Below are 72,089 nucleotides of genomic sequence, written 5' to 3'. Positions count from 1 at the left end.
CATGTGAAGGTCAAGCAAAGCATTGAAGGTGGATGGAGACGGCGTGTTGACAAAGTCAAGCGAAGGGGATACCGGTGCAAGTGACAAGGCAGCCCGAGGGATCGGGAGCGGGAGAGATTTACCGACGGTCAGGATCGCGTGATGGAGTATACGCATCAACATCGAAGCGCTTGCTTAAGGTGTAAGCAAGGCAGTGAGTCATGCTTTGAGAAGCGTGCATGTGGTTTCGCGGTTTGGCGTCAAAACTGTGGGAGGACCGGAAGAGTACGTGGCACCATCTCGAAGCTTGTGTCGAGGCGAAGCTAAGTCGTGAAGGCGCCGCGACCGTCCGATAAATCGAGAAGAAAATAGACTAAAATACCCTCAGTGGTAGGTAGAAATGTACTACAAGAGGGGTATTTTGGGAAAAAGTTAGAAAACTTAGGGATCAAGTTTCTTAGGCCTATAAATAGAGGGATAGGGCTATATGAGAGTTTAAACCAGCCATTTGATCCCCTTGTGCCAACCATATGAGAGCCTTGTGTTAGGGTTTTAGTAGAGCGGAAGAAGAGTGCTTAGCCAATATATTATGTGAGAGTTTTGTGAGAATTTTTTTTTAATCTGCCTAAAATAGGGCTGAGCTCTCTGCAATGAAGTTTATTTTTCTTTATGTTATTGTGCTCACCTCCTTTTAGTTTCCCTCTATTGGTTCCCTTGCAAGTTTGCAAGTTTTTAGTGTTTCTTTGTGATTTTTGTTTTGGTTTTTAGCTGAATTATCAGCACCTTGGGAGGTTGCTCTTCTTATTGCTAGAGGCATAAAAATTCGCATATGAGTGTACACTTATGGTCTTGAGTACCCTTACCTCGATCATCAACTTGAAGAGGTTCTTTGTTCGGTGATCTTTTCTTTGAGCTATAGTTTTCATCTTCACAGAGTTGTTCTTCTTGATGTTAGTGGTTTAAATACTCATACTCATGTATTCGAGCGGGTCTTAGAGTCCCCTTGCCACTAGACTATCATCTTGAAGGATAACCTGGTCCGGCCACCATCTTCTCTAGTTTCTTTGAAAGTTACGAGTTTTTGTGAATAAAGACACATGTAATGATCTTGAATAGAACCTATGGTTTATATTTTATCCGTGGAGTCATGTTGCTATAGAACTGATCTTCTTGCTTTGTCTCTCAGATTTTTTCTTCCGCTTAAACGTTTTGAGGTGCGTTGGATGAGGAATAGAAAAAGATCATTTATTTTAAAAAAAAATTATTAAAATATTTATCTTTTTTAATCGTCATTCTTAGTTTTACAGTAAAAGAAAAAAAAAGTAGTAGGTAACCAACCCTTGCACCAGGCTCTCCAAGACTCAAAAGTAGCAGTAAGCCATGAAAGCGATCAGTCAGTCCAAGCACTAAATTCCACTAATACCACAAACTTCTTCCTGGATCCTGGTTCCAAGAATGTGACTGTGTGTCGCATCTTAACAGCACTATACACCAAACTTCCATTCAACTTTCTCTGAAACGTATCCATGACGGTGTATTTAATTTCTTGATATTAGTCGCCTCACTTTCGTCAACACTGACTCATTTCATGTCGATGAAGACGTTACCAACGGACTTGATGACTACCTCGTGTAATTAGATATACAGTAAGTAAAAATATTGGAGACTTGGGTGATTTCCATTTCGCACTATTCTTGGTCAAAGTCCACTTATTCAATGTAGAAAACACTTGCATGCTCCAGCTGTCAAATGAAAATGAGACTCAATTTCCTCGGTGTTTCCCTCTATATTGCATCCCCCACTCTCGATATGCATAATAACTTCACTCTCTTCAGTTCAATATATGTATATATATACTTCTATGCAATTAAATCTTGGGGAAATTACAAATACAGGTCAATTAAAGTTGCAAGTAAAGTAGTTGCCTTTACCCCCATACAAATCTAATCTCATAATAAAATCCCCCACTCTCAGATTCTAACTTGATATCATGTTAACATATTTATCGTAATGTTACTTCACGTAGGCTACAAGCATGGAAAGGTGGAGATGGGGAAGGGTCAAATAATACACTAAAGTCCAATAAATCAAATGTGTTATTGCAATTTCCTCCACAAATTAGACCAAATAAGAAGTTTAGTAGGCCGTAACATGCAGTTAAACCCATCACAATCACTTACTTTCTATGCTATCAGCCTAAGTGTCGAGTACTCGAGGTCACATTAACATGACCTCAAGTGAGAACCCGGGAAATTTTGCAACAGGGTTGGACTTGTAGAGGTAGATATTACTTGCAGGGGTATTTGCAATTTAAATTGACTTATAATTAATGGATTATTTGCAATTTCCCCTTAAATCATACCACCGGTACTGTACTACGACTTCACTCACTCTTTGCAGCATCAACTGAGGATTTTACTATATTTTGTGTGTATATACTACTTAATTTCTTCCTGCGCAGGAACCCTAACTCCTAAGCAATGGCGGAGATGGTCCTAATTTCTGCGGTTGTTGAGGAGACACTAAAGCAGGCCGTGTCTGGCCTGATTGGCAAGCAGGAAGAGAGAACACCGGACGAGAAGGAGCAGCACATGGAGAGGCTGGAGATGGCGCAGATCAAGCTGGAGGCCGCGCTCGAGGCATCTCGCCGATGGCAGATCAGGGATGCGTCGCTGCTGCGCTGGCGCAGGAAGCTGAAGCGTGCAGCTCTGGAGTGCGACGACACGCTGCGCGAGTTCAAGCAGCGTGCCGTCCAAGAGGAAGAGAGAGAGAAGGAGGCGAGGAGCTCCTCCTTCCCCAGGCGCCTGGCTCATGCCACCAAGTCGCTCGTCACCGGTTTCTTCAGCCATGGCTCCGACTCGAGCGGCAGCTCCGCTGCTGTTCGAAGGTTCGAGTGGTTCGCCGACGGCGCCAGCGAGTTCCTGAGCTTCGTGGAGCTCGGCGGCACGCCACGCCGGTACACGCTGGTCGACCCTCTCATCGGGCGCCTCCTCTCCGGCCAAGAGCTACGGTACAGAGTTGTCCGGAGAAACCAGTACCATCTGTTCTGTGTGCGTCCCATTCGCCTGGACGACCGTGGGGTGGAGGCCAAGCTCCTCTTCGTTTCCGAAGACGATGAGGCGCCGGAGAAGAACCTGTGCCTAGGCTCCATACTGCGGCTTTCCGAGAGCACGGACATAGTTGGGACCATCGTCAAGTGCTTAGAGCTTCTGGTCACTCCCCATTTCAAGCCCACGGCTGAATCTGCTCGCAAGGAGATCGCCCAGCTGCCGACGCAGGACTTCTCGTGGGTGCCGTATGTTGAGTCCAGCCACAAAGAACACTGGAACAACATCCACAGCAGCCTGACCCAGTGGTTTCGCCCAAACCCACTGTGCTGCAAGCAGTGTGAGTGGAAACCCTCCGATAGCCGCAGCAGCAGCATCACACGCGCAATGAGACTGTCAGGTGTCTCCGATCTAGAACCAGTTATTGAAGTGTCCCTGCAGCGCTACATCCCACTCTCTGAGTACAGCATGCATCGAAGCAAAGCTGTTGAAGGTGAAAGCTCTTGTCTGAAGAATTTGCCACATCTGAAACTTGGGCTCCTCTTCTCCCCCCATGGCTCCTCCGAAGACCTGGTTCCTGCGGTCGAGAGCTCTGCGACTGAGGTGATCGACGGCGAGTTGCAGAGTGGTATGCACAAAAACATCAGCCTGGAGCAGCTGGACGAGTTCATGCTGCCTAAGGCAATCGACTGCCTTCACCGGAAGCCCGAGGCGACGTCGTATCAGATGTTATGGAAGTCTAAGCATGGAACTGCGTTCCTTCAGGTTGAGAAGACAGGCTTGAAGAAGATGCCACCGAAACACATTAGAGGCGTTGGGAGCAGAAGGTCGATGATCCAGCAACGCCGAGACCCCAAGCTAGAGAGATGGATACAGGTGGTCACAGACTTTCTCAATCTGTGGGTTTCACACGCACCTCCTAGGCTTCGGGGCTCCATCGTGGAATGGGTCAAGAAGGCGAATGAAATGCAACTACCGCGCCCGGCGAACTAGTCCGCCATGATAATTGTTTGAATATAAGACATGATAATTTCAATCCTTATTGTCCTCGTTTATTCAATGCGATAATTAACACTCTGAATTTAGATCGAAATGATTGGCAGATAATATGCATAGGTCAATAATATGGATTCATCGATTTTTGAGAAGCTGGATCGAGTTCGTATGAGTACCGAGTGGAAAACAAAGTACTCAAAAGTCAAGGTTGAGGTACTTGATCGGTCCTGATCGGATCACACCGCTTTATTGCTCGATACTGGGGCTTCCTGCTAGCTAGGCACACAACCACTTTTCAAATTTGAATTTGGATGGTTGATTCGAGATGGTTACTTTAATATTGTTACCAATATTTGGCAAAATGAGCATAGAGGGACCAATGCTATTGAAAAATGGTAGAACAAAATTAAAACTCTTTGATAATATTTGAGAGGTCAGACCAAACATACTTCTGATATTCTCAAGAAAGAAAAGCAACAACTTACTACAATGATAAATGAGCTAGATAAAAGGGTAGAGAATAATCGTTTAACGCCTAATGAACTAACATTTAAGCATTACCTTAATGAAAGGTTAGATCATATGCTAAGAGAAAAAGAGCTCAAATGGTACCAAAGAGCTAAGGTTAAACAACTGCTAGAGGGAGATAATAATACAAAATTCTTTCACCTAGTGGCCAATGGTAAAAATAGAAAGACAAGGATATACAAGTTGGAGCACGAGGATAGCACCGTAAATGGAGTGGCCAACCTTAAAAAATATATTACAAAGTATTACAAAGGCATATTTGGCAAGCCAGAAAATAATAATTTTGTGATGAATGAATCAATAATTGATGATATCGCTCAAATAAATGAAAGAGAAAATGAGATCCTTACTGTCCGTTTGGAGTGGAGGAGGTAAAAATGGCAATTTTCAAAATGGAGCATAATAAATATCCAGCCCTGACGGCTTCCCTGCCAAATTTTATGAAGTTTTTCGGGAAATTATCAAAGATGATCTTATGGTTTTATTCAAGGACTTCCACCAAGGGAGATTATCTATTTTCAGTCTGAACTTCGGTGTTATTACCCTGATTCCTAAAAAGATTAATTCGCTAAAGATTCAAGATTATCGTCCGATACGCCTCCTTAATGTCAGCTTTAAAATTTTTACTAAAGTTGCCACAAATATGATTGGTACGATGGCTAAAAAATAATTAGCACCTCTCAAACTGCCTTCATGCATGGTTGAAATATAATGGAAGGAGTAATAATACTCTATGAGACCATTCATGAGTTACATAGGAACAAAAAATGGTGTGATCGTGAAAATTGATTTCGAAAAAGCATATGACAAAATTAAATGATCCTTTCTCCAGCAGGCTTTGAGAATGAAAGGTTTTTCAACACAATGGTGTAGATAGATCCAAAGCTTTATGGCATGCTTTCGTGCATTGATACATCTTCAAACACAGGTTTTGCACAACTGACACTGATAGAGCATTATTTATGGCATATTCTGTATTAGTGCTCTTAATTGAGCGGCATATCTCCTGCCTTTTCACTTAAAATTTGTATTGTTCTTTTAATAGTGTATTTTGTATATTGCAACAATCTTGTGTCCATTGTTTAATCTGTACTGAGATTTATTACTGTATATTTTTTTAATTATGTAAGCTTTATTGACTCTTAACATTACATTAGGGTGACACAAACGTACAAGAGTACACCTCATGAAATGATAAAAGTTAATAAAGCTTTCTTTATCAAAAGAAAAAGAGTATACCCCGGCCTCTTCATAGCTAGGATGCATAAAGCCTAAAGTACAAAAACAAAAGAAGAAACCAAATACATAGGAAAACAAATTAAGTTGTTTGCTCAGCGATCCATGGCCTAGAGCCCTATCCATGCTAGGTAAAGAGCGCTCTAACCACCTACTCCAAACACGAACACGCCGTCGCTACCGTCTTTCAAGACTTTGGCTACTGGAGCACAGACTAGCTACGAAGCCAATGCGTACATGAATAGATAACCTTCAAAGGAGATGAAATTTTCTTGTTATTAAAGACAACATTGTTTCAGCATAGCCATAACGGCTAACAAAGAGTCGTTGCTCCAACTAGAATATAAACTAGCTCTCATTTGTTTACTAAGGTTGTGGAGCCAATTTCCCATCATGTGGGATACACTACATGAAGGATAAAAATTTGAAGACACTTGGATGATAAACCATACGGAACGAGCCAATCAACATTCAAAGAAGAGGTACTTAATCGTCTCATTTATGTGACAAAAGATGCACTTCTGATTGCCTTGCCGTTTTCATTTTATTAAATTGCCTTTGGTTAGGAGTACTCCTTGCCGGAGGTACCAAAGGAAGATTTTGATTTTAGTGGGCAGTTTTAATTCCCACAATTGTCTATTTATGTTGGGAGTGTTAAAATGTTGTAGGACACGATATAAGGAATGCACCGAGAATTTACTATTTTTGTTCAAATTCCAGCTAAATTCATCCCGCTCTTGCGACAATTTGATGTTCTGGAGCCTCAATAGGAGGTCAAACCAGGCAATTAACTTGGAACCAGTGAGATTCCACTAGAATGACACATTCGGCGGTGACGATTGCAAAACTTGGGCTACCATTTTGTGCTTATGACGTCTATATTATACAGACATGGGTATTGGTTGCAATGTGGTGAGGATCCTAGCCACGTATCTTCCTAGAATTTGATTTCTGAGCCATTTTTTATAATGAAGGCACCAAAATGGAACATATGTTGCTTCACGCTCATCATTCTAGCCCAGAAGTGTGAATCTCCCGTTTTTCATTGAACCTGAGATAGTGTTTTGGATTCCAAATACCTCTTTCTTAATAATTCATGCCACACACCATCTTCGTTAAGAAGTTTAATTAAATAGCTATTTACAAAATAGAGAAATATTTTTTACACCAATGTCTTGAAACCCTAATCTGCCATGTTCCTTGGGTTGACACTACTACAGAAAGACCGAATACAGATGGCAGATCATAGACGGTTTTTTTGCAAACCAATACTAAAAATCAAGTCACATACGGTTCTTAACAAGAAGTGCCTGTGTTAGAGGCCAGTCGTCATGTATGCTACATACCGTCTCTACTACTAGCACAGACGGTTTTTATCAAAAACCATCTGAGACAGAGCTGAAATTACATTTGGGTTTTTTATAAAATACGTCTATGCTATATTACAGACAGTTTTTTTTTATAAAAATACTTATAAAAAGGAGAAGGCCGCGGCCGAAAAGAGGAAGTCCATCGAGAGCCGCTCATCTTCATCCACACCAAGCAGTATGTCGAGGAGTACAACGCCCAGGTTAGATCATTGCTTCCTCTCAATCCGATAACTTTCCCAATAGTCACTCATGAAAGGTGGAGGAGGGATGGGTTAGATTTTTGGGTTTGGTCTGTGTTGTCCGTGATCTTAGACTGATCTTAAGTTGGAGGGATGCGAATGTGACTCGAACATCGGTGTAATATTTTGCTATCCATGGCTTTGCGGTCAGAAATGTGTTCAATAAAAATCCAACTGTTCCACGTCGAGGGTGGCGACGGTGTACAAGGTGCTGGCAGAGGACATCGGTCTAATTTTTTTCCTATTCTCTGTACCTTTGTAGCAGGAAGCATTGAAGACTGCGAGGATGCATGGTGGAGCTCGTCGGCGGTGCACAACTGTTCCACGTTTGTGCCTGGGGGAGCTCACTGGCGGTGGTCCTACTTCATTTGTGTTTGCTCAGTTCATATGGTCATTAGGTGTTGCTCGGTTCATTTGTGTTGCTCGGCAGTGGTCCTGGTTCATTTGTCTTGCTTGGTAACTGCTTCATTGGTGTTGCTCGGCAGATGTCCTGGTTCATTTTTCTTGCTCGGTTCTTGATTCATTTGGGTTGCTCGGCAGATGCCCTGGTTCATTAGCGTTGCACAGTTGATTATCTTAGGTGCTATTCGTCCAAGTTCATTTTGGTAGTCAGCAACTGACAATTGGGCGTCTTTTTTTTCTGTTGTTCGTGCTCGATCATCTTGGTTGATGTTATCCAGAAACAACAGCTGGGCCGGAGGTGTTGGTGTCGGCATCCACAGCGCATGGTTTGCATAGTTCCAAATCTAGGATGCTAAACTAGTTCATGTTCATGTGGTAACTCTGCTGAAAATGTTGGGAGAACATGTGAAGCAAACCATGGAGAACTACTGAGCTCTAAAGTAAATGAACAGGTAATGTCAGACTAAAAGAAACTGTAATGGAAGAAAATATCTTGATTGCATGCTATCTAATATCTTGATTGGAGCTGTGAGGAGGAGCAAGCGAGCTGTTTTTTTTTTTGGGCCTTTTTACATAGATTACAGACGAGTTTTTTTTATTAAAACCGTCTCTGAATAGGCCTAGTCACATAGGGCTTTTCATTAAAATCGTATGACTAGGCTAGTCACAGACGGTTTTTAAATAAAACCATTTGTGACTGGACTTAATCACAGATGGTTTTCATGATCTATCATGTTACAGATAGATGTTTACCCATCTGTGATATTTTGATACCACATCTACTTTTTTATAGATAGCTCAAAAACCAGTCTATAACAGGTGTTTTTTAGTAGTGTGACAAAGGGTTCTCTATTTCGCCAAGCGGTAGTTTTTTTTATTCCTGTCATTTGCTAGTAAAATCTGGATTAAAAGTAATCGAGTTTTTGAAGGACCCCTCTTGGGATTCAGAAAAAAAACATTATGTATGTGAGTTGACTAGAGAGGACCGTGTTTAGAACTATAAGGTTATTACTGACGATAGATGCTTGCATATCTAACTACTAAGTCTCTTCGTGAACGGTTCTTCTACTTCTTTCAAGTCCGTCTTTCTTAGTTTTTGGTAGTGGATTGGAATGCTCAGGTACTGCAGTGGTAATTCACCCATCGCACAACCGAGTAATTGGGCATACTATTTAGCTTCATTTTGAACTGCTTCAAAACCAAACAGCTTACTCTTATAAAAATTAATCTTAAGGCTGGAAAATTGCTCGAAAGCACAGAGCAGGAGCCCTCCATATTCCTAGCCTTTTTCAAGTCATGTTCCGTGAAGAGAATTTTATCATCCACATATTAAAGAATGAATAGCCCTTCCTCAATTAGGTGTGGAACGACTCCGCTGATTTGGTTATCGATTTATTATTGAAGAATGATTATTACTGTACATAAGGCGGAAATTCATATGTACGATTAATATTCGGTAAGATGGGTCTGTAACTTACCATAAACCAGGTACTGGTAATTTTGTTTGTAGCTGCTTTTGATCAGACACTCTTCACGCCCAAAACAGCCAACAAAATTACGATGTCGCAATTGGTGCGCTGTACATATGATGTTCAGCTAAGCCACTCAGAAGTGGTCACTTGGACAGCAAAAAGTCTCTACAACCACAGCTTAGTTTCCTGCATATACCGTCTGCGAGAAGACAGCTTAATTGAGAGTCTTAGCAGCAGCAGCAAGCAAGCAATTGCTTGAACTCCCCACCCAAAGGGAGATCTCCATCTGGAAAGCAACTGCATCATACTCCGTAAATTGGCCATGGTACTCATGTGACACTTGATCTAACTCTCTAATACCCTTATCTGAACCATGTTATTCCATCCCAGGATTCATCGTTTGACAGCACAGCGTCTACCTGGATCCTAGCTCTGAACAATATTGTGCATGCACCTCTGTCAATATAGGCTGCATAGCCTCAACTTCAGGAAAATTATTCTCCTACCAAAAATTAAAGAAGTTCATCGTGTTCAGTAATCACTACTATAAAACCAGACTTCTATAGCGGCACATCTGGGCTCCTTCGGCCTGCTCACATGCTGCGCACTGCTCATGGCCGACAGCCACATGTAAGCCACCATGCTGCTCGGTAGTCTTCGGCGCTCCACAGTTCGCCACCTTGGGCCTTCTGCTCCACGTCTCTGCTGAACGCGTTGAGCAACAGCCAAACCAAATGGCCACCTGGAGCCATGCGATCACAGCCAACCGAAATCATGCATGCATGCACTTTTTCCTTTTGTTTATTCGGCATACACATCAGCCAAACAAACACATGCATGCATCATATTTTTTATTCCAAAAATCCTTTATTCCATAGCACAGACTCATACGTGCCCATCAAATAATTCCTTCGCGTCATACGGCAGGTAACGTCTTTCACCACAATCCGTACAACTTTCGTGTATATCTTGGGATACAATTCAACTCCACTATACCATAGCACATATAACTCCCGTGTACGACTTATAGTGTAATTACTTCATGTGCACCGCTCACTAGCTGGAACGTCCTGCGTGACCTACTGATCGTTTTGACCTTAGTTCCTTCACGAATCTAGCCCCAATCTTATCACTGATCACGTCCGCAATCAGGACGACACCTATATATGAAGAAAAACCAACACATAATTCCGAGCATAAGTTTTTCACAACTTGACTCATATCAATCCGTACAACATCACTCACCCTAGCATGTTGCACAAAACAAAAACACAAATATAATCTTGCTACCACGAGTATCATTGCGTGCATATCAGCTATAACTATGCTAACATGAGCCTATCAAGCACATCATCACATGTATTTCATATATGAAATGATAAATCATATGAAATGATAAAACACTATGCACTTATTGCCAATTTCACAATTACACCAAACTTGCTTTTACTAATTTTCAATACATGATCTCACAATCACCTTGACATAATGATAAATTATCGAAAAAATGCACCTCTGCAACTGACATCACAGATTCACAGGTTCAGTGAAAACTAAAACTCACCAAATACCATTGCAAATGAAGTTACAGGATCAGTGGAATTGGCACGAGCATCCCCGAGAATGGATCATGAGGCTGATGGCATGCAGACAATTAATCGTGACTACAATTTCATTTCTATGCGCTTTTCAGTAATCGACAGTCGCTGCAGATGCGCAAACCCCAGGAAAAATTCCTAGCTAGACTCAATTATATTACTTGCTCTGCAGATGCTTCAGCCCCTCAGCTGTGTGCAGAACATCAGCCAGTTCAACCGTGCAAGCTCAGTTTGGCGCCTCTCTTCGCTCTGTCGTCACAGCATTAGCTGACTGTCCCATTTAGTTTACTCGAGGCATAGCAGAACCAGTGTGTGAAGACAATGCATGAACGTGACAAGCAGTGCATGCGCATTACATGAACAGCACAACCACTCTCCAATTAAATTGCTTGATCCAATTCGCTCGCTATGTAACATTCATGGTGTTGTCAGTTGTATCCTGACACGAAGTATCCAATCAGCAATCTATGTGTATGAGCTACTAATGTAAGGACTGATATATGAGACACAGATGAATCCAGAATTGAGGTCGGACAATTTCTATGCTGTAGAATTACGAGTCCCAGGCTCCCAGCAAAGAGTCCTACACTCACTGATATTACTTGCTTTGCAGATGCTTCAGTCCCTTAGGTGTGTGAAGAGCAGTAGCCGGTGCAAGCTCACTTTGGCGCCTCTCTTTGCGCTGTTAGAGCTTTGGCTGAATGTCCTATCTACTCAAGGCACAGAAGCTTCAAGGACAGCGACTGTCATGAGGCGCCAGTACTGGATGCAGAACCAGCTATGTGAATTCTAGCAAGGTGAAAAAGAATTTAAACATTTAACGGTTGAAACGTCGATAAGTCGCCCGGGGATGTTCTCCGTGGCCTGGCGAGGATGAAGGATTCCCTGAGAACATAGATACAGTGACTATTGTTGAGGCTTGTATATGTCATTCTATTTTCGTCTTTTAAATTTCAGCTTGTCATTGATGATTGGTTTTGTGTTACTATTTGATTTGTACTGCTGTCCGTGCATATATATCCGTTTACTGGGCCGTTAAAATTGTTTGTAAATCCAAAACGTGTTTGAAGAAAGATGACGATTTTTTTTTCTATCCCAAAATCCAAACCTTCTATTTAAGCAAAATCTTAAGCAACCAACTGTACCTGCTCTTATCACAATGCCATTTTTATCTTGCTTATTGCAAAAGACTTATTTGGTGCCAATCATATTTTGATTAGGTTTTTCCACCAAGAACTATACTTCATTTTTTTTGAAGTTATTGAGCTCTTCTTGTATAGTCATCACCTAATCTGGATATTCAAGTACATCTTCTATCTTCAAAGGCTCCGAAGAAGAAATAAAAGAGTAATATTCATAAAAATTATAACTCTTGAACGAGTGGTTACCTCCTTTTGTATATCACCAAGGATATTGTCAACCAGGTGATCTTTTTAGATGGTTTGATGTACTCTTGGATGTGGCACTTGGGATTGGGGTTGAATTTTTTCTACTTCTTCAACTCCATCATCATCAAGCAACTTATTGTTGGAGTCATATTGATCTTTACTTTGTGTTTGTCACACCTGTGTTCTCCCCCCAAAAAAATCCCTCTCTCTCTCCCCCCGTGACCTAGCACAGCTCTCTGCTCTGTGCCGTGCCACACCGCATGTCCCATCGCTGTTCTCTACTCTACGTCGCTCCGCACCGCCCATCCCGTCGCCGAGCGTTGTAGCCAACCTTGCGCCCCGTGCCTCGCCTCGCGCCCTGCGTCGCTTCCTCGAGCCCCAAGCCTCTCCTTGCCCCCGCTCCGCCGTTGTGCCCATGTCATCGCTCCTATAAAGAGCAACAGTGCCCTCTTCCTCCTCTCCACACCGTAACACCACCGCTCTCTCCCTCACCTCCACTTCCTCCCTCATTCCTCCTCCGAGCACTGCCACCTCCACCACACCAGAACCTGACGTTGGTGAGCTCCACCACCCTTTCCCTCTCTATCCCTTCCCACTAAAGAACCGTACTTTAGCCCACCTTCCTTGCCATCATCGGTCGCCGCTTCTTCACCGTTGCCGGTCGTCGCCCTCGCCGGCCAGATTCGCTCCCCTTTCTCAAAACAAGTCGGTAGTCATAGGATGTGCTCCCCTTTTAAAAATTTAGACAAATTCCTTATTTCAACATGGGCTAGTCAGTTGTGCCATAGCCAACCCATGCTAGACCTAGCAATCAAGTCTCAAGCTTCACTCTATCCATTGAAAAATCAACAAGATAAAGATTGCCCTTCAAACAACCCGTAAAAGCTATTGAGGAGTCCTCCCTTCTAGAGACAGTCACACTCTCATTAGTAAAGAGACAATTGTAGCCTATTTTACAAAGTTGTGAAACGAACAACAAATTATAGCTCAAAGAGTTAACAAGAAGTACATTAAAAATTGAATGATCATTTGATTTAGCAATTTAACCTAGACCCATTACCTCTCCTTTCCCATCGTCACTGAACATAATGTTTTCATGTGATCCTCTATTTTCTTTAAATGATGAGATCATGCTCTTCTCTCTGGTCATATGATTTTTTGCATCCACTATCAAGCACCCAACTTGTTTCACCAGAGAAGTATATCTACAAAATAAATTAAGCTTTTGTTTTAAGTACCTAAATTTATTTGGGTCCTTTCACATTAGTCATAAGAACCTTTGGCACCCATACATTCCTTTTCACAACACGACACTTTGTGCGGACACCAACATATAGAGCAACTACTTTACCAAGGTGGTTCCTCTTTAATACATAAGAAGCTTAGAATGTGTCTTAGGGTGCATGACCTTTGGGTTGCTTGGCTTGTGTGGTGAGATCAACTTGCTTGCCTCCCTTAATGAACTTGAGAAACTCCTTGCCATTTATCACCATACTTACACTTGGCTTGCTCTCATTCATATCAAAGCCAAGGCCCCTCTTTTGCTTTTTGTCCTTGGCCTCAATGGTCTTGTATAGGGCATTCTTGGATTTGTATGTCTTCAAGCACCCATAATTGACCAAATTATTTAGCCTCTTATTTTCCTTTTGTAATGCTTGCAAAGATTGAGCATTAGTAGCACAAGCATCTATATCAATGTTGTAACACCTTACACAACCTTCACTAGTGGAGGCACTAAGGGAGTCCTTTGCATCATTAGAGGAGGAGGAGGTGCTACTCCAAAGGGCATCAAATTGCACTTCAAGAGCTTTTTGAGTTTCATCTAAAGATTTAAAATTCTCTTAAAGTATATCATTGGCACATTTTAGACTAGCAATAGATTCATTGGTCGAGCTTAATTGCTTGGTCAACTCCTCAACCTTCTCCTCTTTAGCAAGGAGCTTCTCGAGTTCAAATTTTTTCTCCTTTTTCAGGATGAGCAAGTCCTTTTGCTTCTCGAGACTTTTCTCTTGGCTCTCTATTGTCTCCATTAGTTGTTTCATTTTTAGTTATGGCATTTTTATTTAGATCTTTTAGCAAGTTTTCACACCCACTATTATTATCACTATCGCTATCTAGAAGCTTGGGTTGTGATTGTACCTTGCTCCCCTTTGCCATAAGGCAAGTGGGTGTGTCGTTATCGTCGTCACTCATGTCACCAAAAAGTGATCTTATCGGTGGAGTGGAACGGATAGCAATGGTGGAGACCCCTTCATCATCGGAGTCAGAGTCTTTGGAGTCTCACTCCTCGCCAATGTGAGCTTGACCCAAATAGATCTTCTTGTGGATCTTGTGCTTGTCCTTGTTGTAAGGATTGCTCTTCTTCTCTTCCATGTCCTTGTTCTTCTTCTTGTTAGGACACTTGTCTATGAAATGGTCAATTTCGTCACACTCATAGCCAAACCCTCTTGGATTACCTTCTTTTGGACTTGTCTTTCTTGTACTTGCTATAGCCGCCATTCTCCAAGAATTTCTTGAACTTTTTCACAAAGAGAACAATTTCTTCATCATCGGAGCTCTTTTCTTCATCTTGCTTGATCTTGCTTGCCTTCAATGCCACTTCTTTGATCTTGGAGCTTAAGCTTTTCTTGACAAGGTTCTTTACTTATATGGCTTCCTCTTTCATGAGCTCATGAGCTAGGATCCTTCCTAGCACATCACTTGGCGTGAGTTTCTTGTAGTCCTTTCTCTCGCGGATGAGTGTCACCAAAGTGGTATTCCTTGGTGTGAAAGCTCTCAACAATCTTCTCACCACCTTGTGGTCATCTAGCTCATCACTCCTAAGCCCTCGAATCTTGTTCACAAGCACCATCATACGGTCATAAATTTCTTGAGGGGTTTCATCGTCTTCCATCACAAACCTTCCCAACTTTCCTTCTAAGAGCTATATTTTTTATTCTCTCACACTTGTGGTGCCTTCATGTGCCACTTGGAGTGTGTCCCATATCTCCTTGGCCTCTTCAAACCCATCCACTTTATGGAATTCCTCAGGGCTCAAAGCACCAAGCAACACACTTGCGGCTTGTGCATTGCGGTGGAGGTTTTGCTCTAGTTCGGGAGTGAGCTCTATGTCTTCTTTGGGCAGATCAAAATCTACTCAAACAATTCTCTAAACACTTGGATGAAGAGAGATTAGATGTATTTTCATCTTGTGCCTCCAAGCAGCATAGTACGTGACATCAAAATATGGCGCGTGCCCAGACAACATGGAAATATAAGAATGTGATGCATTCAACATATCGTAATTAAAACCGATTTCAACTCCCTTACTATCTTTTGTCTTCGATGGATCATCCTTCGGACTTCCCAGAGTTTGTGGACTCTTTTCTCCAGACGTAGACATCTTGATTCCTCCAAGCGGTTAAGCCTTATAAGAGGTTCGGGGTCTAATACCAATTGAAATACCCTTGATGTCGCCTAGAGGGGGATGAATAGGCATTTATTTGAAATTTAAACTTGCAGCAGAAATTTGTAAAACCAAAAGTTCCAAACTGATACCGGAAGTTTCGACTTTAACCGGAACTTCTAGATCCAACTCAGATATTCCAGAGACAGAGAGTAAAACTTAACTTTAGTCATCCCTACTCAATTCTATTACTTGTAAAGTATATCCATGAGTTCACAAGAAAGTTGTTGACCTATGCAACTGATCTATTTCAACTAGAGCTACACAAAAGTAGAGACAGATCGAGTATAGGACGAAGAGAACAAAAATGAACAAGTGCTTAAAAGGCAAACCAAGTAAAGGAGAAGGATTTGGTTACCGAAGTTCGGACCCCTCCAAAAGAGGTTCCTACGTCTCCATGGAGGGGCTCCAAAGAACCAGGTCTCTCTCAACTGTTTGCCTCACCAAGCAATCACAAAGATCGAGCTTGGTTGTCACTATGTGATTTCTTCCCATTCGGAGGCGAAATCGCGACCTTCACAAACTTTCTTGCGGCACACCACAACCTTGGCTGCTCACAAGTGATGCCTAGCCGACTAGGAGCTCCAAGCTCCAAGAGTAACAAATCCGACGATGAATTGACTTGCTCACGAACTCAAGTGCTCAAGATGGGAATTATGCTAACTTAATATCTTCCTTTGACAACCTAATCCATAAATATTTGCAAATCTTCAAGCTATAGGAAGGTGGGAGTGAGTGCTTTTTGGCTCTAAAGGTTGTCTCTTTCGTGCAAAACCAGCAGCCTCCACAAAGGGGTGAGGGGGGGGGAGTATATATACCCAATCCCAAAAACTAGCAGTTAGATCAAACTTACAGAAAAATCGGAACTTTCGAGTCCTAGGTCGGAACTTTCGACTTAGGTGGAGAAGTTACTGTTACAACTATTCTACTATTAAAAGGCTAAACGAACTCGGAACTTCTGGTTTCATGAGAAAACCAAAACCGAGAACTTCCTTCCAGGTTGAACCCGGAACAACTAACTAACTCGGAACTTCCGGTCCAAAACCGAAACTTCTGGTTACATGAGAAAACTAAAACCGAGAACTTCCTTTCAGGTTGAACCCGGAACAACTGACTAACTCAGAACTTCCGGTCCAAAACTGGAACTTCCGAGTACCCAAGTTAAAAACTAGATACCCGGTGATCGTGGGGTGATTTGTGTCTTCTCAAGAATTATCCTAGATATTCTATGAGCACTGTGAGACATGTTAAGTAAATTCATCAGCGCATCCCTCTTGATAGAACGACATCTCTATATTCAAATTCAAATTTAAACTAAAACTTTCAACTTTAGGGATAACTACATGCCGCTTCTTTGTTCTTTTTTAGGGTCGCCAAATCGTCCTTTTATTTTCTTTCAATGGAACTATTACCTATTCATCAACTTATCAAACTTATTAGTCCCTTAATTATTTATTATTAATCATCCAAAGCCCACACGAGGGCCTAGATGCACTTACAGGCCATAAAGAGCTGTTGCTGCTTGATATTTCCAATTTTGTGATGACCCCAACTTTGAAGACAACAACTCAAGCGTTGTAACTTGATGGAGAACTGTTCAAGCGGACAATGAGCCACCACCAGAGCTGACCAAGAATGCTGCACCATATCATAGAAACCATCCAAATGAGTCCAAAAACTTTCAAAGTGGAAACGGCGCTTGCCCCTCGGATTATCCCTAAGGCCAAGAATAAGAGGACTATGATTAGAAACTCTAGAAGCATAACTTTGAAGCATGCAGTTCGGAAAGATATCATCCCAATCAGCAGTGAAAAAAGCCCTATCCAATTTAACAAGCACCGGAGAAGACCGCTCATTAGACCATGTAAATTTTCGGCTGACCAAAATTAACTCTTTCAGCACTACCTCATCTAGAAGTGAGCGAAAATGTCCCATCATCGCCCGGTTAACATTCATATTATTTGTCCTCCTAACGATAAATTAAGTTGAAATCACCTGCAACCGCCCATGGCCCAAAGCAAGAAGCGCGAATAGCCCTGAGTTCATCCAAAAAAAGAACTTTCTCAAAATCCGACTGAGGACCATATACCCCAGTGAACCACCAAGAAGGACCATTTGTTTCAAAGAATTGAACGGATATAGAATAAATATCTGTGTGGGATGCCATGACCTTATAGACCCTAATCTTCCTGATAATCACACCACCCCTAGTGCCCAAGGCCGGCAAGAGATGAAAGCCATCGAAATCAGCCTCCAACTGCGAAAGAAGTCTGTATTGAGAAAGGGATGCCACCTTAGTTTCCTGGAAGCAAACTATGCCAGGCCTAATAGAAGCCATAACCTCACGAATTGAGTCACAACGAGCAGCCTTGTTAAAACCGCGGACGTTCCACACAAGAATCTTAGAAGCATTTATTAAGAAAACAAAGAACAACAACCAAGAAACACCAACAAAACTCAAACCACAACAGGGACGCCATCTGCCACTCCATCCCTTAGTGCAATCCACCCAAATATAGCCGCAAGAGCAATGACGTGAGCCCATGACAAGGGGTTTGCAAAAAGACCAGTGCACTCATCCTGAGCCGCTTGATCCACCTGAGCATATTCAGGTATCAGACCTAGCCTTCTAATGACCAGGTGTGAAGGTTGCTGAGATAAAGAAGAAGCACTACCCTTGGCCTCAACTATCCTTTTACTGCGTCTCGGCGTACCATTAAGACGTCGTTTATGAATTTCTGGCCTTGGAAGCAGCCCCACTGCAAGGATGGACATCTTGGAAAGGAAGGTGGCAAGAGCTGGGGTGAATGGCAGTGAAGGAGGAGTACACACTGGGCCCGGCCTGGTGATCTGACCTGAGGCCGACACGCCCGTGAGCTGCACTCCACGATTGCACTGAACATAAAACAACCGACATGATTTTGGTTTCTAGCGGTCCGCACTTGGGGCATGCCGGAGGACAGGCCCAACAACGTGAATAGACCGAGAAACCACCACCAGCCCATCATGCATCTTGCCCGCTCCCAAATCGCACGAGTGGGAAGGCTGACGCACAGGAGAAGTGCAGACATGAGCTGGATCTTCCACGCCAGACAGGACAAAGGGGATTGGAGTGTGACCGATCAGAGAAGGAACGATCAGGACTGCAACCGAATCCACCTCGAGACCTGAGAGTATTTGTAAATTCTCCTGCCCAGACACATGCATGGCATGGCAGCATCATTAATAGGGCAGGCTGTTAAACTTGGCATGCCATCAAAATGCACTGATGGAACCACCTCCTTTTCCTAGGAAGCCTCCCTCAAGGCAACATGACAGACATCAACTCAAAACTAGGAGGCCACCGGCGCACTTGGGGAATCTAGAATAGGCACCACGTGGAAGGACTTGGAGTTAGAGGGCCCCTGGAACGAGCGAAGCGACTGCGATGCTGGAGAATGGGAAGAACGAACGCCGCCACCACCAGAACCACCATCACCGTCACCAGCAACCCCACCTCTGCCACCACCGAAACCAATGTCAGCAAAGCTGCCACCAGCACTGCTCGAAAAACGCAGCCAAAACCGGCGAGCACTGCCATCCTCCAAAGAAGGAGATTGCAGCTCCAGCTGTATGGAGGAAAAATCAATAACCTCAGCCAAAGTGATGTCAATAGTGTGCGCCAGCACCCCTGGAGAATCCCTCTCAACAAAAGAACCCTCAGGTTCCAAGACGAGGAGCTCAGCACATGAAGGGATGAGCTCCAGATCATTGGTCCAAGCAGTAAGACAGAACTTTGAAAGACTCGAGTGATCCACAGTGAAAGGGTGAAGATGCTAGACCCAGCAGCATGGTGCTAGAAGCTTGTCAGTCGTCTCCTTCTCCCAAACATGGGCAGGAACACCAAGAAGAACAAGCTAAACCCTGAAAGGCAAGGACTTGGCGACTACAGGTGCAAGACGCGTCAATGGCTTGACATGCAAGATGAACTATGGTGTGTGTATTGGACGACCATCATTGATGACCTGTTCCGCCATCAGCACATCCGGCAATAAGAGCAGGAAGTCCTCCGGCTTAGAATATGGTGAATGGAGAGGCCGATGACGTTGAGACCGAATCTCATAGCAATTGCCTCCACAGCTTCTTGAGGAGTGACCATCAGCCTGGTACCAACGACAGAAATGAAAACAACCCGACAAAGATCATCTTCGACCAGAGCAATGCTCTTAGAACGGTCTAGCAGGCATAAACCCTTCACCAACAGAGAAGCAGCGGCCTCCTCCGTGGTAATAGCTAGCACTGGGAACTGCGAAGCCGGCCCCGAAAGAACATCACTTCCATGAACAACAACTCTTGACGTGCCAGACAGAGATGAAGACCCAACCGCCGCCAAGGAAGAATGGCGTCTATGGCATCGGTGACGTCGGTGGCCACCCAGAACACCCAAACCAGTGCCTGATCCTGAGACACCACGAGGTGACCCTAACACCCCCGTAGCAGTTATGGCAAGCGGAGCACAAGGGACTTTTAGAAATGGCCACCCCTGACGATGGCGATGGGAAGGCAATGCGACGCCAATTGGGCCTCTGATCACCGGATGCCCGAGCGCGAGCAACCCCCGCCAACACACGAGACGAAGAAACCCGAGCAAAGGAGCACTCAACGGTCTTGTGACTTGAAGCCAAACAACGCAAGTAGTGAGTACAACGTCGATACATCGCCGCCCGGTGACTCAACACAAGGCAATTGAAACATTTACCCCTGAGGGCCTCTAGGATCGGCTCACGCGGCCGCCACAGAGGGCGAAGGGGACTCTAACTCACACACCTATCCTCAACCTTCGTTTGACCATCCGCATCTAGACCACGCACCGTATCAGCAACACGGACCACCACAGTACGGACAGTGGGGTAGCACCAGGGCGAAGAGAAACCAGGCCCCCACCACCTTGGGCCCGGGTGTGATGAACCCGAGTGAATTTGATCAGAACAAGAAAATAGATAGATAGAGGAAGAACAAGTAGAGGGAGATTTCCACGGGAGATATGTTCTCGGTTGGAGTTCTTTCTTCATCGACCAGACAGAAATGAGTTTGGTTCTTAGTTTTATACAAATGTTGCCAAATACGGCACATAACTCGCACACCCGAGTCCACCCACTAACGTGTCGGCCCAAGACGTAAAGGCCCAATGACTCTTGCAATAGCCAGCTCATAGAGATCCTGACAATCCCCATGCCTTGAAGAACAACTTGTCCTCAAGTCGATGCCGCTGGAGACATATGGTTCAGTTCAGTTTGATCCATCTAGGTTGCCATGAGAAGTGGGAGACACTGCTATTTGATTAGCATTATGGGAACCAGCTTGTTGCCCCGACGAATGAGTTTGTGAGTCAAAACTCGTTCTGAAGACTTGACAGCTTGCAACACAGCAATGGTGGGTGGATCCATAGAACGTACCTCCGAGGGAACACCAATGGCCTTCTTGAGGAGGGAGACATGCACCACTGAGTTTATTTGACTGGTGGATGGTAACTACAATTTATATGCGACCGAACCAATCTTAGCAATAATCGGGTATGGACCGAAATACCTGAATTGAAGTTTATGATTAGAACATCTTGTAATCGAGGTTTGAATATATGGTTGGAGCTTCAAATAAACTTGATCCCTGATGTCAAATTGACGTTCAGATCTGTGTTTGTTAGCTTGTTGTTTCATACGATGTTGAGCACGAGTTAACTGCTGCTGCAATAGCTGTTTCATCACATCTCTTTCTTTGAGCCAAGAAACCAAATCAGGGACAGAACTGTCTGCTAACTGCATCACACCTAAATCCCTTAGTTTCCTTCCATAAATGACCTCAAAAGGAGTTGTGCCCAGAGTTGTGTGATAACTTGTATTATACCAATATTCAACTAAATGTAACCAAGCAGACCAGTTTTTGGGACAAGCATGCACTGCACATCTGAGATAAGCCTCTAAACATTGATTAACACGTTCGGTTTGACCATCGGATTGAGGATGGTAAGATGAACTCATTTTGAGCTGAACTTGAGCTAATTTAAACAATTCTTGCCAAAGGGAACTTGTGAATATTCTGTCCCTATCCAAGATTATTGCTTAGGGCAATCCATGAAGTCTAAATATATGACTCATATAGATCTTGGCAATGGACAAGGGAGTGAAAGGAAGTTTGAGAGGGATAAAGTGAGCGTACTTTGAAAATTTGTTAACCACTACTATAATGGTATCAAAATGAGATGAAGTAGGTAAACCTTCAACGAAATCTAATGATATTACTGCCCAGGCCTGACCTGGTATATCAAGGGGTTGTAGTAATCCAAGGTAAGCCACATGTTCAGTTTTGGTGACAAATATGACACTTCTCAACAAAAGATTTGATGTGTTGTTTAATATTGGACCAAGCAAACAACCTCTTGATTCTATGATAAGTAGCAAAGAATCAGAATGGCCACCTAAAGCACTAGCATGTAAGTCTTGAATGATATGCTGTTGAGTTTCAAAATCTGAACCCACCCAAATTCTGCCCTTAAACCTCAACACACTATTGTGTAAAGAGAAATCAACATGGGAATTTCCAGGAATGGATAGAAATGTTACCAATTGCTTTGAGAATGGGTCTGTGCTATAACCTTGAACAATGGTGTCTAACCATGCAGATTTGCAAATTGACATAGCAGCCACTTCAGATGTACCAGCTGAGGGTTTCCTTGACAGAGCATCAACCACCTTATTGAATTGTCCATGCTTCTACTGAATTTGAAAATGGAGTCCCGTAAGCTTGGTGAGGGCCTTTTGTTGGAGGGGAGTATGAATTCTTTGCTCAGACAAATGTATGAGGCTTTTGTGGTCAGTTTTGATAAAAAAAAATTAGAGTGTTGAAGATATGATCTCCAATGTTCCATAGCTAATAAAATGGCTAGACACTCTTTCTCATATGATGCTAGAGGCTAATTCTTTGAGCACAAAGCTTTACTCGAGTAAGCAATGGGGTGACCTTCCTGCATAAGGACAACACCTATACCTCTGTCACTTGTATCTGTTTCAATCACAAACTTCTTGGAAAAATAAGGGACGACTAAAACTGGTGCTATGATCAATTTATGCTTGAGAGTTGCAAAGGCTTCTTGAGTGACTGAAGTCCACACAAAGACTGAATCCTTTTTTAATAAATCATTCAATGGTTTACTGATTAGACTATAATCTTTCACAAATTTCCTATAATAGTTGGTCAAACCAAAAAAATTTCTCAAGTCCTTGATACAAGTGGGTGTAGGCCAGCTTTGAACTTCAGTGATTTTATCCCCTGGAGAGACTCTTGCTGCAGAAATGGTATGACCCAAATAGGAAATTTGTTGCTTAAAAAAATACAATTAGCTAGTTTCACAGGCCATGTTGATGCAACAATGTAAAGACTTGTCTAATATGGTGTAAGTGGTCTGAGAAAGACTTGTCTAAAATGTCATCAATAAAGACTAAGACACAAATGCTCAAAAAGAAGAGCAAGAATCTCATTCATTGCACATTGGAAAGTAGCAGGTGCATTGCACAATCCAAAAGGCTACTCTGAATTCATAATGACCACTATGAGTTTGGAAAGCAGTCTTGAGTTCATCCGTCTCATTCAGTCTAAACTGGTGGTATCCAGCCCTCAAATCCAATTTGCTAAACCATTGTGCACCAGCCAATTCATCAAGCAGTTCATCAATTATTGGAAGTAGGTATTTGTTCTTCACATTAATAGCATTTAAGTATCTATAATCTACACAAAATCTCCACCCTCCATCCTTTTTCTTAACTAGCAGTACTGGAGAAGAAAAGGGACACACTCTCGGTTTGATGAGGCCTGTATGAAGCACTTCCTTAACCTGATGTTCTATCTCAGTCTTTTGGGCAGGATTATGCCTATAATGCCTGATATAAACTGGTTGGGCACCTGGAATGAGAGGTATAATGTGGTCCCAAGGTTTGTGAGGTGGAAAGTTATGAGGTTCCATGAACAATTCTGCAAAATCCTGGATCAAATGTTTGAGTTCTTTAGGGTGATCTTGCTACTGCTGAAGGAGATCCTCCTGAATACATAGATGAACGATATAGTGAACTGCATTGTTGTCCAAGAGTTCTGCAATTTTGTTAGAGAAAGAAGAGAACATGTGTCCAGTTGTGGTGTTACTCCTTGAATTGAGATCATCATGCCATTGTGCACAAAAGAGACTCTCTTCTTGTCCCATTCATGCACCATAGGGCTATAAGATTCCAGCCAGTCCATTCCTAAAACCACATCATAGCAACCTAGCTTCAAGATCTTAAGATCTGTGTGAAAGACATTTCCCTAAATTCACATAGCACAATTGGGGTATTGGTGGTGGCAATGTAGAAGACCACCTTCAGCAATCCTGACATTGAGTGGAGGAATGTAATGCCTGGTTTTGTTGAGTTTAGTAGCAATAGTAGCAATAGTGAAACTATGTGTACTACATGAATACAATAGGATCAGAACCTCCTGATCATCAATGAGACCACATAACCTGATGGTTCTTGCACCTTCTATGCCATCCAAAGCTACTTGAGAAAGTGACATGAGAATGTCTACCTCTGATAATTCAGGTATTGCATCTGAAAAGATTTCCTTAGAACCTTGAAGCATGTCTAATAGCTCCTCAACTACATGCAGATGAACTGTTGGGGCACAGTGATGGCCATGACTCCACTTTTCACCACATTTGAAGCACAACCCTCTGGCTCTTTGATAAGCCCGAAGAGTAGCTAGCTTATCTTCAGCAGGTCATCGATTAGACACCCTTGCACCTTCCAATCCGCGACGGTCAGCTATTGAACCTTCAGAATGAATGCGGCCAGTTGGGAGAATAGAGCTTGGTATTGTCAATGATCGATTTCCTCTCCATACATCCACCTTGTCCCCTTTTGCTCTTGAATGGACCTGGACACCCTCCTGAATGGTGGCTAATGAATAGGCGGTATCCAAATCTTGTGGCCTATGCAAGATGATCATACCCCTGATATCCTCTCTCAGGCCATCCACAAATCGAGTAGTGAAGAAGAAAGGATCGTAAGAAGGGTTATGAGCCAATATTTGATTCATCAAAGGTTCAAACTGAGACATGTATTTAGAGACTGAACTCACTTGTTTCAGATCAAACAATTGATGGATGATATCTTGATACTGCTCCTATCCAAATATATCCATCAACTTGGTGTATAAGTCCGTCCAAGACAAAAATGCTCACTGAGCCTGCAACCAGAGCATCGCCTGACCCAAAAAATGCTAGGTGGCCAAACATGCCTAGAGTTCTGATGGAATTACATAGACACCAAACTAATCCTCACATTTTGCGCTTCCAAAATTGAGGTGCCTCGCCATCAAAGCACGGAAAATCCAGTTTAAGCATGTGTACACCTGAATGAGAAGAAATCGAAGAACTAGATGGAAATGCATGACCGGCACGCGTGTGCGCCCATGGCGAGGGTGGTAAGGTGATGGGTGGTGGCGTACCTGTGACCAGGGTCAGCATACAGGTCATGATCGACTCGTGTGCCTTGCCCCGGTGATTTGCTTTAGAGCGGTGGCCATTAGGCCCGGAATGCGCTAGGTACGATGCCATTCCCAGTATTGACACCGGTGCCAAATCACCATTCACCACAGACGTGTTCGGAGTGATCACGACTGGGGACGTGGACGCACGAGGTGCTTGTAATTGCGTTTGTTGGACTTGTTGGTGAATATCTCCAACTGTCTGTTGCAGATTTTCACTTTGGCTTCAAGTGGCTTCCATGCTTCAATTGCGCTGTAGCTTTTCTAGTGTCTGGCGCTACTTCACTCGATCTTCCGCGTACTGACGAAGGAACTCCGTGAATTGATTCTCCTGTGCATTGATTTGTTGCTGCTGCTGAGACAAGTAGTGTGGCTTGGTATACTGATTATCGTAGATCTGCTTTGAGGATGTGAGAGGGATCGATCCCTTGAAGCAAATCGTCGAACAGGTGGTTGGTGGGGAGGTGGAGGGAAGCAGTAGTGAGAGATGACTCTGGTACTAGATTCTGATGAACCCAAGTGAATTCGATCAGAAGAAGAAGAACATAGGTAGAGGGAGATTTCCACGGGAGAGATGTTCCCGGTCCGAGTTCTTTCTTCATCGACCAGACAGAAATGAGTTCTTTTCTCAGTTTTATACAAACGGTGCCGGATACGATACAGAACTCACACACCCAAGTCCACCCACTAACGCACCGGCCCAAGACGTAAAGGCCCAAGAAGAAGGAGGGTTGGCGTCAAGCTGCCGCAACTCCTTAGATCGGCCTACCGAGGAGAACGATGGGGTAGGTGGAGATAGGACGGAAACCGGTGCTTTGGAGGGGGAAGAAGAAAGTGGCCGGCTTCAAGGAGGAAGACATGACTGGATTGGTGGCCACCGAGCTCAGATGAGACCCTGGAGTGAGGCTATGGATGTGATGGAGGGCGCCAGGAGAGGAAGGAGGAGGAGAAACGTCAGCCATCACTCCTAAGTGGTATTTGAACTTTTCAATTGGAACTAGAACAAAAAAAAAAATGTAACAAGCCACTTGCTCTAGCATAAAGAAAGAGGCGACGACTCACCAAGAATCAACGCCATGGACGCGTGAAGAAGAGCTGAAGAACCCAGGCCGGCCTGGCCTACCAGACGCCATCCACCGCGTTAACCACAGCGCTAAATACGCGTGCATGATAAAAAACTTCTTGAACTCGCTCCTTTCCATGGGAGATGGAAATGAAAGGAAGAAAAGCATCGGAAGACGTAGGTGCAATGGCAGGAAACATCGCATGTTTTTCTCTGTATTTTCAGGCTGTTGTCTATGCAGCTTCTCTGCATTTGCCTTTGCTTGTACCTCGTTTCTGGTTAATTTTTTAAGCTTATTATCTTCTTTTTATTCCTTTTTCCTGAAAAAAAAAATGCGTAGTCCATGCTGCATTTCCTCTCACGCTGCGTGCAATTTCTCATCTTGCCTATCACCGTTCCTGACCTGTCTCAAACTCGGAGTTGTCACCTCTGAACTCGGTATACACACACACACACAAACACACACAACATGCGTGATGTATCTTTCCTTCCCCTGCTTATACTTTTTTCAGATTAAGGAATAAAACTCCCGGCCTCTGTGTCATGAGATATACTTAGCTTGGCTTCTACATCGTCTGCTTAATTATTATACATGCGGTTTCTTTCTTTTATTACGAGGATTATATCGGTTCACGATACATTTATGCTCAAAATCAAGATATTAGAATTGGATTAGTCAATCGATTGGTAACTACCTTTCAATTTTTACATGTACGACCTGAACTACTGGTCTGTATCGTTCCTTGCTTTTCCATCTCCTTCGCCGTGCAACACTAAAAGGGTATTGGGGTTTGAATTTAAATCTAAAAAAAAGTTCCCGGATCGATCATCCTCTTCCAAACGGGATCCAGTTCGTACTAACCAAATGATTTCCCCGTCTCTAATTGGACTATATTGAGCTGAGAGAGTATACAACATATTTGGTTGACACTTGATCTCTCTTGGCGTGTGCCGTTTGAGTCCTTGCGGACAACATTCTACGCGTTCTCAATTCTCACCAACTACGTACTGCCGCTCGCTCAAGCCACCAGCGCACTATCGCCTGGCCTTTTCCTCCCCAGCAGCGGTGAACATCTTTTGTTGATTGCCTCTAGGGTATGTTTATTGTTTGATCTTTTTATTGAGTTGTACGCACTGATTAGTTCATGTAAAAGTCTAAGCTAATGAGAAAAAGTGAATAATTCACTTATACTACAGTACTCTCCCTGGTGTGAAGGCTCTCTCAGGCCTCATACGTGGAAATATGAGTCGATTATAAATTTTTTTGTTTAATTGCGCCCGTCAGAACTCAAACTCAAGACATTTGGCTCTAATAACATATTAAGCTACATGTACTGACCATTTTATCCAAAAGCCTATACTGATGAGGAAATACAAACAGTTTACTTATACTTCAACATTTTTTATTATGTATTCTATCTCAAAACACCACAGATGAAACAAACATCATGGTATATCTGTTTATAATCCACAATCTGGCCCGAGATGATTATGCAGATCTTGAGAGACGATTTCTTATAAAATTAGCCTGTACAATGACTTGAATCTATCGAGACAAACAATGCAATATCATCCGAGACATAATGTTTATTAACAAGGTTCAACCAATGTCTATATCCCTTAGTTCCAACTACAGGTGCTCCTCTCCGCAGCTATAGCACTGGTCACCAACAGTCCCATCAAAACCGTCGACTCCAAGTGCATGCTTGATGCTCTTATGTCTTCACGATGGTTAATTACAACACCGGTCCTCTCATATTTATAATGATGCCAGGTTACAAGAGTATGACCCTAATTTACCCTACCGCTAATACGATTCTATGTTCTAACATAACATGCCTCGGTACAAAATATTCGACATCTATTCCAACATGATATTCTAAGGTTGCCGCTAAGGGTATTACAAGCATTATATGCTTTTTTAAAAATCAAAATTGATAAAGAAAAATCAGAATGCCAAATAGCAACAGTGCTCTCCAAACTGCAAAGCCATGGTCTAAAATCAACTTTTGAAAAAGCCACTGCTAAAACAAAGAAGACACATTAGCCCAATATGTTGTTATCCCTCGAAATCACTCTACTCTTTCACTCCAACTTTTTTTTTCTCAAACCCCATTTCAACACAGAAGTTTGTCGATTTTTTAAAAATAATATTAAAATAATCATAAATTAAAGAAATAATACAAAAATTTGAAAATTTCAAAAATATTACCTATTCGCTAAACAGTTTAGTGAAATAAAAATATAAAAACTGTAGCATGAAAATAAGAATTTTTGCGCTACCGATATGCGAAAATATTTTTGCTAGGTCATTGCGCGAAAAATCAAATATTTTCGTGCTACCATTGAGCAAAAATAGTTTTCCGGGGACGGTTATGCGAAAACCAATTTTCCATCAACGGTTGATGGAAAACCAATTTTTCAGGGACGGTTGACAGAAAATTAGGCATGGTTTGCTTATGCGCGCGCATGGCCTTATCTCTGTCGGTCGGTCACGGCTGCCCCGCGCTATGCGCATTCGGCGAGCCAAGGGCCAGTTGGGAGAGAAGAGGAAAGAATAGAAGGAAGAAGGAGGAGGAGGGAGAGGAAAGAGAAGTAGGGAGAAGGGAGAGGGAGAGGAAGGAGAAGTAAGGAGGGAGGAGGAGGAGGAAGTGGAAGCAAAAGGAAGGAGGAAGAAGGAGAAGCTAAAAAACATTTAGCATGTTTTTGTTAGTTTTTTTATTTGTTTAGGTTATGTAATTTTAATTAGATATTTTTAAGTTTTAGATGTTTGTAGAAACAAATTATATTATGATAAATAAGCAGGGGAACAAATTTAGATGCATGTAGAAATATTTGATATTTTTATATGTATGTAGAAATAATTTAGATATACTTAGGATGCAATATTTACTTTAGGATAAATGAGTAGGGAAAGAAATTATAGATTCAGTTCTGTTATCATGTAGATATACAATTTAATTTGCGATATTTTTTCTAGGTTATACAAGGTTATACATATTGAATTATGTATTTTTAAGTAAAATTTATTTCTTTATTTTTAATATTACTTTAGATTTAGGTAATTTTAGTAGTCTCTTGTTATACATCTATGTAAGCTTTAGTTAGAGGTTAGAAAAAAAGAATTTAGATTATGTTGGTTCATTATGTATGTAAGATTACAGATCAAAAAGATTAATTGTATGTTACATTTTAGATTACGAAGATTTAATTATAGTATAGAAATTATGTTTTTAAGAAATTTATTTGTAATTAATAAGAAAATTATGTTGGTAATTTATTTGATATTTTTTTAGGTCGCAGTTATGTCAAACTCGACGAGCCTTAGAGTTTTCTATGAAAATGGTTAAATCTGTAACGGTCTATCTGGTGTTGATTTGAGCAATTTTTCATTTACCATCCTTCAGCATCCAAACCCTGAGGGTACAAGGATGAAGGAGATGAAAATATGGTTCACCTAATATTTTCAGTTAGTCCTTGAGATTTATTCTGTTACAGTGCCATGCATGGGGAGTCGTACATTAGATCCAGTTTATTAGGAGTTGCAGCCCATATATCGAACGGATAAGTGGTTGAAATGGTTATAGTGGTGTAGGCAACATGGGGTTGAGTTCAATATCCTAGTGTAGGTAGTTCCAAGAGAAGTGTATGACAGTAGCAGTGCAGTGACACTGGTACAAGAAGATGATAAGCGAGGCCATGCAGTGTCGAGAGAGGAAGTTGAGCAAAGGCAAACGGTTGAGCCAGAGATTGTTGTGCATAGGCAGGTGGCAGAGGTTGAGAGTCAGGCTGACGTAGGGGAGGAAATTGAAGAAATTGTTGCTGAGCTTGAGAACATGGACTGTAACACAAGCCGTGAGGAATAAGCTTTATTGTAATATGTAAATATAGGGGATGATGATGGCGATGATGACGATGATGAAGACGATGAGTCCTCTAATACTGCCATGCCAGATGAATGGAACATGCGTAACAAAGCAAGTATGCAAGTTATGGAGATTCATGATTTTCCTTGAGAGTATAGTTCAAGTATGGTTCACCTCGATCAGGTCTTCCCCAATCGGTCTGAAATGAAGGATGCAGTGGCACGGTGGTCAGTGACATCACACAGAGAGGTGTGGTTGCTATCTCAAACCCAGAAAAGTACAGTGTTAAGTGCAGAACTCCCGGATGTAGCCGTTATGTTCATGCATACAAGCCCAAGCATTCAACCCATTGGGTAGCATCTAGAGTGGTTCAGCATAGTTGTAAGCTGAAAATTAGGTTGAAAGCACCGCAAGCTCACTGTTGTACTAGTTGCAAATAAATTATTTATTGAGATAATTTAGAAGTGGGACATGGAATGCTCGTTCATCAAACGAGTAATATTATGATAACTCAAATATGACATTACTTATCAAAAGGCTTGGCATGCAAAGCAGAAAACGTTAGAGAAGCATTGGGTACCTATGAGGCCTCTTATTACAACCTACCTCGTGTGTTTCATATTATTAAGGAAAGAAACCCTGGCACATGCACCGCTTTCAAGGAGACTGAAATTGATGAAAATCGGTCTAGGATTTTTCGACGTGCTTTCTTTTCCTTGGGTCAATGTATTTAGTCTTTTCAGCATTGTCGTCCTTTGTTTTATGTGGATAGCACATTCTTGACTGGGAAGTACAAATGTCAGATTCTCACTGCAGCTGGAGTTGACGAGAATAACTATATACTTCCTTTAGCATTTGCGTTTGTGAAAGGTAAGAGCAGGTTGAGCTGGCTCTAATTTTTTAGGCATCTTAAGGTTGGGGTTGTCCGTTATCGACCAAATGTTTGCATCATACATGACCGGCATGCTGAGATCTTATCTGCTATAAAGACACTGCAAGAGGATTCAAGTGAGCCGTTCCCATGGCCTGACTTATAGAATAGGAGGATAAAGGCATTGATGAACACGTTCAATAGGCTATATAGCAAGAACCAAAGTCGCAAGTTTGATGCTTTGTGGAAGGAATTGGATAAGAACACAAGGACTCACGTGCAGGAGAGAAATAAGAAGCAATCTACTAATCATGACATTGTACCAAAGGCACTGCCACCTCTTAGAGAAGGCATTGAACCTTCTACTATGAGAAGAAGGTCGGCAAGAAACATCAAATATTTCTCGCACTGGATTGAGGCGGAGCCAAAGGAGAAGTGGTCCTTGCTCTACAACACCAGAGGTGCTAGGTTCATGTATTAGGCTACCCCTTTATAAAATATGTGTATTATGAACTAATATGTTTGACAGTTTATAACATATACAATTGGTTGACGTATTTTGGTAGGTATGGCGTCATAACTATAAACATAGCAGAGGTTTATAATTGGGTCATCAGAGGGCATATTGTACAGCATGATTGGGTACTACCAAAAGAGGCATACTGCTGTTGTTATTCATTGTACAATAATGCATACACCGTATATCAGTCGAATGAGGGAACACTTGCAAAAGAAGAACGAGAAGGCAGTAGAACACATGGTTCGTAGCATGGGCGTCAATGAGCATCTCTTTGAGATAACCCTAAGATCAAAAGGAGGAGTGGGGAGCAATACCAGAATTGTGAGTCATGAGGTGAATCTAGGACAAGTTTTCAATGGATGGTGCGAATGCACCTGCAACAAACCGAAGCTTATGGTTGCATTATCATAAGTGGGTGTGGGAACCACACTATTTGTGTCACAATTTTATTTGAAGGAAAATATGGTGCAAACTTGGACTAGGGAGTTATGTGGATTCAGTGCACATGGTAACTTCACAGTTTATGACAGAGATATGCTGATACTCTTCCCCCTATGGTGCTGCTTAGACATGCCCATGGGAAAGGTGGCCGGCCGCAGACAAGGCATATTCACAATGATATGGATGAAGCTGAAGTTGGCGGGCCTATGGGGAGGTGCAGTGAGTGTGATGAGTTTGGTCACTACGCTAAGGATTGCCCATAGTCTAACCACGATGATGCAAGAGTAGGGCCATACACCGGTAGTCAACGTGGGACAGGTGTCCGTGGAGGACAAGCAATGCATGGGTTTGGGGCAGACCAGGAGGGATATGCTATCTAGGAAGGATGTGTTTTTGATAGTTTTATGTGCATGATTTATGTCCCTTATGTAAGAACTATATGGTATTATTTGTGTTACTATTGCTATATTAAGTTTGTTTATATATTATTAATGTTCCTGATGTAAGAACTTTGTGGTCATCTATTTATAAGAACTATTTGTTATATTTTGTTCCTATTAACTGTTGTATTATGTGTGTACCATCTGTACTATCTCTTTTGTAGGGATGGAGCTGTCGTACGAGCTTCTGGACCATTCTTTGGATGAGCATCACCGTGGCTTCTTACAGGCCACACGAGGCCCTATGATTTTTCCTGTGTTGCAAATCCGTGCACCACAAACGTCTTAGTGACTTCATCTTTAGTGGTTCAGCAGGTTTACACATGGTTCAAATTTTCCTGCAGAAACATTGAATTTTGTACCAGTTACTAACCATGTGTTGTATTTGCAGGTTTGCCCGTGCAGGACTTCTTCCTCTTGCACGGATAATTCAGGCCACACATGATGATGTGGGTTCACATGAGGTGGTTGAGGCTGCAGATGACGACGACCTCCAGGAGCGATCATGACGGTTCCCGTTTGACCGTTCCCTTCTTACGGCTTTGGTGGACCGATGGAGGCCAAAGACACACATGTTTCACATGACATTTGGGGAGATGACAGTCACGCTGAAGACGTTTCCAAGCTCACTGGGTTACCAATTTCTGGTGAACCGATCGGTCCCTCAGGTACCCCACTTGGTTAGCAGCAGGACTTGTTCGTGAGGTTTCAAGGAGTTCTATCAGAGGCACTGTATGGGGGTGTCTTGCCCATTCAGGTGGATCAGAAGCACGGGCCCAAGAAGCAGTGGTTGGGGCAGTTCAGGGTTAGTAATATTTTTTTGTTGTTAATTCCATATTGCAAGTGGTTTGTGCAATTATTATCGGTACTAACAATCAACTGAATTGTGCAGGTCAAGAGGATGGCAGAGGATCCCTCAGAGTTCTAGGTTGCCCAACATCTGGAGGCTTACCTGTTGTGGTTGTTCGATTAGGTGATGTTCACCTCCAACCATGGTAACACTATCGACGCACGTTGGATAGCCTATGCCTGGGCTATAGCTGACGCAGATGTCAACAACATTCCTCAAGTGTCCTGGGGTTCAGTCATTCTTGTCGCCACGTACCGCGCCAAGAGCGAGGCCTGCGTGAGGGCACACAAGAAGTGCATTTTGGCGGGTATGTCTCTACTACTCCAGCTGTGGTCCTTCGAGCGCTTCTAGATTGGACGACCCCTTTTGTAGCTTATGTACTACACCTCAAAGATGTACGCCGACGATGACATTGACAAACCGACGATGGGATCTCTTTGGACACGCTGATGAGTACGCACTTTAAATTAACAGCAAATTTCGTATGTGTCATAATGACTCCCTAACTTAGATGAACTATAATTTTGCAGCCGTCTAGAGTGCAAGTTCGTGGTGCGCATGAGGATTTTATGGAGTAGTTCGACCACCTAAGGCCTGATATGGTTGTTTGGGAGGTGTACACTGTCGATTTGGTGCTCCAACAATCCTCAGCCTGTGGGATCTCCTCACTGTGCTATATAGACTCAGAATTTTGGATGATGAGGAAGAAGCGGGTGTTTGACATATTCGTTGAGGACTACATCATCCACCCAGTGATGCGCTAGTTTAGACGGTGCCAGGAGATCCTAGTCCCGCTAGGAGACCATGTTCCTACTACCGTGCACACATGAGTTATAATGTTAGCTACCTAATTGTATTATGTTTGTTGCATTTCTCTAATTTGAACTCTATTTTAGATTATCGACGAAGGGGCCACCAAAGAGCCTAGTTGACCTGACCAACAGGATGCAACCTTGGGTGTAGCAGTGGGGCGAGGCTCTTGTGGACATAATTGATTATGGTGCACCTTACGATGACCATAATTACCAGTAGTACCTATAGTGATACACTATACGGACTCGCACACGTCTCTTTCATATTGACGAGCCACCACGCCGTCCCTCTACTAGCACTGCTGCCTTTTACCCAGGACACGTAGGAGTGTCGCTACACCCTGCTGTACGTGAAATGTTCAAATTCTTATTGTTTTTTATTCACATAACTAATAGGGCTAATGATTTCTCGTATATGGTAGTCTGATTTCGAGAGAGAGATTCATGCTAACACAACGAGTTCGGCTACTAGGTTGTGTGAGCATGGCACCTGTGGTATGGCGTTGGAGGATATCATTGAAGCGTTCTCCCGTTTGGTCGCCAAGGGCTGACGTATCATGGAGTGCACATTATGCCGATAGCCCAACGCCGTTATACATGACCCGTCGGCCGAGCCTTCCATGTAGAGACCCCCAAGACCTTCCTCGACCTAGGACCCACACCCTGACCAGGCAAGAGGCTCTGGATGGACGGGGCATTTCTACGCTAGTCCTCATCCTTCATGCCTTGACTAGGCAGGAGGCTCTGGATGGACTGAGCAATTGTATGATAGTCCTCATCCTCCGTGCCCTGACTAGGAAGGAGGCTCTAGTTGGATCGTGCCTCTGTATGCTCCTATGCTAGGTATGTCATGACTTTATTCCATGATATCTAACTTATTACATGTTATATGTGAATATTCACCTTTTTTACACAAAGAAATGCAGGTACATTACATATTGAGACCACCGCATAGGTTTTTCAGAGCACACTGCATTCCAGCTGGAACCCGTTCTTTGACTTAGGAGGGGACTCTGACATGATCGACCCCTCCCAGTTGTACGGTGCACCTCCGCCCACTCAGGCTACACAGCAAGAGGCGGAAGACACCTACTATTTCCAGTTGCCTAGACGTGACCACCACGAGCCTGATTGGTACACACCGCATACAACCATCCTCAGGAGGATGAGGAGGAGGACGTTCCAATGTCAACACATAGGCTAAAGCGTGCTAAAGCCAGGGCCTAGGGTAAGCGTAAGGGTAGGGGCTAGGGTAGAGGTCAGGTGTAGTCTGTTTTACTTATATTGTTAGTCAATGTATTTTATTCAAGCTGCTACAAAACTATTTATTTTGTTTAGCTTTCCATTTCATTAGTTCAGACTATTGCTGTATGATGAAAAAAGATCCACTCCGTGTTGCCAATAATCGGTGGATCGGTTAGAGAAGATGCTAGAGCGTGTGATTCATCACATCCATAGCACTAGCCACTATAGTTGGCCTATACCTATAGCTTGGATATATCCTCACTCCACGTAGTAAAATGATGAGGAAATACTCACTCATGACCTTATCCCTTCTGCTATAGTAATGCATAATGAAAATGAATATTATCCCCTCAATAGCATGCACAATGACCATTCACTTGGTCCATGCACCGCCACTCGAAAACTGCACGCCCGTGACGTGCCGTGCCTCTCTCTCTCTCTCTCTCTCTCTCTCTCTCTCTCTCTCTCTCTCTCTCTCTCTCTCTCTCTCTCTCTCTGACGACCTCACACCATAGATTTTCAAGTGAAATCTCCATGGACTCAATCCATGAACCAGCGATTTTCTATATAAATAGTAGCCCACGTGGAACCTTCTCTCAACAAACCAAAGCCTTCTCCTCTTACCAAAATGGCCTTTGAACCTCGCCCAAAAAAGTCAATACCAAATCTTTTACCTGCTAGGGTCGAAATTCTGATGTGCTGGTGTGGAGACTTATGTAGGGTTCGGAAGTCCAACGACTTCTGGACACCTACGATAGGAAGTTCTTCATGTGCTCCAACTACGAGTACAACCCACTTGAGGGCAGCATCTGTGGTGGCTATCACAGCCAGGTACTCACATATTGCAGAACTAAAACACAACTATTTTTCATTTAACACTTATAAATCTTCCCTTATTTTCTAGTCTCTGCCACCACTATGCAACTTCATACAGTGGATCAATACTGAGCAGAGTGAAGCCGATATGTTCCTCTACACACACAACACCGGGCCACATAGAGATGATTCCATTAAATGGAAGCCAACGAGAGCAGAGAGAAGACCAGCAAATACCTACAGGTTCCTCTACACACCCAACAATAGGCCACATAGAGATGATTCCATTAAATGGAAGCCAATGAGAGGAGAGAGACGACCCGCAAATGCCTACAGGAGGGAGAGTAGAAGAGGAGAGAGGAGCGGAACCGCATCAAAGCGGGGGCGCATGAGGTAGATAGGGAGCGAAAGTGCGAGAAAGCATGTTGGGCTCATGAGGCAGCGAGAAAGGAAAAATATCCATGCTGCACTCAGTAAACTATCAATAGTAATCAGTTAATTTCAATTCCCTAAGACATGTTAGGTTTAGATTCAGTGCATATCTAGTATTTTTAGAATTGTACTATGCATACTAATATTATCGTTACTTTATGTATATCGCTTCTTTAAATTCCCTAAGGCATATTATGTTTGTCATCGGTACATGTTTACGATGGAGTGAAAAATATACCGAATATGTCATTTCAATTAAGGAAAAAATATTCTCGAGAATCACAAAAGTACTTGGACAATTTTATAACGAACCAAAAAATAAGGAATTTTTTGCTTGCATAAATTAATTTACGCATTTACAAGATATTCGTGCTAAATGGAAAAGTGACCCAATATTTTCGCGAAATTAGAAAGTAAAAACCTATTTTCACACTCCCGTTCAGCAATTTTTTAATTTTTTTAATTTTTTGAAACACGAAAATATATTCGCTATTATGTAGTTTTTGCTTTACCTTTGTGCAAAAATTATTTTTGCTAAATGGTCGCACGAACAGGTGAAATTTTAGAAATTTCATGATTTTTCGTAGTTTTTTTGAAATTTCCATACACAAAAAGAATATTAAAAAAATTCGCGCAATGGTCACAGCGAACAGAGATAGAAAGGCCAGGTGCCCACACGGCAAACAGTGCCTAATTTTCCATCAACCGTACCTGGAAAATTGGTATTCCATCGACCGTTGACGGAAAATCTGTTTTCACGCAACTATCCTGGAAAACTATTTTCGCTCAATGATAGCACGAAAATATTTATTTTTCACATAATAGTCTAGCGAAAATATTTTTGCTCATTGCTGATTTTTGCGCTACAGTTTTATATTTTCGCTAAACCGTTTAGCGAATATGTAATATTTCTAAAATTTTATTTTTTTATCATTTCTATAATTTACAATTATTTTAATATTATTTAAAAAATTCTCATCCCAACTTAGGACGCTGTTGCGTCGTTGCCTGCCTCCCTCGCCACTGCACCACTAGCCGTTGATCCTCAACAACCCTGTGTCCTCCACCATCACCAGACTGCACCGTGATTCATGCAATTGTAAAAGTTGAAATGAATGTATTATTTGATATACACAGCCGTGGGGATGTAACATAGATTAATCAAAGTTGAGGCTTTGTGAAGAATTTAGTGTCATAAAGAGGATTATTCTAAAAAGAGGGAAGATATTACTTGCACATAATTGAAATGAGCACATTTGTTGTAGGAATCTGTCGTTGTTGCTAAAAGAGACGAAGGTAAAGCATCAAAAACCCGTATACACACTAGACCTGAGTGGTGCATATTTTTAGGATTATATGATGTACAAAAAGTAAAGTTAAATTGTTAATAACTAAGATTTCATATTTTTTTTCCCGGTGCCAATGCATTCTTCGCACCGGGCTGTTAAGTAATAACGCGCAATGAAAATGCACGAGAAGAAGCATGGAAAATTCAACACGTCATTTGTTGGCTTTATTCGTATTTATGTTTCCCATTTTGCCCCCTCGCTCTCGCTTATTTCAGTTCAGTACTGTGGTAAGCAGAGCTCGCAGCAGCTCACTTGTTTCGTCTCCGTTGACAAACCAAAGGAAAGCACACCAAGGAGAGGCCGCTACGACGACCGAGGGGATGGCCCCCAAGAGGCAGCTGTTCGTCGCGGCTGGCGCCGGCACCGGCGCCGAGCCGCCTCCGGGGAAGCGCGTGCGGGTGGCGGAGGCTTCTGGCAGCAGCCCCGAGACGCCCTCGTCGCCGCGGAAGCGCTTTCTCGCCATCGTGCTCGTCGTCCTCTTCTTCAAACGACCGTACGCGCGCCGATCTCTCTCTCTCTCTCTCTCTCTCTCTCTCTCTCTCTCTCTCTCTCTCTCTCTCTCTCTCTCTTGACGCTGTGCATGGTTTGCTCGTGCTCGTGCAGGAAGGGTCGGAGCATGGACAGCGTCCTGAACTCCCCCTCGCAGATTGGTCGCCTGGTGGTGAGTCCATTAGCAAATTAACAAGAAAAAAGATCCTTTTCTTTTCATTGCAGAAAAGAAAATCTTCCCCTGTTTGCTTCGGTGTGGCTGTAAACTATTAGTCCCCTCGATTTGGACTCAAATTGGCATTTTTCGAGAAATTACATCGGTTCAAGCCGATCCTTGATTCCGGCAGAGTTTTTCTTGATGGATAGTTGCTTTCTGACTTATTTGTAATTTTCCAAGGTTTGGGTGTAAGTGTAACTCCAAGTTTCGTCATTTTAGTGAAGAATATCTTCTCAGTCTGGGCACTTTTACGCCCTATTTGGATTCTTGGAACGTAGGAATGTCACATGAAAAGGTTTAATCCCGTAGCAATCGAGAAAAATTCTAGTATATCGTATAATTTTTTCCCACTCGTTTGTTGCATTTAATAGTTTCTCGTCGCTTTTTTTAAACCAAAAAAATAGTTTCTCGTCGTTGTCTTTGGACTCATGACTTATTTGATCTCTGCTTGGATAGGTGATGCAACTTGGGCAAATTCTTCGTCTTCTTAATACAATTGTTCGGTAACGTATCTTATTACCTGTTAATTGTATACGTAGGATCGAGAATAGTGATTAGTTGAAGGTGAATTTTTAGATGGTTTTTTTAATCTTTCACTCCAGGTGTCTCAAACAAACGTACAGAAATAAAAACTCAAGAGAAACATGTTGTGAAATTATAATTCTTATGAATGGAACTAAACATTAGATTTCATTGAAAACCAATATGTACTTCATCACACACAAAAGTTTACAATTTGAGAAAAAAAACACTTAAATTCAAGGAGATAGTCACCGATTCTTAGAGGATCTTTTGGTGCAACTAGTAATAAGAAGAACAACTTCAAGTTGATGATTTAGATGTAAGGGTATTCAAGATTAATTCTGAATGTGAATTTTATATGTCTAGCAACAAGAAAAACCACTTCAACATAGTCGTGAGGAACGGTGACGTCCTAAGAAGGGTGAATTAGGACACTTAGAAACCTAAAATAAATTGGCTCTAAAAACTTTACAAGATAAACCTATATCAATTTCTATCAAAATATATTCTAGGTTTATCTAGTGTGTCTACTCTACCGCTGCAGAGGATTGCAACCTACTCTAGCAAGGTAAATTGCAAGTATGTAAATGCGAAAACATAAATAAAGTAGAGAGATAAACTCGGTACAATGGATTTTTATCCCGTGGTATCGATAGCATGAATATCACCCCTAATCCACGTTGGAACTCCACAAAGGATATGCTCCCGATCGTCAAGTCTTTTTCGGTCATAGCTCTTGAGTAACTAAGTCACCAAGACAATGTCTCAAGCATGATGAGCCACCAAGTCATCAAGGCAAGGTCTCAGTAGTAGTCTATCTTCCAGTCACTTGCCGTCATGATCACTTCGGAGTTTGAGCCACCAAGGTAAGGGTCTCCGTATCCCTATACACGTGTCTTGCCGCCGCTCCACACCAAGTCGAAGGGTCAACAAACTTGAGCCACAAATGTCCAAGATGTCGGTGAATCACCAAGACTCCAAAGTGTTGACGTACCACTCGGTACAAGCTAGGATCACTCCTTGATCCCTTCTTCAAGTTGCAGCACCTAATTACAATTCACTCTAGGCCTATAAACACTAAACACTCTAATCTTGAGATTAATCGTCTTACATGATCACTTTAAGTACTTTGGTGGTTTAGATGTTTTCTCAAGTGTATATGAGTTTCCTTTAGACTCCAGAAGCATGCCACAACTTCAAATGATTGAGTGGAAGGGGAGTTATAGTCTCAAATCCACCAACTAACCATGTTCCCAATGGCTCAGAAAAGTTGTTAACACCAGATGATCCGGTGAGAACAGTAGTACTAACACTGGATTATTTGGTGAGTACAACCTCAGAAACTAGACGTTGGATTTCCACTCAAAGTCTCTCTGAACACTGGACACTCTGGTGTGCCTTCAAATCTATCACTAGACCTTCCGGTGAGTTAAATGTTTAAATGAATTGACAGTGATACCAATTGAAGTATTTAAACATTGTATACCTCTAGGGACATGCTGATTTCTCCATAAGAATACAAAAGATACATCTAGCAGCATATGTTAGTCTCAAAATCATAACCCATAGGATATACTCCCCTAAATATATGCATACAAATTTTAAATACTTACGAGACATATGCACTTGTTATTAATAAAACTAGAAATAGTACCCTATAGATTAATTCATGGCACATAAAACATATCAATTGTATAACTAGTGCTATGAAAAAACTTACAGCTAATAAACCATGTACGTTGCTCATAAAAAAAGACAAATACAAGCAACCTACCATATAAAAATTTACACTATGCATTACAATAAATTGAAATATGAACATATAATAAATTGAAATATGCACATATCAAACATGAACACAAGTCTAGCTACAATTACCTCATTATCTTTGGATGTAGATTTAGGTTATGTGGATCCTGATCTTCATCAAAGCACCTAATCTTATGTACTTGGCTTCTTCGATTGAACATTCACTTATCTTATGAGACAAGGCTCCAAATTCTTGAGCCGGCTTGTGCTTCAAGTCTTTTTTAAAACCCAAGTTGATTGGGGTCCCTCCATATTAGCGATGACTTCTTTAGGTAGTCAAATGGGTTGGTTCCACTTCTAATTCTTTCTCTCAACCATATGTACAACCACCTTATCATTGTTCTTCTTCTTGAGCTTGTAATGGTTGCTCTTGGTCTTAGTTTTGTAGTTGGGCTTGGTTTCCTAGCTCAGAGATAAAAACGTTAATTCTATTTTTTCTGCAATTTTGGTTAGTCATGATCATAATTATAATATATAAATATGCTCATGCAATCCCATAAATCATCAAACCAAATCTATAATCTTTTCAATCACTCATCACGTATAAATCAAGACATATGTTAACTTAGTTTCTCAGCATCTGTTACTACTTTTTTAGTGTGCTTGTAGTTTCAGTTTCGAGAATTGTTTTTACAAAAAGAAAGTATATATATCCATGTCAAGAATTTTGTCAGCTACTACTTAAGTCCATCTACGTTTCCAGTCAAAAAGAAAATCCATATAATTCGCAAAATTCCATATGCTACTGCTTACTTAAGTCCATCTACCAACTTGTTCCAGTTTCCACTCAAGATTAGCCCTAACTACTGCCAACTGTTAAATGAACCGATCTTGCTTTTTCAAGCAATTGTCAGCCTTTATCGGAAAAATAAAGCAATTGGCAGCCACAGCTGCAGTGTATTTCTATTATAGGAGTTAGGGAGGTCATTTTCATTTTCCTTCTTGAGTTCTGTAATTCCTTGTTCGGAATTTGGATGCAGCCAACAGGAAAGCATCAAGGAGTGGATTCAGGGCTCTCACCTAGTAAGTGGTTAGGTTGTATTTCCTTCTTTACATGTTAACTATTTCTGGTGAAAATCTCGGTTTGCTATTGCTTGCCCATTGTTCACTTTGTTGAACGAAACAAGGTCATCATTATTGCTTGCAAGGGTCAAAATGAAATCTACTCTCTTTTTTTCCTTTGAGAAATACTCTAGTCTTATTGTTCCTGCTTCTTGCACCAATTGCAGGACCACCACAATCACGAGCAGCTCACGTAAGGGATCCTCATTTTGTCCTAACAGAACAAAAGTTGAAAGATCTTGAGTAAGTAAACCACAATTTACTATGCTGTCTGATTTGTGCTGCAGGCAAGAGACCAATCAGCAATGGATCAGTGCTGAATCCAAAGTGTTGGCTACAAAGAGAGGCGAGGGCAAAAGCACAAGCATTCGGCTGCGTTTTCTCAATGGAATGAAGACTCCCGTTTACCACGACGACGAGATAAAATCTGAGAGCAATGGGGCCATAAAGATTGGCATATTCGATGGAGACAAGATGATCAAATCAGCCCCCCTTTCGAACGCGAAGATTGAGATCTTGGCCCTTGAGGGCAACTTCCCTTACGATGCCATGGACAGTTGGACTGCTAAGGAGTTCGATGAACATATAGCCAGGGGTCGGGATGGAAAAGGAAATGTGTTGGCGGGTAAAGGAACAACTGCCCAGCTGATCAACGGAGAGCGGGATCTTGGTAGCATCAAATTCACAGAAGGGTCATGCATGGCTCGCAACAGGATGTTCATCGTCGGAGCAAGAGTCATGGAGGGCGAACGAGCTGGTGTCCGGGTTCAAGAAGCTGTCATGAAGCCGGTGGCCGTGAAGGTTCCCAGAAATAAATGTATGTTCCCTGCTATCTGTATCACATCTTCTTCACATATCATGTGTTTAATTGTTCTTCTTCTTCAGGTGATGTGTGATAGCAAGTCATTCCTTACCTGTTTTCCTATTGATTTCTCTTTTGCAGCAAATGAAAAGAGTCATCCTCCGAAGCTAGATGATGAGGTGTATCGTTTGGAGGAAATTGCCAAACATGGCAAGTACCGCAAGAGGCTGGAGGAGATGAGCATCTTTACTGTGCAGGACTTCTTAAAGGCTCTAAATAAGGACTCTGATAACCTCGCCAGAGTAAATCTCTTGAACATATTCTTGCACATCCTCTGTTAGTTAATTTGCGTCGCATCATCGCCATTTCTCGATGTGCAGATTCTCAAGATAAAGAAGGAAAACAAGGCCTGGGAGAAGATGATCGGGCATGCTAAGGAGTGCCGTCTCGAAGGCAAGCACAAGCTGAAATTGTATACCTGCGCAGAGAAAAACGCGAAGCTTTTCTTCAATTGTGTGCACCGTCTTGTTGGGGCAGCATTTTCTGGTGGTCGTTACACGCCGTTTGACAAGTTCAATCCGTTTGAACAGGTACATGTTTTCATGTCAACATATTGGCCTTGTTCATCATCACTTTCTTCATCGGAAGTGAACAGTGTGTTTTTGGCTGCAGTCGTTAGTGGATAAGCTGAAAGAGGGCGCGTACTCTGAATTGGATGTTCTTCCTGAGGATCATGTAAAGCTAGACAACTCTTCTGATCCAATTCACATGGATACATATGCTGCTGTTGGTGCTGGTCCATCCTACATGTCAAGTGCAACACAGCAGAATTGGTCTGGTCGCCTTGCAGCTCATCAAGGTTAGGGATAACCGGTTACTTGTCTGCTTGCCCAGCATACTATAGTACCCTGATACTGAAGAATTTGTTTTTCAGTTGGAGGTATGGCGGCAGTTGAAGGATTGATCCATGGTCAGATAGAGCCATCCTGTGCGAATGCGAACAATGATCCCGGCCCCAGCTTCTCAATTCCTGATCACCATAGCATACATAACTATCAAGGTGCTTGCTTCAGTCCTGTAACTACTTCCTTTTCTTCATAATCGCAAACATGCAGCATAGAATACCCTGATACTTGAGAGTTTTCTTTCGGTTGGAGGTGTTCCAGCAGTTGAAGGATTGAGCCATGGTCAGATAGAGCCATCCCGTGCGAATGCCAACAATGATCCCGGCCCCAGCTCCTCGATTCCTGATCACCATAGCATACATAACTATCAAGGTGCTTTGCTTGAGTCCCGTAACTATTTCCATTTCTACATAATCGCGAACATGCAGCATAAAATACCCTGATACTTGAGAGTTTTCTTTCAGTTGGAGGTATTCCAGCAGTTGAAGGCTTTAGCCATGGTCAGATAGAGCCATCCTGTGCGAATGTGAACAATGGTCCTGGTGCCAGCTTCTCCATTCCTGATCACCTGGGCACACATAACTACCAAGGTACTTGTTTCAGTCTCGTGACTGTTTTCATTTCTGCACAAGCTACCTTGCACAACAATTTCTGATGCTCTGATCTTTAAACTTAGCAGATCAATGGACTTGGCTTGCTGGTCAGGAGCAGTTCTCCCCGGCTTTCATCAATGACTTGTATCAGGACCCCCTTGGAGGACATGGCTTCTCTTTTGAGACAACTGGCATGAGTAATATGCGTCAATTCGTCTCTCACGAAGATGACACTAACAACTATGGTGCGCCTATTTTTTGCGGTTATGCTTGGGAGAACACCTAGCACAAAACTGCCGAGCAGCTAATAATCCCTTTGCTTCGTTTCCCTCTTTTGTTGCAATGGCACCAGGATTAGGTCAGCTCTTCTGGCCAGACAATGACACCGTAGAAGCATCAACTTCTGCTCGCATCAATACGACATTAACACAGCAGCAACTTACAGTCATTGGTATGTATATCTTCTTGGACACCTCAAATTCAACAAAATATGCGACAGGCGTACGAGGGCAGCTCCGAGTGTAAATTTGTTGGTTTGGAAAAAGAATGGGAAGGGGGAGGGGATTTCTGGTAACCTCTGAGAATTTTTTAATTAAAAGTGAATTTTCATTATAATATTTTTGTGAAAATAATGAAGAATATGGCAATAGAGATGAAAGTGCACATGATATTGTCTTCCATTACTTTCCAAGCAACTAATCCTCTTGTTTGCTTCGGTCTGATACAGGTGCTCCAGGATCGGCTCAAGGGATCGTGCAGAGACAGATGGAAGCTCCCTTACCCCCCAACATTGGTGCCCCGGTGGCACCAGCTTCTGCTCAACGGACTCTCTCACCACAGCAATGGTCTCAATGCCAAGGAAACACACCCTGGAATGGGTCACTCTGACGATTGACATGGTGCAGCTTATCATATCCTGAACATGGTTAGGACTAAGGAGCCTAGCAGCCCTGCATCGATTTGATTCCCAGGATCCAGTCCAGCAACAACAGTTAGCTCAAAATGTAACGCAGTTTTACAGCATGTATCATTACTCTCTTCTTCTTGTAATGTAGAATCTGTACTGTGGTATCTGATGCAGCTTTAGGCTTTGTGCTGCTGTTAAAGTGATGCAAACCTCTACTGCTTGTATACGTGTCAGTAAGTTTGGTATGTTGGCAGTGTAGAACTATAATGCATGTCAGGTGGAAACTCAGAAAAAAAAAACAGTTTTAGCTGTAAAAGTAACATTAAGGATTAAACACGGTAGTTTCAGCTGCTGTCTAGAGGATCAGACCATAAGCTCAGAACAGCCAACAAAATCATGTGGTTACAACCTGGTACACTGTATGATGATCAGCTAAGCCACTGAAGGGATCTCTAGGACAATGAAAAATTCTATTCAAGCTCAGTTTGATTTCTGGTACATGTATTGTGTACAAGAAAAAAGCTTGAGTCTCAGCAGCAACGAGCAAAATGCTTCAACTCCCCACCCAAAGGGAGATCTCCATCTGGAAATGTAAAACAAGAGTCCCGCTCATAAACTGAATGTTCAGAAACATACGTACTTACACTGAGAAAAAGCCTTTGAGGAATAACAAGTTTCAGAACCCTTTACCCGAAACTGGTAGAATGACATTACTCGGAAGCTCCAGCGTAGCCATTCGAGTTATTTGAACTAGTTCCTAGTTGTTTAGTGGCCGCCAATATTAGACCTGCATAGTTCTCAAAAGATGTAATATTAGACATACATAGCAAATTCTAGACTATGCTATGCAGGAAAAAAAAAACTCAGCACAAAGAGATCATGGTGCTCTTGTAGCATTCATACTACTGCAGTTCACAGAAGAACTGAAACAATGCGATTTTTTTCTTAGAACAGTTTAGGGGAGCAAAGCATTTGACAATTCAAACATAACAAAAAGTTTCCACCTGTAAATGGAGGTGAAGGTCTTCGAGGCCTTGATTTGAACTCTGGATGGAACTGAACACCTATGTAGAAGGGGTGGTCTTGTAGCTCTACAATCTGATCATAGGTGCAAGCAGGCTCAGGCTTTAAAAAAAATCAAGGCACAAGGATATGACATAGGATGTTTGCTTAATACCTCCATCCTATTTCCACTTTCATCACAACCAACAAACTGAAGACCAGCGTTTTCAAGCATGGGAACAAAGGCTGGATTGACCTATTTAAACAGAAGTAACAAATAAGCACTTCCAAGCATATGAGTATAACGGATGCAAAGAATAGCAGGATGTTTAGAAACTAAGATTGACAGTAAACCTCGTATCTATGACGATGACGCTCGTCCACATGTGGAGGACTTCCATACCTAAAATTAACAGTTATAGCGCAAGTTAGAATGTGCAATAATAATATTATATAAGGCAAAAGTTAGAGATGGTCAATAACTGGGGGCTTGCACAAAATTTCAACTACTACACTAAAGCTGCATTTTGTAATGTGATGTCGCGAAAATATACACTTCCAAGTAAGGAAAGCTCCAGACAACACAGCTGTGTAAGACACTGTTTTCTGGTGGTGGTGACAATGGATCGAGTTCCAAACAAATTAAATTCAAGAGTGCCAACAAAAATATGATATTAACCAAGAAAGAATCTAATATCCGTACAGTTTTGATGTAAGACAATCAGGTCTGCGAAAGAATGTTCTCCGGCAGCCCAACCTCATCGTGTTTCCCATATGTGTTTTTGAAACCTGCAGTCAATTGTCAAGGCATTAAATCAAAGTCATGTCCCTTCCATGAACATAACAGGAAAGGAAGTACCTCAGGCATGTACATAACAACACGGTCTGGTGTATCCTTGTTAAACTCTTCACTGTCTGCATCTCCCAGGCCCAGAACCTAGCAAGCATAATCAAGTGAGAACCTACAAGGATAGCTTCGTAAGTAAAAGAAAAAAAGGAAGCAAACACACATGTCTGGACATCTCAATCACTGAGATCTGCATGCCCAAGCAAATACCAAGATATGGAACTTTATTCTCACGAGCATATTTTGCAGCCAATATCATCCCTGAGATTCCACGATCCCCAAATCCTCCTGGTATCAAAATGCATGATGAACCCTGAATTTTCAGCATTTATGAATATTAACTTTAAAAACTGTTACATATTTAAAAAAGGAATAAAATACAATTGGTATACTCACTTTAAGGGTTTCCCAAGCTTTTGCATAGGAATCTGGCACCTGTTGAAAATTGTCTTCATGAGGTACAGTAACACACAAACATATTAAGACGAGAAAATGAGTGTAGTTACAAATGTGAAACATAAAATGAAACAACCTTAATACGGAAAACTTGTTGAGTTAGCAAAGATACAAATGCCATATGTGGTACAAAAAGTGGATCATTGATCGACCAGATGCTTTTACTGCACTTGTCCAATCTTATTGACACATGGTTAGTGGCTTACAGTTGTTGCAGTTGAATCTTCAAGATCTGAAGCTGCAATCCACTGGATAGATGGCTTCAATGAACAGGCAACACTAGCATGCAGGAGAGCCTGGAACAAATTGAGACATGCAAAAACGAATTAGATGTAATATTTTCATGTATAGTACATAAGCCCAAATTGCATCAACACAAACACAATAATGTGGCAGTTCAAAACCTCAATCGTTTAACAATTAGAAAACAATTGTTTCTACTCTAGGCAACCATGGAGATGACTGTAACTATAATAATAATTGTACCATAGAAAAGAAAAGTTTTGTGTATATTCGAAAATGGAATCTAGACCAACCTTCACCACTGATAGGTAAGAATCTGTCAAATCAGTATACTTCCCAACCAAAGCAATTTTAACCTGCATTATATTGATATTCAAATTTATTCTGCACTAAAAAGAGTCAATCAACAATCAAATACTGTACCACAACACTAACAGGGTTCTCGAGGTTGTCATAAGACTCAGCCATCTCTGTCCAATCTCGTAACTCAGGTGGTCCAGCAGACCTATAAAATAAAAAGACAAGATAATATTGCCCCCAGATATACTAACCATAACACCATATAAAAATTGGTAATGCTATTGCAGTGTAATAAATTCAGTGTAAATAAAAATTGGTAATGCCATCTCAAATCAACCACCAAACAAGTATGAGTAAGCCTTTTTTTGCATTTATTACAATGACTTCAAACATAGCTCTAAAATTGGAAGGTTAAGCTGATCATCTATCAATATCGGCAGCATATGATTTCTCAACGGTTATATGAGTCACTGTTAAAAAAACGACCGCCTAGCCCACCTAGGCGGCTAGGCACAACCGTACAACCCTCCCGCCTAGCACCTAATTGCCGCCTAGACCACCTAGGCACTAGATGCCACATCGCCGCCCAATTAGCACCTGGCGCTTGAAAACAGATGAGTAAATTACAGAATATTCTATGTGCCACATACTTTGCATGCATTTATAAGCACTGCTTTTTAGTAATTATCTTACTCACCTAGCAAGGTTTAGCCTTTTGATTATAGCTTCATGAGCCTTTTGGTTCTGCAAAATAACACTTGTCAAAATTCGTACTGCAGCAACAACTAAATGCATATCATATTGACTTGATATCTTTCTCTGCAAAGTGAAGGCTAACTTTAGAGGAAGTTGCAACTCACTCTAAGAATAAGTGGGACATGCCATAAGTTTGGAACGTCATGGATGTTAAGTATGTTCTCAACCTACATGAATGAAGACAGAATGTAAATAGGAAAACAATGTGGTGAAATGAAACTTTTTCAGACTTAATCATGAAAACATACTGGAACATGGCAAAATTGTGAAAGCTTCTCCTTAACAGATCTGATTAGTGGCTGAAAGAGCAGATAAATATAGCTCAGATTAAAAAGGAACACGTGGAAAAGAAAAGAGTTACATCACCAAACACATGAAGAAAAATGTACATGTACTAACCCAAGACAGATTAGAATGGCTGCTTGAACAAAACTCGTTATGAGAAAATAAAATACAAACTCAACAACAGATGTACCATCACAAGTATCCAATAGATGGGGGAAAACAGCAATCTCATACTATGACTGAAAAAAATGTCATATTTTAAAGCATCTGCTATTAACTATTCATCATTTTTCATGTTTTTGCAATACCTGCACTGACCGGCATGCTAGAAGATCAGGAGTCAGACCCAAGGCCCTCAATTCTCGTACACTGTGTTGTGTTGGCTTAGTTTTCTACAGAAAGAGAAAAAAGAATGTCAAGCCTCCCAGTACCAGCAACTATCTGTCATGATAGAAGACTTGAAAAGTGCAATGTAATTTTTTCCTCTTGTCAGAGTAGAAGATATGATATAAGCAGAATTCGTCATTGCAGTTAAAGGAAGAATTATTTACCTGTTCACCAACTACACCCAATACTGGAGCAAGGCTCACATGTATGAGGCAGAAATTCTCCTTGCCTACAAAATATATATTAGAGTCACATTCATGATAATCGCTAACAAGCAAAAAAGTTTCTTTTTAAAAAAAAATGCTGCATGACTACATAGCAGATCAACGAAAGCATGTGAATACTACATTTGCACTAAAAAATGGCAGTGCAGAAAGTACACTCTAATCTATGGTCCAATCATTCCCAAAGAAATAGATAGAAAAAGGAGACCATGTGAATTGATACAAATCTTAGAAGCGTTGTAACATCAAAACATATCTCAGCAAACATAGGATATGAAAATTGAAATGACAATGGAAAGTCCAGCTATACCAAGAGAAAAGGACAATTGGCGCAAAGCTTCAATGAATGGCATTGACTCAATATCACCTGAAACAAGCGCAAAATCAATTTATCTTCTACATTAATAATTATTAAAGTGTCAGATCATAAGATGTCATAAAACCCTACCTACAGTGCCTCCCAATTCAATAACACAAACATCAGCTGGACGAGTCTGCCCATCCACAGGAACAGAGGACACTGATTGTATCCACTGTTTTATTTCATCAGTTACATGAGGAACAACCTGGATACTTACAACTGTAAGAATTTCATATTTTTTCATGTGGGCATTCCATACAACGCAACCATAGCAACAAATGCCACAAGGGAATTACCTGGACTGTCTTGCCAAGATAAACACCCTTCCTCTCCTTCTCAATGACAGACTGAAAGAAACAGAAATTAACTATTTACAAGCTCAAGCGAGAACAAGCAAGAATTTTTGTGGGGCAGATACTCACCTGATATATCTTTCCAGTGGTAATGTTGTTGTCCCTGGTCAGAGTAACATCAATGAAACGCTCGTAGTTCCCTAAATCCAAGTCAACCTACAAATGTCACATGTCAGGAATAAGACAACACCGAGAATGTAAACCTTAACATCATGTATTTGCATGCAAGCAATAAAGGGACCGTACCTCTCCACCATCATCAAGGACAAACACCTCACCATGCTCAAAGGAGGACATTGTACCAGCATCTTTGTTCAAGTATGGATCTACAAAACCAGGAAGTGAACAGTAGTAAGACCAGTGCAGACCAATGCCTAAGCACCTCCAAACTAGTTAAACTCTACACATGGAAACAATGTAGGTTTTAAAATCACATTAAAAAATAACTTGCTGATTTAACCTTTCTCATGCCAAAAGATCCAGAAAGGCGCCCATCCTTAGGCAGAAACCTTCCAAACGCCTATCACAAAAGGCCATTTGGAAGCCGAAAAGCTTGACCGCAGTGCACCGTCCCAATAAAACGACAACCAAAACCCACATGCTTATCCCTGATGACCCAACACCAACCTTCATAATAGAACCAAAAGCTTACATAAAACCCACCAAAGGTGGCACCTTAAAGCAACTAAAAGCAGCAAAAAGAAACTAGTACTAGTGAGACAACAAGCCTTTAGAACTTGACATCGACTGCACACGGGCTCATGAATTCATGAGGTACGGATAACTTTCACTAGAAATAAAGTATAAGAGTAATTGGAACCCCAAAGAGGCAACCTTCCACTACTACTCGTCACCCCAAATTCCGACCAGAACCAGTAAAGAATCGCATTTGACCACCCAAAAGTCCAATCAGGACCAGTAAAGAATTGCCTTTGACCGCCCTGGCTCCAAGCAGAAACCAACAAACCAACGCTTTTGGCAACTGATTACCTAAACCAAAAAAAAACACTAAACCCGAACCTAATCACGGGAACGCGGCACCTTTCTACCCCAAGAAGAGCATGCCAATGCGCCCCTCCCAACTCCGCCCCAAGAATCCCAAGAGTTCCTAGGTTTTAGGGGGCACCAGCAAGAACGCCTCTACGGCACGGAAGGGAAGCGGCGGGTGTGGGGAAAGGGGACGGGAGGGCGTACCGATCTTGATGCAGGTGACGCGGAGGCCGCAGGACTTGAGGACGACGCCGACGCTGCTAGCGGTGACGCCCTTGCCGAGCCCGCTAACGACGCCGCTGGTGATGAGGACGTACTTGGTCGCCGCCGTCTGCCCCTCCTCCGCCGCCTCCGCCATGGCGAAGCGAAGCGCGGGAGTAGATGCAGGTGGGATCGGAGAAGGGAAGACGCTGCACTTCCGCTTCCGTTCGTGTGCAGGAAAAACAAAACGAGTACGTCCTCGTAGCAACGCAGTTGTAGTCGTAGTCTCGTAGACTTGTTCGCGAGCAGCCCGTTGGGCCCGGGCTCGGGCCCAGTCCTGGGCTATGGGTCCGTTGGGCCGGCCTGTTCCGTTGAGGCCCGTTCGGAACACGGGAGTTTTCTGGGAGAATTGGACTGACCTTTACGACATTTTTTTGTAAATTTTCTTTGGAACATTCGCGATCCAAAGAGGGCATACATATTCATGTATGCATATACTCTGCTAAAATTATTATTTTCAATTAAAATTTAAAGGTTAGTAATTTTATTACTATCTACAGTAAAAATACACGACGTTATGGATATAACATGGTGTGTAATACGTACCTTTGATCACTATTTTTTAAAAACTATATATAAAATCTAAGAAAAATATGATATTATGAAAATATCTTTAAAACAAATCTACATGTATGGTTTCTATATTTACAAACCAAACATCTTTAAAAGTTATTGATTGTGAAAGTTTTTAAAGTTTGATTGAATATTATCTAAAAGACATGACTATAAGAGTAGAAAAGCGGTAAGGCATATACTATTTCAAAATGCATGCCTAGCCTTATAGAGCTAGGGATATGTTTGGTTTGAGTCTAACTTTACCACTCTTTAGTCACGCCATATATACACTTAGTTTTTTTACTAACTTTGTCATACTTGTGATTAAGAAATTTTTAGCCACACTTTCTATGTTAAACCACACTTAACTAACCTTAGACGTAGCAAATATAGTTGCAATTCAAACATGCTCTAGGTCTAGGATTGGACCTAACATTTCAGGCCTACCTATTGGCATGCTTAGATCATTTATACGACTCTTTTCTTTCTTCGTTTCTCAAACCTAACAATTTTTTTTGGAATATCTCATCCATATTTGGTATCAAAATCTTTTTTGCAACATAAAATTATTTGACTTCTTTGAACAAGAGGTCCCAACCTTAATTTCTCAAGGTGATCAAATGTGTTTTTACATCAATAAGCAAATGACATGGTTTCAGCAATATTTTGATCCCTTCTTTGCAGTAGGAGAGAGATAAATCATGTGTAATTTGAAACACATTCAATATTAACTTCATATTTAAAACAAAGAAAAAACTATCCATTTTGTTCACCAAAACCACCTACTTGACCAAGATTACGCTCATCCTCATGAATCATGGATAACACCTTAACTACGGAATCTCACATTGATTAAATACAGACTACTCCTATGTTATGAAGCGAGAACATCATCTTGTATCTCCAGGTCTAATAAGGGTTTCAAAAGCCGAACTTGGATCAAAAACCGGTCCCTAGTAGTTTCATCAGTTTTCACGAATGCCGCTCAAAACCAACGAAAGTAGGTTAAATTCGGACAAATTTTGCCAAAAAATTGGATTTCAAATTTGAAATTGAACGAACTCTACCAAATTCCCCATCCGTTTTGGTTATCGAACCAGCAGTGAATTGATCAAAATTCGTGAATACCGACCGGTATTCGATGAATTGGTAAACCCTCTCCATCTTTTCCAAAATGATGTCGCGGTGCTTCGCAAGTACACATCCTTCTTCCTACAAGATGCACTAGTACTTCGCTATTGGTGAGCAAAGCACCGATTTGCCAATTTGGGAGCGACAATGAGGCTGTTGATTTGGGAGCAGGAGCTAGGCCTAGGGTTCTATGGTAGAGGAGCTTTGGTTTCAAGAGGAGTGAAGGCGAGCGAGTCTATGACTAAGAGAGAATGAGAGAACAAAAAAGGGATCGATTTTGGGCTAGGGTTGGGAGCGTGCGGTTGTCATTGCTTCTTTGGGCCCATTTACTCGCTTGTCCATTGGCCTGCTAAGCCCATACCCCTTCACTCCCCTTTGTCATGCTAGCAATGCCAACGCCCTGCGGACCACAACATTCTTCTCCAGTTTTGACCACCTGGATGCAGGGGCAAGGCTGAAGGAGGGGGTGAGGGTGTACATATGCCCGTCGGTAGCTAGGGCAGCCGCTCGACCTTGCCCAATGGGATGGTTAGCCCCTAATGATCACTATGGGTGATGGCTTTGTCCTACACTGATGACTGCCGTCGCCGTCGATCGCTTTCGGCTTCCAACATCGCCTCCACCAGTCCTACCGCTTTTCCATGCCACCTTCATCGTGTCATCAGCTCAGTTTTAATGTTGCTTGCCTAACTAGGTAGTCAGAGTACATGCTAGCTTGGAAACTTAACACACGATGGAGTTGAATCCTAACAACGTTGTGATGAACACAAAAGTTGGTGGAAAATTTGGACAAAAGTGCAAGCTATGGCGCAAAAATAATTTCCCTTAACCTATTTTGTAAGGTTGTTGTTTGCATCTATCGAGATTTATATACTATACCCCTCTTCTGTTTCGCTATGTTTGCTCTAGCCTCCAGAGTATTTGTTTCAAAATATTTGTCTACCCATCTTGGGATAATGATTGCTCTCTTGTTTATGATAGACTTTAAATGCAAAGTGTGGTTTTGAAGGGGGGAAATGCATGTAGAACACACTTAAGATAGGTTTTATTGGAAAATAACACTTTCAAATTTAATTTAATTTAATTTCTAAATATAATATGAACATAAACAAATTACAAATTACAAGCTTCGACAAGCTCCCTGACAAGCTTTGACTAGATTTGACTAGCTTTCTGAGAAATATCCCAACAAGCTCTGACGAGACCTAACTATCTTTCTAACAAGGTCTCTAATATATAATGGATCGTAATGTATATACCCGACGGCAGTGTGAGGTGCAGAGGTCTCTATGATGGTGATGCAGTGGACAATGACGAAGATGATATAGTGAAGCAGATCGTGATGACGTAGAGGAAGCAAATCATGAGAAGTCACGCCAAGCGCTTTCAAAAACCTTATTCTCCCTCTCCTAGTGTAGGATCCTAAAAGCGACGGGTTATGGAGACTTGCTCTCCCATTTTTCAGTGCATGCTGGCGCAACACGATGAAGTAGACTACATGCGATGACATAATATATATATATATATATATATATATACATATACATATACATATACATATACATATACATATACATATACATATACATATGTATGTATGTATATGTATATATATATAAGAATAAACTATTAAAGGAGGCCGCACCTGCGCGAGCTACTGGATCCGATTTCAGCAGACTATTCACGCAGGTGTCGTAACTGACAAGACGAGTGAGCACATGCGTGTTCTCCTAATTCTCTCATTTACACATGCTAAATGGTTGAAAGGGACAATTCCTTATAGTATGGTGAGACTAAAAGATACACCTCCATCTTCGTCTCCACTTAGTTGGGCCTTTAAGATTTATTTAAAATTACATAAATATAATAGGTCAAACCCATATATTCTAACATGTTTGCGTGTCCCAAGGGGTTGACATATTATATTATTGTGGATTAATTTATCTTTTGCATCAATTTTGGATGTTATGGATCTATAAGTAATGATACATGTGGACAAATATAGCGAAATCGAGGAAATAGTTATATTCATGGTGGCTTACTAAAAAATTTTCTCGTACTTATTAGACCGCTATCTTCAAAGCAGAAATTTTTCCCCCTAATGAATTGATTAACACTACTAAAAAAGCTATTTTTCAAGACACCTAAATTCCATTTCTACAGGCGGTTCATAGGACAAACCGTCTGAGTAAGTGGTCGCGGCCTCATGCTGTTGTGGATCGCCTGTGAAAACTAATTTTCATAAGCGGTTCCTTATGTGAACCGTATGTGAAAATAACTCCATAAATAGTGCATCCAATCGGGTAGCTCTATTCAGACAGAGAGCTCTACTGTTCGAATAGTAGAACTTAAGGTGGCGGCGGATTTGGAAAGTAAGGGGGGAAGCTTCTGTTTTTGAATTTCTTGGAGGAGCCATCTAAGGTAAAGGTATCTCATCCCTAGCTAGCATTTTCTTGAAGTTTAGATTTAGATTTAAGGCTTAATTAGGGTTTAGATGTGATCTAGAGACGTTCATGGTTCTTGCCATTTATATCATCGAATTAGCTAAAATTTATTGCCAATATTGATTCAATTGTATAGATTCACATGATTCTAGCATTATATTTAAAAAATGTAGCTAGTATTTAAAGTTTTTTAGCCTTAGGAGGTTTCATCATGAATACGAATTTTTTCTCTCTATATCTAGATTTGTAGGGAGAGGAAGAGAGAGAAGGAGAGAGAAATAATAAATTCACATTATTTTGAGCCATAAATTTGCGTCAATATAGATTCAATTGCGTAGACATATTATAATCATAACAAGCCCATTTTTTTTAAAAAAAAATCTTTTTATTATGATTTTTAGATTAATTAATTAAAGTATCTAATTTTGTGATTGAAGTTAAAGATGGACAGAGCATGGATATACGATGCGCCAAGACATGAAGAAATATATATCAAATGACTCTCTGTTTTTATTGAAGCCGCTGAGAATGACGCTTTGACTAAGAAGACAAAGAAAATATACTGTCAATGTTCTGACTGCAAGAACCAGAAATTATACGACAAATCAAATATAATCAAACCACACTTGATCTTGAGAGGTTTTGTTGAGGATTACACATGTTGATCTAATCACGACGAACAACGTACAGGCGAACCAAACGAGAATATCGTTGCTGATCAAGTGGATGGTGATGTTGAGGTAGTAGTTGAAGGTGACACTGATGTTATGATGGATGATAATACTGATTTTGATCTGGAGGAAATGTTACGCTACACGCGCAAAACAGACCGCCTGTGGAAAAGATTTTCTTGAGACACCTATATATAGAGTCTTACATTACTACGAAAGCAATTTTTAGAGATGAGTCGTAACCTATTTTCACGCGTTTAGCCAACCCATCTGAGGTTGAAGACCTATAAAAATAAACGATTTTCATAAACACAAAACAGATCACCTATAAAAAAAACCTATTTTCACGTACAATTATCTTAAAGAACCGACTTCCGCATGTTACAGATTGAATCTGGCCTCTTTTGACCGCTACAAATTAAATATGCATCTTCCATGATGCCGGGGGGTTAGGTAGGCAGCTATTCAACAATCTTTTTGCAATGTGATCGATGCATCATGAGTGCATGAAAACGCCCGCGCTGTGTGTATACATATATATCAGAGCTCTTTACTTTCAGCGAATACTCGTCCGATTCAAAATAAACATCGTTTTAGGTTATATACAGTTAACTATTTTAAATTTTAACTATAAATATTTTTTTATAGTTTGAGTTTGAATATTTAAAAATAACACGGACATATTTGTCTTAAAAAGTATTTTTATAATAATATATTTTTATTATATTTTATCATTATATTACAACAAAAAGTAGTAGTCAAATTTGTATTTTGAAAATCATATTAATATTCAAAATGACACGGAATGAGTCCTAGTGTTCCGTAAATACATGCATGGCACACATGCACGATAGATAAATAGACTACTGCCGTACGTAAGGACGTAGTAGGTAGACGCGTGAATGAAAGAGACATGAAACATATACTATAAGGCTTCCAGTTCAGATATAAGCTAACAATAACGAGCATACTTTCATTTCGTAGCATATGCATGAGAGCGTGAAATAAGCCTTCGATGGAAATTATGCCAAAATTTGAATCGATCTATCGCGATCATGCATGCATTCATACATGTTACATGACAAAACACCTTAGGCGATGACTGAAAACTATGCAAAAAGTTAAACCGATCGCGAGCATGCATGCATGTTTCATGACAAAAACACTTGAGATCGAATGGAAAAATTCCTGTGCGCGCGGTCCTTTTGAAAACAAAGAGTAATGCATCATATGCAATTCAATCTCATATGGAATGGATGGATCTGTGAAGAATATTTGGACGGAATCAACCGTGAGAGTAAAACCCGTGAAAACTTTTTTTGTGTTTATCTTTCTTCAATTCCTATATTTTCTTTCTCCGCAGTGAAGCATCCAAACGTCTCACTACAGTGATTCCTGAGTTTTGTTAAGAGAATTCGATCAGACAGGCACTCCAAATCTCGCGTTTTTCCTATTCTTGCTTTCGAAACATATGTGCCCATAGTTTTTGACGATGATATTCAAGATTTTTTAAAATTAATGGTTTAGCATGGAGTAAGCTGTAAGACTTGAATTACCACACAATATGTAAGAGGGTGTTATTAGTAATGGAGTGTATGTTAAAATAAGTGGGACTTAAACAAAAACTATGCCACTTTCTGAACAACAACCCAAGGGTTGCATTTGGGCTTCTGGCTTCTCGGGATTGCTGGAGCTAGCATGTCAAAGTCAAAACCTTTGCAGTTTCAATTGATCATTAGCATGTCAATCCCTTTCTAGTCTTAATTGTTTATGGAATCCGAGCTAGATTTCTCAAACATTGTTTTTCCAAGATAATGGGATAAAACTAATATCTCAGCCTCTGCCTCAAACATTGTTTTATGGAGAAAATAAATGTAAAACATTATCTAGCTAGCTCTTTGTGGAAGTCATCGCCGAAGAAGAGGTTGGAAGCAATAGATCACTAGAGTTGGAAGCTAGAGAAGCCAAGTGAGCATGCCCATAGGATTGTTTTTCATGTAAATGTTGGTTAAGGGATAAATTGCTTAAGATAAATTATTCGGAAATGCTATTGACTAGCTGATTGGAAATGGCGAATGCTTCAGACGACACCGAGAGGAGAGGCGGGTTTAGGGTCGCGATAGAGGATGAGCACGGTGAAAGCAGATTAGGAGACAATGAAAAGGAAGAATGTGAATAGAACATAAACGCTAGAGAGGTGTCAAATGTAAATCAAGGGACAAGGTTGTCCGGTCGAATGAAATTTGTAGTCCCTAAATTATTTTGTATAATGTATTTAACAAGCAATGGTTCACTACTTTTTAGGAATCTCAAAAACTCTACTGCTTCAAACGGGTTCATATATTTGGTAGGTATATAGCTCACACTTAGCTTCTGTTTGTTTCCTACTTCTGGTTCTGGTTTTACTGCTGGTAGAAGTCAGAAGTTAAAATAAACAGGGTTCTGAAGAAGTAGCTTCTGGAGAAGACAGAAGCATGCTCCTGAGAAAAATAAACTAAAGCTGAGAAGCTCATTGAGATATATATTTTTAAACTATGTGCTGAGAAGCTAAAAATTTATTGTAAAAATCAATGCCATATTTTAAAAACAGTTTTTCAAAAAAACAAAAACACAACTTTTCAAAAAAACTAAAAACAGAAACTGAAACCTACAGACCCTTAACTTATTTTCCGAACATGAGTACCATCATCCCGTTTATCTCCGTACTCTCAAGTCCGTAAGCTAGAGCCAGAGGTGAAAATGGGGTCTAATCAGTAATCAAAATATTTATTCAACATGTATCCAAATAATAAAATAAATTGTATTTTAAAAGTTATGCTTTCGTAATCCAAAAATCCCAAAATAGTATTATAGTACTCTCAGGGGCTAAATCGTAAATCATCCGGTAACCAACCAACTCCTCGGGAGCGCTTTAAAGCCTCTCTACTTACGCGTCTCACCATCTCCACCGGACACCACCACTCGCCGGCACAATGGCCGCCAGCTCCGGCGACCACTTCGCCGGATGCAGCGCGGGTGGAGGCGACAGCGCGTGCTCCACCCCCTTCGTGAGTGCGCCGTCCAGCCCCGCCCACGACGCTTCGTTCCGCGGCACCGCCGCGGCCGGCTGCTTCTACAGCGCGCCCGCGAGCCCTGCGCGCGGCGGCCTGGACGAAGGAGATGAGTACGGCTGCGAGCTGGGATTCGACTTCGACTTCTCCTCGAGCGTCCCGTTGCCCGCCGCGGCGGCGATGTCCTCCGCTGACGAGCTCTTCCACAACGGCCAGATCCGCCCAATGCGGCTCGCGTCCTTCCTCCTCTGCCCACAGTCGCTGCCGCCTAGCCACCCGCCGCCGCTGTCGGAGGCTGCGTTGGCGGGGGCGGACGCGCGCGGACGTTTCCGGTGCCTGTCAGTGCACCGCCGGTCCTGCTCCCACGCTCCATTCCGTACCCATTGGCTCTCGCCGTCGTCGTATCCTGCTCCGGCGGCGAACTCCAGGGAGACAACGGCGGGGGATGCTGCTCCATCGGCGTCGCAGTCGTCGTCACCCTCCTCGACGGCGTCCTCCGCATCCTCGTCGTCGTTAAGAAGCTTCCGCTGGTGGGGGTTCTTGAAGGACCTCCTCCACCGGAGCAAGTCCGACGGCGGCAAGCACCACCTACCCTCGCCCTCTCCTCCGCCGCCGACCCCCAAGAGGGACCCCTCCCCGGCGGCGGGGAGGAGTATGGGATTGGCGCACGCGCGGCTGTACGAGGCGCGGCGCGCGGAGGCGGAGGAGATGCGGCGGCGCACGTTCCTCCCGTACCGGCAGGGGCTGCTCCTCGGCTGCCTCGGGCTCAGCTCCCGGGGCTGCGGCGCCATGCACGGCCTCGCCGCCGCCGCTGCCGCCAAATCCAGGCCCTGACGCGACGCCCTCACCACCCCCAACTCCATGAACACCTATCCTTCTTCCTCCTTGAGCTGCCGTTCTTGGTGTTCTTCATGGTTTAGCTGAGTCTTAAGTAACTAGGTCAGGAGTGTTGGTTTTGATCTCGGCTCCACTCTCCTAACGTCTTCTAACTAACAAACGAAACGCATGGGAGCCGTTTCTCAAATGCACCGTGATTGGGGGTGCATCCAACGTTTTTGGTTGCGGTCCCACCTCGTGCAGCACCGCATATATAACAGATAGGAGGGGTTTCGGAGGATATCGAGCTAACTCACGAAGTCAGCCGCCTCTCCTTACATCTTAACCCTAATCCAATCATTAGGGTGCTGTCAACGAGGTGAAGACCGCCGCTTCTTCATCTAATTCTTGCTGGTGATCGACTACATCGGCAAAGTCTCTTCATCACACCAGCGACCTCTTCACCATCATCAGATGGCGTCACCGAACTCAGGTAAATACCTCACGCTTCCGCTCTTAGGGTGTTTGATGTAGGGCTAATGTTTCACTTCATTAAGGTTTGCTTAATTTAACAATGGCATCAGAGCCACCTTTAGCCCTAATCAGACTGTTTTTAAACCTTAATTAGACAAGATCATGTTCGGTTGATGTCTTTTTTGATCAAACTGGCCTATTTGTTCTCGGTGTACTTCAATCAGCTTTAAATTATGTCCTTTTAAGATGAATTAGGTTCGGCTAATGTTAATTAGGCCCAATTTGATCAAGTTTTAGTACTGTTTTGTCCATTAAGCATGTTTAGTCAATAATTGCTTGTGTTTAAGGCTTAGTTGACGCGTATTAGTCCCAATTAGCATCGGTTTAGACCTACATATTCATGCATTAGTCTCGGATGAGATGTTTATGTGCACTTTTGTGTTCTTATGTGCTAATTGTTTCGGATTTAGGACCTTAGGTCCCTTTTTGGACCTCGGGTAGCACTTAGAAGGAGGGGAATCGGGGAGATTAAGCATAACCCTAAGAAATCCCCAATTCCCCCCCAAAATCCGAACCCTAAACCCCAAAATTTCCCCTCAATCCCGAACCCTAAGCCCATTTTTTTTTTCGGAAATACTAGAGCAATAGAAGTAAAAAGGAGGGGGAAGACTTACGGCTCCTTCGCTGTTCATGCCGTCGGAGTTCTCCTCCGGCGGGATCTCCTTCCTGCGCTCGCGCGGTTCATCCGGGACGGGGGCACCTCCCTTGCCCTCTTCTCTTTCGGGTGGCCGTGGTCGCCGCTGTTTCTCTCTCTCTCTCTTGTCCGGCGGCTTCTATCGCCGGCGAACTCTCGAGTCGCCGTTTTTCCTCTCGCGTCGGGCGACATTTTCGGGAGAGAGAGGAAACTGGATTAGGGTTAGGGTTTTCGGGCGACGGCATTTTTTGTATCTCGCGTTTTCGTCGGGCAGCCGTCGGATCACGAAGAACGGCTGAGATATTCGAGCCGACGTGTGCGCGAGGCCGGGCGCGGTGGCTGGGCCGCGCCCCTGGCTGGGCCGCGCCTTCGGCCGGGCCGGTGCGCGCTCGAAAACTCAATTGGGCCGCGCACTGTTTTCTGGGCCAAGCCAGGCCGAGAGGTCTTGTTGGGCCGGTTTCTTTAAATCTTTGGGCTTTTTCATTTATTTGGAATTTTCAGTGATTTCTAACGTTTTTTCTATTTATGCACTGGAATATCTGATGCAAATAGCCCAAAGTTAATGATGATTAATGTATAAAATATTATTGTTAATTCTCTGGTTGAATTGGATCCAACGGGAAGATTTTTCCGGAGAATTTTGCGACAAATTCAATAGGTTCATAATTACTTTCTGACCAAAGTTGACTGTAATTATGGGATATTTTTTCCGTTTTCTGCCCAACGGTGATGCGGATTGGAGTTTTATTTTTGCATGATTTTAATCAGACCAACGTAGGGTTATTTTCATGCAAATTATTTCCTCATGATAAATTTACTAATCAGACCCAATTGATTGATGACAGATATGGCTGCCAAACTCAAGGGCATGGATATGGAAATCTCTGAGGGTTTCCTTGTCCACTTCATTATGACCTCTCTCCCTCCTGAGTTTACTCCCTTTAAGATAAATTACAACACTCAGAAAGAGAAGTGGAGCATGAGCGACTTGATCGCAATGTGCGTCCAAGAGGAAGAGAGGGTGAGGGCTGAAAATAAAGATTTTGTGAATCAAATAAGCAGCCCCAAGAATAAAAGAAAATTCCAAGGGGATTTCAAGTCTAAGAAAAGGTTGCATTTCGTCGCTAAACACGACAAGGCAGCACAGAGGGCGCCCAAGGCATTCGCTCCTTCTGCTCCTGCCTCTCAAGAATCTAAAGATGACGGATGCCACTTCTGCCACAAGAAGGACCACTACCAAAAGGATTGTGTTGGTTTCCTGAAGTGGCTTGCAAAGAAGGGTAATGATTTCATAACATTCATTGATGAATCACTTTATGCTGATTTTTCCCTTAATTCATGGTGGATTGACTCAGGTGCCACTGTGCACGTTACCAACTCCTTACAGGGATTCCTTACCGCGAGAACATTAAGAAAGGGGGAGCGAAGTCTTAGAGTGGCCAATGGGAAGGAAGCTCAAGTTGAAGCTATCGGATCCTTTCCATTAGTTCTTAATAGTGGCTTCACTCTTAGATTAAATAATGTAGTTTATGTTCCTTCTATGAGGAGGAATCTCATTTCAGTTTCGATGTTAGATGATGATGGTTTTCATTGTAATTTCGGAGACAATAAATGTATTCTTAAATTTAATTCAGAGGATATTGGTCTTGCCATCCGACAAGACAAACTTTATATGCTTCCTCTTAATGAATCCTCTGTGACGATGAATGTCTATGATGTAAGCCATAAAAGAAAGAGAAGTACAATTAATGAGACTTCTTCGAAGCTGTGGCATTGTCGTTTAGGCCACATTTCGAGGGGGAGAATGGAGCGTCTCATTAAGGAAGAGATTCTCCAACCCTTAGACTTCTCCGATTCTGACCACTGCATAGATTGCATTAAAGGAAAATACGTTAAGCAAATAAAGAAAAGGGCCACTCGGAGCACAGGATTATTAGAATTAATTCACACGGACATATGTGGTCCTTTTCCTGTGACATCAGTTGACGGTTTTGATTCTTTCATTACCTTCACTGATGATTTCTCCCGTTACGGCTATATCTACCCCATTAAAGATCGATCTGAATCTCTCGATAAATTTAAGATATTCAAGGCTGAAGTAGAAAATCAGCACAACCTGAAGATTAAAGTAGTGAGATCGGATCGCGGGGGAGAATATTATGGGAGGCATGCCACATATGGGCAAATCCCTGGTCCTTTTGCCAGATTCCTTCAGGAAAATGGCATAGTAGCCCAATATTCTACACCTGGTGAACCTCAGCAAAACGGGGTAGCTGAGCGACGCAACCGCACGCTTATGGACATGGTGCGAAGTATGCTCAGCTATTCTAGTTTACCAGTTGGACTGTGGATGGAGGCACTTAAAACAGCCACACATATTCTTAATCGGGTCCCCAGTAAATCAGTTCCAAAAACACCATATGAATTATGGACTGGGAGAAAACCCTCTTTAAAGTATTTACGTGTGTGGGGCTGTGCAGCTGAAGCTAAAGTCTTTAATCCACACATTGGGAAACTAGATCCTAAGACAGTTAGTTGTCACTTTATCGGGTATCCAGAAAGATCAAAGGGATATCGTTTTTACTGTCCAGATAGGATCACTAAGTTCGTAGAAACAAGACACGCTGTGTTTCTTGAAAATGGGGATATGGAGCCAAGGGAAGTTGATCTTGAAGAAAAACGGGTTTATGTTCCTACTCCACTGATACAAGAGTCACACATCCCTGTGCCTCAGGTGGTTGCACCTTCAGTAGAAACTAACGTCAGTACACCCCCTGTTGAGGTCTCTGAAATTCCTAATGATATACCTAACGATGAGCCTCAGCAGTCCCCTGCAGTACCCAGTCCTTGTCCTGCAGTGCATAATGAACCGATCAGAAGATCACAGCGTGACAGGAGACCTGCCATCTCGAACGATTATATCGTTTATATGAATGAGGATGTTAATGACATAGGGAAGACAGAAGATCCCAACTCATATAAAGAAGCCATGATGAGTAAGCATTCGTCTGAGTGGCTTAATGCCATGAATGACGAATTAAAATCTATGAGCGATAATGATGTATGGGACCTAGTAGAAATTCCTGACGGAGCCAAAACAGTAGGCTGTAAATGGGTCTACAAAACAAAACATGACTCTAATGGGAACATCGAAAGGTTCAAAGCAAGGCTCGTAGCTAAAGGCTTCTCGCAAAGAGAAGGAATCGATTATAATGAAACTTTCTCTCCTGTATCAAGTAAAGATTCTTTCAGAATAATTATGGCGCTCACAGCGCATTATGATTTAGAGCTGCATCAGATGGATGTAAAAACGGCATTCCTTAATGGTGACTTGGAAGAAAATGTTTACATGGCTCAGCCAGAAGGTTTTGTCATGAAAGACAACGAACATTTGGGATGTCGCCTTAAGAAATCAATTTATGGTCTAAAACAAGCGTCTAGACAGTGGTATCTCAAGTTCGACAAAGTCATCAGAAATTTTGGTTTTAAAGAAAATGAAGTTGATAACTGCATTTATATAAAGTTTAAAGGGGGAAAATTCACCATCTTAGTTCTTTATGTGGATGACATCTTATTGGCCAGTAGTGATAAGGATATGCTGTTTGAGACCAAGAGATTTCTTTCCTCTAATTTCGATATGAAGGATCTCGGTGAAGCCTCTTATGTTCTTGGCATTGAAATTCATCGAGATCGGTCCAAAGGAGCATTAGGTTTGTCTCAAAAGGCATACATTGACAGAGTACTAAGGAAATACAATATGCATAAGTGCTCTGCCACGCCTGCTCCTATTGTTAAGGGCGATAAGTTTGGGACATATCAATGTCCAAGGAACCAATATGAAATTGATCAAATGAAGATGGTTCCTTATGCTTCAGCTGTCGGAAGCATTATGTATGCTCAAGTTTGTACACGCCCTGACTTAGCTTTCGTGACCGGGATGCTTGGCAGATATCAATCAAATCCAGGACCGGACCACTGGAAAGCCGTTAAGAAAGTCCTTCGCTATTTGCAAGGCACTAAGAACTACATGCTTATATTTAGAAAATCCGATAACCTTGAAGTCATTGGTTATTCGGATGCAGACTTTGCGGGGTGTGTAGACACTAAGAAATCCACGTCAGGTTATATCTTCACCCTTGCTGGAGGAGCTATCTCGTGGAAAAGCTCCAAGCAGACACTTACAGCATCTTCAACGATGCAAGCTGAGTTTGTGGCATGTTATGAGGCTACCGGGCAGGCTGTATGGCTAAAGAACTTTATCCCGGGACTAAGAGTGGTCGACAGTATTGCAAAACCACTTACATTATATTGCGATAATCAACCCGCAGTTTTCTATACGAGTAACAACAAGTCGAGTGGTGCTGCCAAACACATCGACATTAAGTATCACGTTGTGAAAGATCGAATCCAGGATCAAACAATAAGTGTCAAGCACATAAGCACTAAGTCAATGCTTGCGGATCCACTCACTAAAGGCTTACCACCTCATATTTTTCGTGATCATGTTGCCGGCATGGGGATATTGGAAAGTCTATGATTCTGGATTAAGAGGACCATTAAACAAACCAACTCCCATCAAGTATAACGAATTTCCATTTCGAGATGAAATGGTACACTATAGGTATTTGGGTTTCAGTGGCATTTTATTGACCGCTGTAATACTTTGCCTTGGTATGCTGTTTCATTGAGAGTGGGCTTATGATGTTAGCCTTACGATCAAGGGGGAGAATGTTGGTTTTGATCTCGGCTCCACTCTCCTAACGTCTTCTAACTAACAAACGAAACGCATGGGAGCCGTTTCTCAAATGCACCGTGATTGGGGGTGCATCCAACGTTTTTGGTTGCGGTCCCACCTCGTGCAGCACCGCATATATAACAGATAGGAGGGGTTTCGGAGGATATCGAGCTAACTCACGAAGTCAGCCGCCTCTCCTTACATCTTAACCCTAATCCAATCATTAGGGTGCTGTCAACGAGGTGAAGACCGCCGCTTCTTCATCTAATTCTTGCTGGTGATCGACTACATCGGCAAAGTCTCTTCATCACACCAGCGACCTCTTCACCATCATCAGATGGCGTCACCGAACTCAGGTAAATACCTCACGCTTCCGCTCTTAGGGTGTTTGATGTAGGGCTAATGTTTCACTTCATTAAGGTTTGCTTAATTTAACAAGGAGTAAGTATTGTAATGTCAAGTGGTCATGAAGTGAAAAAAAGGTTGACTTTTTTTGTGTGTAGATAAGGGATCAGTGGGCTGTTTGATCTCTGTCTGTAGTAATCTTATGGTGATGTAATGTAAGTGTTGACTGCTGAAAAAAAGTTTGTCTTTTTTTACAGGTGATTCCTGCTCTTGTTGGTGTTCTTTGGTTTATTTATTAGGGTGATGATATAATATTGGCAGAACCTAAGAACTAAAATTTTGTTCCTTTTAATGGGAACCGGTGATTTAATTTCTTGTTTACATGTCTCTTTTTATTCAGTTCCATTATGATAATTTTTGTTTAAGTTGGAGCTGTTTTTCCTCTCTCTTTTTTGGCTCATGGTTGTTGGACAATTTCATACCTGGTTGAGTACGGGCTGATAGCCTACTGGTGGGAGCGTTGGTGTTCGCTCGCACCCATCGGCATTTGAGGATGGCCGGGTGTTTTACCGGAACATGCTCTTAATAATAATTCTTTGGATAGTTTTGAGCGTATATGTATCATAATAAGAAAGTGATGTAATTTAGCTTTTAGAATATAAAGTTTTGTGAATCTTTTCAGTAGACATATCTGAGTATGGATTGTTAATCTAGCCTGTGGCTTAAGATATGTGGGTGTGTGTATATAGGATATGATGTATATTTATACTATAGTTTGTATCTAGTATTGAGGTTTAAAAAAAATTCCATACCTTATCCCAAATTTCATACCTTGTCCCCTAAAGTTGAAGCTGATGTTTAACTGTTGATGTGAGTCGATAGTAATATAAAAAAAGTATGAAGATGGTAGACAGAACAAAAAAGAATTCTTTTCTTGGTTTGGAAAGATCAATCTTTATACATATTTCTTGTACTGGTTGGTGACATATTAAATCTGGATACAATTGCAGTTCAAAAAGTGCAAAACTTTGGTAGATTTGGAGCAAGGTCATGGATACTATTAGCAGTGAGTAACATTATTGAACCAACAAGAATCTGGTGTGAAGATACCCCTGTTTCCTCTAGCCACTGCACTCCTCTGTTCCTAGCTTGCCTTTGCATTCTTCATGCTAGCTGCTTCTGCTTGACACAGCTGAGATGATGAATGAGGCACTTCTGTTGGTTGTTGAGTCTCTCCAAAAACTGACTGACATCTTCCAGCACTTGCCAGCCTAATCCAAGCAGTGTACTAATGTTGTTGCTAACTGCTCTTGCATTGGGACAGAGGCAGCTGACATGACAGTTCTTTTTTATCTTGCTGCTTCTTGGGTTCAGTAACTTCTAAGACACAATCATAACACCAGTTGAATAATTTTAAACAGCAGACTGCAATGATCTTAGATTCTTAGCTGACATCTTTTGGTACTCCATCTTTTGAGTAGTAATTTGTTCTCGTGTTGCTAAAAAAAAAAGAAAAACTCATCTCCTTAGGATCTATTTGATTTGCTGCATTTAAATGTGTATATATGACACACTTACACCCACTTATGTATTCTCGTACAAAAGTCTATTTGATTACGGATGCAAACTGCATAAGTCATCCTGGCTATACCATACACTCAAAATCCCAAATTGAGCTTCACTTGTATATAAACTGGGTGAATACAGGTTGTATGAGCTACAATATCAGTATAACTTACTTGTCAGTTTTAGTTCACAGGATCATTGCATTCACTCGTACAGGCAACTAAATACCTTCACAGAATCATTGTATCTGCCATTACATCTGCTCATGCAGCTAATCAAACACTCTTCTCAAGAGTTATATGGCTCCCCCAACCTGCTTCCACTCAGCTAGGCTATACAATGCAACCTCTCTTTTACATCCAAACACAACCTTAGGGTCTGTTTGGTTTGCTGCATTCGAGCCTGCATATACAAGAAACTTACATCCGATCATGCATTCCCGTACAAAAGTCTGTTTGATTGGCTATACGACGGATGCAGCTTACATGAGTCATCCTGACTATACGATACACCCAAATCAAGCTTCACTTGCATCCAGGCTGGGCGGATACAGGCTGTATGAGCTACAGTGTCAGTAGGACCCACTCATTAGTCTCAAGTCACAGGATTATTGCATCCACTGAAACAGGCAACCAAACATTTTCACAGGTTCACTGTATCCATTATTGCATCCACTCATACAACCAACTAAACACTCTTCTCAAAAGTTATATGGCTCCTCCAGTCTGCTTCAACTCAACAAAACTATATGATGCAACCCCTCTTTTGCAACCAAACACACCCTTAGCACTGGTTGGGGTGTGTTTGATTGCCCGCATCAGGGGCATCCTGGCTCTGCTCGTGCGTATATTTTCATGGAGAAGGTTGTTTGGTTGCTTACAAGCACTGCTCATCCTTGCATCCGCGGATGCAATTATATGGTTGGAGTTTGACCTAGTGGTTACGTCCGAATTGAGCTTCTCTCTGGATCCTAGCCCGGTGATTACATTGTATCTACTACAGTATTGCAACGGGTCTACTTGCTAGTTTTAGGTGCAGTGTCATTGCATCCGCTCGTGTAGGTAACAAAATATCTTCACATCATCATTGCATCCGTAGGTATAGAATCATTGCATCCACCAATATAGATGACTAAACAATCTTTCTTTTAAAGTCACTGCATCCACTCAACCTCTACTTAAAAAAATATACCCTGTAATTCTACGAAAACCTATATGAATAATCAAACACACCCTAGTGAATATGGTTTTGCAGCTGGGGCTGGATCACTAGATGTGGCTTGTGTTGCTGGATCTTCTTGAGCACAGGAGAATCTGAGCAAGAAAGTGTTTATGGCTGTGCACTGCGGAGCAGATCCCTTTTTCCTTTGTGATTTTTCATTTGTTACCGTTTTTTTTTATTTTGACCCTGTTTATTATAATATGTCAATGCTAACTCATGACACACTTTATTTTCAAGAGCTAACCTTTTTAATCACACCACCGTACCATGCTGCAAGAACCGTTTAAATCGCATTCGGATTAATCGAATGCCACATGTTAATCCACATCTCAAGCAATCTATCGCAACCACTACTCGATTACTAGTGTAATGCTCGTGCTAATGCTACGATCACATTTGGTAATACAAATAAAACAACCAAAAGACGATATATGTTTTGATAATCAAACATAAAATGAGATAGATTCAAGATTTACACAAAAAAGAACAATATAGAGAGTTATTATATTATTGAATATATAGCTACGTGCGTAAAATAACATCGTAACTTTTGTATATTTTGAAACCATCTAAATCATGATGCGGTTAAGAAATTCCTATATAACTTCGAGAAGTCTATATCCTTTGCGAGTAATCAGCTTGTGTTCTCTTCTCTAGTTTTTTAGTTGTGCAATCCCTTGTGAGTAGTTCTCTACTGTTAGTCTTATTCGCACCTTAACTTTGTGCCGTTGACACATGTAATTGCTTCTCTTCACGCACCTTAACATAAGCCGGTAATGCTCCAGGTCTTTCGAAAAAAATCACTGAGAAATCATAGAGAACTATGCACATTTGCGTGTTGAACCACATTCACTCTAAAAAGACAGCCACCACGTTCACTCTCAAAATCACAAAATTATCACATCAATTGAAAAAAATAAAAGGATTTAGACCTCTTATTATTATGAATATTTAACGGTCTAGATTAAATCAAAGAGTCAATATCCATTATAATTAATAAATAGCTAAATTTGGAAACTAAATAGTTCATATCAAATACGATTAATAAATACATACATTCGAAATTAAAAATTATAGAAAATTAGCATCACGATTTCTATAAAGAAAAATAACAAAATAAAGAGTCCAAAATAAAATAAATTTAATAATGATTAAAATTAGGGGTAGAATAGCAAGAATAAGGATCAATATCAAATAGTCTTACTAAAAATCAAATACCTAAATAAAGACTTCATCTGAAATACAATTAATCTATAGCTAAAATTCATAATAAAAAATAGTTAAAAAAATTCAATTTTTTTAAGATAATAGATTAAAAAGCTTCGTATAGCTCAAATTCATCACATCAAACAAGCAGCAAGCAAGACACAACACGTAGGCAAAGGCAAACATATTCTAATTTGGTTGGGCTGCCTACATCTGATGCACGATTTTGATAGTTGATCAAAATGTATACGAATCGAACCAATACGTGTATACAATTTGATTACAAGTTTAGAGCATAAATATTTTTCTTTTCCATTAACATAATTTATTTCTTATTTTAATTTTATATGTTTTGTAACTAAATGACAGTAACATCATAAAAAACTAAAAAGACTACACCACTATCAGTATATTACTATAGTACTAACAAAGCTCATAAAAAGTAATTGTTAAAATAATCATAGACCAGACAACAATACTTTGTTGATCTTCTTATGAAAGCTCAAAAGGAAGACATGCTATAAACATGTATAAGATGACTTATTTTAACAAAAAAGTAGCATTGTATCAACCAGAAAAACAGTAGCACTCAATATAATTTAACAGTAGGTTCCATATATCTTTTATTAGTTCCTACAACTGAAAGCATGAAAAAAAAAAGAAATAAAATATGAGAACTTGTTGCGTCCAGATGTGGTGGCAAAATCCACAAGGTGTATGTATGCTATGTGAATTGTGACAGAGGCATTAGCCAATACACTGAATGAAAAAATGAGTAGCATGCAAAGGCTTCAAACTTTGAGCGCTATAGGTAGCATCATGTATGATTTATTTGACATGACACATCATATATTCATGGAATAGATTTACCAATATGGGGCTGCAACTTTGGAAAATTCAAGGGCAATTCAAGCATTTCCTCTAAATGCAGTGGTAGCATATTCCTGTAGTGCGAAATAATGGTTTGGCCTATTTATAGCACTACATCAAACACATGTACAAACAGCAATACTTAACAGCACTGGGCAATGGAAATATCACAAAGCTAAATAAACATATTCCTATATTGGTAAATAGGCTTGAATTCTTTTTTGGTTTGGAATTTCATGAGCACTTTTTGTCAACGAACTGGTGAGACTGGAAGCCTATAATTCTACAATAGACTACATCCTCATAATTGTTTGCATAAAAAAGAGAAGCAATGTAAAAACAAGGTAAATTACAGGAAAGTTGAGAAGGCAACAGGAAAGACAAAAAAATATTAGACAGATTGTAGTTCATATTTGAGTAAGATGTAAGCTATTTTTATGTAGCAACTAGAAGGCTATGTATCTTTAAAACTAACTGCTGTTTTATTTGGAGCTACCAATAGCCATTGCTATTTAATGTAGCAAAATAACTTTGGCAGCTCTATAGTATGAAAAGGACTGACCATGAAAGCAAAAATACAATA

General features: G+C 41.6%; 4 protein-coding genes across 10 annotated transcripts; 3 read left to right on the top strand and 1 right to left on the bottom strand.

Annotated features, from left to right (window-relative positions):
• The first annotated feature begins 2,312 nt into the window (after positions 1-2,312).
• Positions 2,313-4,086, top strand: LOC133904316 (uncharacterized). The gene is made up of 2 exons (XM_062345784.1): positions 2,313-2,346; positions 2,441-4,086. Exon 2 carries the CDS (start codon positions 2,460-2,462, stop codon positions 4,017-4,019), a length of 1,560 nt encoding a protein of 519 aa, XP_062201768.1. The 5' UTR covers positions 2,313-2,346; positions 2,441-2,459; the 3' UTR covers positions 4,020-4,086.
• Positions 4,087-38,187: 34,101 nt separating this feature from the next.
• Positions 38,188-45,478, top strand: LOC133905469 (calmodulin-binding protein 60 A-like). Of its 6 annotated transcripts, none has more exons than XM_062347264.1 (15): positions 38,188-38,450; positions 38,561-38,615; positions 39,120-39,166; positions 41,975-42,017; positions 42,224-42,249; positions 42,344-42,873; positions 43,000-43,160; positions 43,239-43,448; positions 43,531-43,717; positions 43,793-43,918; positions 44,016-44,135; positions 44,228-44,353; positions 44,443-44,601; positions 44,700-44,807; positions 45,084-45,478. In XM_062347264.1, exons 1-15 carry the CDS (start codon positions 38,278-38,280, stop codon positions 45,242-45,244), a joined length of 2,232 nt encoding a protein of 743 aa, XP_062203248.1. In that variant the 5' UTR covers positions 38,188-38,277; the 3' UTR covers positions 45,245-45,478. The 6 variants fall into 6 exon arrangements, with proteins under 6 accessions (XP_062203248.1, XP_062203252.1, XP_062203250.1 ...); XM_062347268.1 differs by having other exon boundaries at positions 38,561-38,618; positions 44,028-44,135; XM_062347266.1 differs by having other exon boundaries at positions 38,561-38,618; positions 44,025-44,135.
• A 74-nt stretch (positions 45,479-45,552) lies between these two features.
• Positions 45,553-51,899, bottom strand: LOC133905470 (uncharacterized). 2 transcript variants are annotated; one of them, XM_062347270.1, is made up of 23 exons: positions 51,672-51,899; positions 50,724-50,803; positions 50,547-50,633; positions 50,421-50,471; positions 50,212-50,329; positions 50,074-50,130; positions 49,704-49,768; positions 49,461-49,544; positions 49,116-49,166; positions 48,972-49,034; positions 48,809-48,855; positions 48,247-48,316; positions 48,105-48,167; positions 47,775-47,864; positions 47,509-47,547; positions 47,276-47,425; positions 47,125-47,202; positions 46,969-47,054; positions 46,620-46,668; positions 46,441-46,521; positions 46,268-46,361; positions 45,954-46,050; positions 45,553-45,846 (listed from the first exon to the last, which is right to left on the bottom strand). In XM_062347270.1, exons 1-22 carry the CDS (start codon positions 51,823-51,825, stop codon positions 45,974-45,976), a joined length of 1,734 nt encoding a protein of 577 aa, XP_062203254.1. In that variant the 5' UTR covers positions 51,826-51,899; the 3' UTR covers positions 45,553-45,846; positions 45,954-45,973. The 2 variants fall into 2 exon arrangements, with proteins under 2 accessions (XP_062203254.1, XP_062203255.1); XM_062347271.1 differs by lacking the exon at positions 51,672-51,899 and adding an exon at positions 50,938-51,092.
• Positions 51,900-59,479: 7,580 nt separating this feature from the next.
• LOC133905218 (uncharacterized) lies at positions 59,480-60,521 on the top strand. Its single transcript, XM_062346954.1, has one exon. It carries the CDS (start codon positions 59,502-59,504, stop codon positions 60,411-60,413), a length of 912 nt encoding a protein of 303 aa, XP_062202938.1. The 5' UTR covers positions 59,480-59,501; the 3' UTR covers positions 60,414-60,521.
• Positions 60,522-72,089: the final 11,568 nt, after the last annotated feature.

The sequence above is a fragment of the Phragmites australis genome, chromosome 22 (genome assembly GCF_958298935.1).
Source record: "Phragmites australis chromosome 22, lpPhrAust1.1, whole genome shotgun sequence".
Classification (NCBI taxonomy): Eukaryota; Viridiplantae; Streptophyta; class Magnoliopsida; order Poales; family Poaceae; genus Phragmites; species Phragmites australis.
The sequence above is the reverse complement of the archived record's forward strand: the minus strand, read 5'-3'. Positions and strand labels throughout refer to the sequence as shown.

Excerpts from the sequence above, each read along its gene's own strand:
- LOC133904316 (XM_062345784.1), top strand. The coding sequence starts at position 2,460 with ATGGCGGAGATGGTCCTAATTTCTGCGGTTGTTGAGGAGACACTAAAG.
- LOC133905469 (XM_062347263.1), top strand. The coding sequence starts at position 38,278 with ATGGCCCCCAAGAGGCAGCTGTTCGTCGCGGCTGGCGCCGGCACCGGC. Across the intron at positions 43,161-43,238 it reads ACTCTGATAACCTCGCCAGA|ATTCTCAAGATAAAGAAGGA; the intron begins GTAAATCTCTTG and ends CTCGATGTGCAG. Across the intron at positions 44,808-45,083 it reads GCAGCAACTTACAGTCATTG|GTGCTCCAGGATCGGCTCAA; the intron begins GTATGTATATCT and ends GGTCTGATACAG.
- LOC133905470 (XM_062347270.1), bottom strand. The coding sequence starts at position 51,825 with ATGGCGGAGGCGGCGGAGGAGGGGCAGACGGCGGCGACCAAGTACGTC. Across the intron at positions 50,634-50,723 it reads TCCTTGATGATGGTGGAGAG|GTTGACTTGGATTTAGGGAA; the intron begins GTACGGTCCCTT and ends TGACATTTGTAG. Across the intron at positions 46,522-46,619 it reads GTCATCGTCATAGATACGAG|GTCAATCCAGCCTTTGTTCC; the intron begins GTTTACTGTCAA and ends CTGTTTAAATAG.
- LOC133905218 (XM_062346954.1), top strand. The coding sequence starts at position 59,502 with ATGGCCGCCAGCTCCGGCGACCACTTCGCCGGATGCAGCGCGGGTGGA.